The sequence below is a fragment of the Camellia sinensis genome, chromosome 4, assembly GCF_055761805.1.
Source record: "Camellia sinensis isolate YWXY chromosome 4, ASM5576180v1, whole genome shotgun sequence".
Lineage (NCBI taxonomy): Eukaryota > Viridiplantae > Streptophyta > Magnoliopsida > Ericales > Theaceae > Camellia > Camellia sinensis.
In genome coordinates this window covers 46,918,607-46,990,695 of record NC_138964.1, presented here as the reverse complement: position 1 = coordinate 46,990,695, position 72,089 = coordinate 46,918,607, and the positions used below count along the sequence as shown (strand labels likewise).

The window sequence follows — 72,089 nt, the reverse complement described above, 5'->3', positions numbered from 1 at the left end:
ACACCCCACTTGGTGATGATACTGATACGGAAATCCATCCATCTGAATTGAGCAACCAATGTCGTCACCAAAAAGAGGGTCCATCAAAGAAGCAAAAAGGGAACAAAAAACAATCGGTTGTCGGTGAGTTGAGTAAGACACTTAACCGCATTGTCGATGCTGCGGAGGCATCATCTTCAACTGGTACACAGAATGCTGCTATGCAAAATCGGCACACAATAACTGAGTGTTTGGCTAAGATTAGCACAATCTCTGGCATTAGTGAAGATGATGACCTTTTAGTTTGGGCTGCAAGGTTGTTCATGAAATTTCATGGCTTTGCCTAATGATGTGTTGCGTTTGAAGTTTATTAATCTTAAAATTGCATTGGAAAAAGCTCGCATTCCTGGTTTTCGTGATTAGTTCATTGTGCGATTTTTCATTTTTTTTTTTTTTAAAAAAAAGAAAAAAAAAAGACATTAGGACTATCTTCAATTAATTTGGCTTGATGTTGTATTTATGTTTGCCTCAGTGGCAAATTTGATTTGTGCTCTCACGGATGGAATAGGAAGTATATTGCAAGTTGTATTTGCCCACTTGTGTGCCATGTGATTTTGTCCTTGCAATTTCAGGTCACAGGCTTTAGCTATTATTTGTCCATTTGCCTGCAAGATTGGAAAGCAATTTTAAAAAAATATTATTTTAAATGATGGGCATTGCATTGACACTGTCTATATATACTCTCATAGTGAACTTGCTTGCCATTCCGAATTGTTAAACAACCAAGAGGCATTCCAATCTTTGCAGGTATTTTGTTGATGTTTGTCTAATTTTATTTATTTTTTTGTCTATATCCTCTAATTTTATGTGTTCAATTAATTTCTTATTGCTAAATTAATTTATTTTATCTATATCCTCTAATTTTATATTTATTTTATGTGTTAAATTAATTTCTTATTGAATGAATGTGGTACATGACCCCAATTTCTATACAGTATAAAAAGATGGACAATTTCAATGATGATAGTGATTATGACAATGATGACAATGTTGCTGGATCTTCACAGCAACCAAATCACCCTTATGGAACTCCCTACCTAATGGTAGCAACGGTGGCAAGAACAATTTATGCCGAAAATTACCTAAATAAACGACCATGTTGAACATCTGCCCTTATAGGACATCAATGGATGTTAGAATTGCAACATGGTAATGCTACAAGAATATATGAAAAATTTAGAATGGACAGGGATGGTTTTTATCAATTGTGCAATTTATTAGAGACTAACTATGAACTACAAAGTGGGAAAAAAGTTAGGGTTCAACAACAAGTTGCTATTTTTTTTTTTTATTGTTAGTGAACATGCAAACAATAGAAAGGCTCAAGAAAGATTTCAATTATCAGGTGAAACTATTTCAAAATACTTTCACTCTATTTTAAAAGCGTGTGTGAAAATGTCCGTGGATTGGATGAAGCCTTGGCAGAGAAATGGGGTCCATCCGTACATAAAGAATAGTCGAAAATATTACCCTCATTTTAAGGTAACTAGAAATACTCTCTCTCTCTCTCTCTCTCTCTCTCTCTCTCTCTCTCTCTTCAAAAAAATATTTTCTGATATTTTTTGTATGTAGAATTGCATTGGGGCAATTGATAGAACACATATTAAAGCTCATGTGGAAGCAGAATACTTATGCCATTTCATAGGTAGGAAGGGATACGCTACACAAAATATATTGGCAGTGTGTGACTTTGGTATGTGTTTCACCTTTTGCTTGCCTGGTTGGGAGGGAAGTGCACATGACATGCGAATTTTTTGGGATACAATTAGGAATCCAAACAATAATTTTCCATATCCAGAACGAGGTATGTATGTAACACAAATTAAGATTTATTCGTTTATTCTATATTAGTTATATTTGTAATGAGTTCATATTTTACTTTGTAGATGAGTATTATTTGGTTGATTCTGGCTATCCAAAGACAAAGGGTTATCTTGCGCCGTACAAAAGGGAGAGATATCATTTAGCTCAATTTGACCATCGGCCTCCTCAAACTGCACATGAAAGATTCAACAAAACACATTCATCACTTAAGAGCATAATAGAAAGATCATTTGGTGTTTGGAAAGCAAGATGGCCTTTTATAAAAGATATTCCATGCAAATACAATTTTGTTTGTCAACGGCTACTTGTTTGTGCTACTATGGCGATCCACAACTTCATTAGACGAACTAATTTAAGGGATATTGCATTTGACTCTTACGATAAACATATTGAGTATGTCCCTGTTGATGAGGAAACAGTGGTAAGGGAAGATCAACATGGGCATCCGGTTCGTGATGATGATTATGAGATGGATTCAAGAAGATATGAGATTTTAATGTCAATTTCTCAAGGAAATAATTATTAAAATATAATAAATTTATTTTTGTGTAATATTTATTTCATTGTTATTATTATCTAAAAATAATATCATTATGTTAATTTGGTGTTGGAATGATCTCTTAATATGTAATTAATAGCAAAAAGTCTAGATAAATTCAATTTGCAACTAACAAGGGTAAAAAAGACATTTACACAGCAAAAAACTACTCCACAACTTATTTAACAAACACTACTTAGCAACTTACATCTATAATCGAACACCTACACCAAACAAATTAACAGTTTCTGATTAAAGTCATAATCTATAATCTGTTAAGCTATAATCTATAATCTGTTTTAATAGTTACACCAAACGGTCACAATACAAAGTGTATTGTTGTCAGTCTCCCAAAGCACATATCACCAATTTCCACCCATTAGATTTTGAGAAACAACATTCTAGCTGCCAATAGCTATTGAGTAAAGTGACACTCTAGAAGTCAAATGTATATACAAATAGCAACCAACACTAAACTAAAGTGAATAAAATGGATCTCAAATTGTCAAATGAAAATGTCATATTTTTTTTTAACAAATTGCCAAATGAAAATGTCATTTTTGGGCCTTATTAACATGTGAGACGCAGAGAGAAAGTGCATGCATGGCCAAATATTGGCAATTGTAAATTTATAGAGAAAGTGCATGCATGGCCAAATATTGGCAACTGTAAATTTATGTTTCATTTGTTTGGATAGAAAATATTTTTCTATGTTTGGTGGTGGTGGTGGTGGTAGAATGAAGGTAGAGGTAAAGGTTGGGGCAACGGTGGTGGTGATAACGACGATGACGGTAGTGGTGGCTGTGGTGATGATAGTGTAGTTGTGGAGGTGAGAGTGGCAGTGGTGGTATAGTGATATTAATAAGACTATTCGGAAAATATTTTTCACCTTTTAAAACTGAAAAATATTTCATATCTAAATAAGCTTGTTTTTGTTGATAATAAAAAATATTTTTCATTGACTTTCGTTTTCCATTATTCCAAACACGAGAAAATAAAAACCAAGCAAAAGGTTCCAATCCAAGATCTTCAGTATGGGAAACAATATCTTTACTACTTAAATAGCACACAACATATTTATTTTTAAATCAAATTTAAAATTTATATTTTATAGATTTAACAGCACACTCATCAAGTAAACGCACACCAACTAGCATCTATGTGCATTCTAACCTTTGATATTGTATCTGCAACTTCCCAGCATTGTGTAATGCATCAGCTTGACCAAAATTCGCCATGTCTCCAAAAGCTACGCCGCTTAGATCAAATTGAAATGCACCACAACTAAATGACACAAATCAAAGATTGCTATAGTTACTGAATTCCCTGAGCATATTGCATTCGACATGCATGTCACCTAAATATATTTTGCAAACCTTATATATGCTTATCAGATTACTTCAATTAATGTATGAACAATGAAAACATTTTCGGTGTTTCTCAATTTTAATGGGGAAGGATTCTCTCCCGTTCACAATTTTATTAGAGGGGTGTTGTTGAGGTTTATAGAGCCACCGCATATTTTATTTTGATAATTTAAAAAAAATAGATTCAATATATTCATAATTATATGATTTCATTGTATTTGTTTAAAAAAATGAATGATAAGTGTAATTTTCAAATTGTCCATCCATTTTTTAAAGACCAATATGAAAAAAATTATATGGATATAAATATGGCATTAATCTAAATTTTATCCTAAATGGTCTACACAAAAAAACTTTACAAATTGTACGATTTAGATAATCAAAATAAGACCTATAATATATCTTACGAACTGATTATCACACTTGTAATTCAACAGTAAATTAGACAGAACTCCTTCCCATATTAATAATAGAAAGCAAAAACATAAAAGAGGGCTTATTTTCTTCAAATTTTAAGAGAGACCTATGCAATTTACTCTAAACTATGTAGCCAAAAACATATTGATGTTGGCCGAAAGGTAGCACATTGAGGCCACTTAAAATACATTTATAGTCTTTGGATTTTTTCAATTTTGCAAAGATAAGGTGTTTTGTGGGCTTGCATATATTTGGCAAGCAACACACAAATTCAGGCGAAAAGTGGCAGAAAAGCAGATTCTCCGCACAGGAAGTGAAAATGCTCGGCCCGCTATCTCACCACACTTGCGGCCAGACTTCACCGCACGTGCAATCCACCACCGCTCGAGCGAAAATTGTGGGCGCTCGAGCGGGCCACCTAGGGATGTGTGCATAGAATTTCATGTTTGTTCTATTGAGAATAAAGAGAGAAAAAAGAGGCTGTTCTAGGGTTCCTAAAATTCAAAAAGAAAAGAGGGGCTAGGGTTTGGAAATGAGGGTTCTCAAGCTTCAAGAACATCTTCCATGGGGGTTTCTTCTTCTTCTACCTCTTTCCACTCCTCTATGAGTGGCTACGCTTCTATTTTTAGGGATTTGATGAAACTCTAGCCAAGTAAAGAGGGTTTTCTTCTTGGTTTTTTATTATGTAATGGTTTGAACAAGTTGTATGGTATTCAAGAAGTTTTCAATTATATTTTCCATTATTTCTTCAAGTATTCTCATTTCTGTGATTGTTGAATACTTTCCATGCAATGATTTTATGTTCTTTCATATTCAAGGTATGAGACGAGCCATACTACGAGGGACGAATCATTTTGCTACCCTAGTTTAGAGCGAATGACTCATGCTACTTGAGATGGTTCGTGCCTATACATTAAGCATGATAATTCTCTTGATCAATGCTTCTAACTTGTAGCTGCGAAGTATTATTTGGTTCGAACCATACATAATTGACTTCCAAATTGAGACCTTAACTAGTGGTGAATTCATTACCCTAGGTTTTTCCCTAAAATCAGTAACCCCAAGTTCACTTTTAATTGTTAGGTTAAATTCTTAGTTTATTTTAGTTATTATTAGTTTATGAATCATCATCTTTTTAATCAAAATTAAATTAAGAATTTAACAATTAAATTAGTTTAATTTCATATTTGTCCCTGTGGATCGATACTTGGACTTACCATTATTCTAAGGAATTTGGTACAGTTTAGTGTTTATTTTGTGTGTACCGTTGTCGAGGACTTTTGGCGTAATCAATTATTTTAAAGTTATATTCTTATTTTAATATTTTTAGTTTAAGATTTGATGCTTTCGTGTTACTAAGTGTGTAGAGTTTTTGCAAGTGGAGCTATCACCAAAGTGCGAGCGAAGCGCAATCGAGCTTTAAAAACAAAATGTAGCACCAAAGTGCCTAATAAAAAAATAAATTAAAAAGCAAATACTTGTAAGCAAAGCACCAAAGTGCTAAAAATAGTGAGCTCAAATGGAGATTGGAGACAATGGTCTACACGTCAAGCATCTACAAGACAACTAAATCGTTTTCGTTAAATTGCTGTGAGTATTTTCTCCTTTGGCATTTTGTTTTCATAACTTAGTGCAAAAGAGTCGAAACTTAGTGTGTGTGAGTGGTGTATGCACGGGCACCATTCTTGCTGCTCTGAATTATGGAGTTTGGACCTTGAACTAGAAATGACTCTTAGGAACCTTAGAGTCTCTTCCTGTGTTCCTAGGCTTGAATATCCATATCAATACTTTGAACCATTAGAGATGGCAAACCCAAATTTCCCAAATGAACCGGACCCGTAAGGATTACTTCACACCCACTGCATATACATCACCATCATGCATTCAGTTACCCAACACCACCACTGCTCATTATGAGATTAAGTCCAACACCATCCAAATGCTCCCATCATTCCATGGACTAGCTCATGATGACCCTTACAAACATTTGCATGAATTTCTGGAAATTTTCTCTACAGTAAAGATCCAGAATTTCACCAATGAGACCTTAATGTTGTGACTATTCCCATTTTCACTGAAGGACAAAGGGAAACTATGGTTGAACTCCTTGCCTGCTAATTCTATCACAACATGGGACCCATTACAACAGAACTTTTTGGAGAAGTACTTTTCCATTGGTAAGACTAACCAACTCAAACAAGCCATCATCAATTTTGCTCAAATTGATGGTGAGCAATTTCATGAAACATGGGAAAGACTTCGTGACCTTCTCCAACAGTGTCCCCACTACCAAGTGCCTGATTGGCAACTTGTTCAGACCTTTTACTATGATTTAACTGAGCCTCACCACCAAATGGGGGATTCTTCTTGTGGTGGGACATTCATGTTGAAAAATGACCCTGAGGCATGAACTTATTTGAGAACCTAGGTGATAAATCCTTTCGCCATGCCTCCACAGCCCGACAAGTTCGGCAACCTATAGTTGGAGCCCTAAAAAGAGGGGGCATTTATGAGGTAGGGCACAACGTAGAGTTAGCCCAACAAGTAGAGGCATTGTCCCGTAAAATGGACAAATTATTAGCTTCAGGACATGCCCCTACACTGCAAATTCAGCCTTAATTTCACGAGGCATGTGTTTTCTGTGCGAGCCTTGCTTATGACTTAAGTGAGTGCCCTTCAGTATCATAATTTCCGAAGTTAGTTCAAGAGCATGTAAATGCGGCTCAAGGTTTCTCTAACCTGGGTAATGACCTATATTCCAACACATATAACCAAGAATGGGGGAACCATCCTAACTTTTCATAGAGACCTCCTTCACAAGGCAATTCTTACAACCCTCCACCACCAAGGTAGAATTTTAATAATTTTGCTAACCAATCTTCCTATCGCCCGTCACCACCTTACCGACAACCATAACCCCCTACCTGTTCCTCAAGGAAACTCAGCCTTTAAGACTCAGGTGTTGGAAGTTCTTTTAGAGCTTAAGGGGTTAGCACCAGTAGTTCACTCCCACACTCACTCTATTGCCAAGCTAGAGGCCCAATTGGGTCAAATGGCTAATATCATGAATAGGAGAAATGAGGGATAATTATCGAGTTAGACTGTGGCCAACCCTAAGGGTCAATATAGGCAAAAGGGTCGAGTGGGAATGGAAAGCACCATGAACAGGTGCAAGCGGTGATTACTTTGAGGAGTGGAAGGGAGTTAGAGCCTCAGCCAGTTGCGTCTGATGCAACTAGGGCTAAGAAGGGTGACCACAGTGGTAAACCCAATGAGAGCAAGGGTGAGGAAGAAACGCATGAGGGGGATGACTTAGTCCCTAGTTCTTCACATGAGTCTAAGGCACCATATGTGCCTAAGGCACCCTTTCCCCAATGTCTTAACACACCATCCCCTTATAATAAAAATACAGCATCCATGGAAGTGATAATGGAGGTTTTTAAATAGGTTAAAATCAACATCCGCCTATTGGAGGCGATTAATCAAGTACCCTCCTATGCAAAATTTTTGAGTCCATTCCTCCTCTGTCTAGAGAGCTTGCCACACCATCCTTAGTCACACCACCTACACTTGAGTTGAAGCCACTTCAGACCACACTCAAGTATGCCTTTTTAGGGCCTCATGATACTTTACTAGTCATTATTGCATCAGACTTAATTGCAGAGCAAGAGAGTCAATTAATGAGTGTTCTCGTGGCACATCGGAGTGCTATAGGGTGGTCGATGGCCAATTTGAGAGGGATAGATCCCTTCGTGTGCATGCATCATATACATCTAGAGGAGGACATCAAACCTTCTCATGAAATGCAATGGAGACTTAATCCCAACATGAAAGAAGTAGTAAAAAAAGGGGGTCTTGAAGTTGTTGCATACAGGTATTATATACCCCATCTTGGATAATAAGTGGATGAACCCTACACAAGTGGTGTCTAAGAAATCAGGTGTCACTATTGTTGAGAATGAGCATGGAGAGTTAGTCCCCACACGAACCACCATTGGGTCACGAGTGTGCATTGATTATAGGAGACTGAATTCCTTGACTAGAAAGGACCATTTTCCATTGCCATTTATTGACCAAATTCTTGAGAGGTTAGTGGGGCAGGGTTTTTATTGTTTTATTGATTGTTACTTAGTCTATAATCAAGTTCCAGTGTACTCTGCTAACCAAGAAAAGACCACATTCACTTGCCCGTTCGGCACTTTTGCTTGTAGGAGCATGCCCTTCGGGCTATGTAATGGACTGACGACTTTTCAACGGTGTACGATGGCCATTTTCTCTGACATGGTGGAGAAATTTTTAAAGGTTTTCATGAATGATTTCTCAGTGTTTAGACCATCTTTTGAGGAATGCCTTAAAAATTTGACTTGAGTCTTAGAGCGATGTACTGAGGCAAACTTGATCTTGAGTTAGGAGAAAAGTCATTTTATGGTTCGTGAAGGTATAGTGTTGGGACACATTGTGTCCCCTAGAGGTATAGAGGTAGACAAAACTAAAGTTAACCGCATTGCAGGCTTTCCTCCACCCACTTCTGTGCGTCAAGTCCGATCTTTCCTAGGGTATGTGGGTTTTTATCGTTGTTGTATCAAAGATTTTAGCAAAATATCCCGTCCTTTGAGTAGTTTATTTGCTAAGGATGTGGCTTTCATCTTTGATGATGCATGTTTGAAAGCGTTTGAAACACTTCGAGCAGCCTTTCTGCCCCAATCATGAAATCACCAAATTGGTCGCTCCCATTTGCCATCATATGTGATGCCTCGGACTATGCTGCCAAGGCTGTGTTAGGCCAAAGGTTGAATCGAGCACCCTACGCTATTTACTATGCTAGTCACACTCTCTCGAATACACAATTGAACTACACACCACTGAGAAAGAGTTGCTAGCCGTGGTGTTTGCCTTAGATAAATTTCGATCCTATCTCCTAGGTTCCAAGGTCATAGTCTTCACTGATCATGCCGCTTTGCGGTATTTACTATCAAAGAAAGGACCAAACCTAGGTTGATTAGATAGATTTTATTTGTGATAACCCTGCTCCGTATTATGCTAATTAATCTTACTTGTGATTGTGATTATGTGTTTGATAAGATTTTGAGTGTCATTTATATGAATATATGTGATTTTGAATTTCTATATGTTCACCGTAGGAATATCTGTTCAACTTACTATTATAAACTAAAAATTGAAGGCCTTATCCGCCACAGAAACCGCAATTGACTACGTCGTTGTAATTGGTGTAATTTTTAGAGCCTACGGTGAAATTTAATTGAAAATTGATTTGGATCAAAATAATTAGATTCAGAATGATTAATTAGGTGTTATTAATTAGCTATGATCTAATTTGATTAAAGAAGCCTATATAAAGGACCCAACTACACTTAAGCTCATTCTTTTGAGCTCAAAGAATCTGAATTTGCTCTCTAGAGAGAGAGAGAACAGAAATTAGAGAGAGAGAAGGGCCAATCTTGGTGATCTTGAAGCTACACTCAAGAATTAACCATAAATTTGGAAGATTAAGGCTCCTAGGTGAGTAATCAACCCTTAATTCATGAGTTTGAGTTGTGATTTTGTGAATTGAAGATTAAATGGTGAGTTAGATCATGAATTAAGTTGATTAAGTTGAGATTGAAGTCCATGTGTGCATGCATGTAGAGAATTGCTATGAAATTACATAATCTAGCATGGTTTTGTTGAGTTTCGTGGTTATAAGTATCATTGGCACTATTTGAAATAGAATTGGGGTCAAAGACTAACATGCATGTTGAAATTGATAGAGATATGAATTTGGTATGAAGTTTGGATGCATGAGTTTTGATTATACAAAAGAAGTGTTGAATAATTTGAGAATGTGACCATGATTTTGAGTAATTGGCCTCATATTACTTGTATACTCATGATATATAATGTATTTGCATGTTTTGAATCAAAGGCTTCGTTTGGGAAGTTGCTATTTTAGTAGGCTATTTTAGTTTTTGGCTATTTTAGTAGGCTAAAATTTTTGTGTTTGGGAAGATAATTGGATTTTTTTGTGGTTGGATGTGATGTTTGTGAGAGAAAAAGTGAAATGATTATGGGTTTGATGTGATATTTTGTCTTATTAGCTATTTTAGCCTATTTTGTCTTTTTGTGAATTTTAGCCTAAACTAGGCTATTTTTTTTCTTGCCAAACACCCCCAAAATTGTGAGGTTTGGACCTTTGGAGGTCGAGTTTGAACTTGAAAAACAGTTTTGGAAAATCCAGAATTCGGCATGTCCGCTCGAGCGGGGAAAGCGCCGCTCGAGCGTGAAATGTAAGCTCCAAGAACTTTTTGCAGACATGGATGTCCGCTCGAGCGGGGATATTCGCGCTCGGGCGGGTAGCCATGTAGTGTGACCTTCAGCTCGAGCGTACGAATTCACGCTCGAGCGTAAAAATGAGGCAACCAGTACTTGTGCAGACCATGAGGGTCCGCTCGAGCGGGGACCCCTGTTTCAGAAATTTTGTAAAGATGTTCTATGTTTCGTTTTCCGTTCTCTTTCACTTCTAAGCACTCTTAGGCATGCATTGAGCATTATGAACGAATTAAAAAGATAAGAAAGAAGCCTAAGAGGAATGTATGAGTTAAGAATGGACTAAATTGATTGTAACCCATATGTGTTATGTAATGTGTAAGGTCGAGCTCCAAGGTGAATCCACCGGTAGATCACTGTGAGTAATATCTTAATAAAGATATCTGAAGTATGTTATTTGTCCAATTGCTTACTTTCATATAAGTCTCGTAAGTTTGTTACATCGAATTGGGGACAAATATTTGTTGTGCCATATGATTGGGCCAAAGGCCGTTAGATACAATTGATTGGGCCGAAGGCCGTTTGACATGGATGGTTGGGCCAAAGGCCGTCTGATACAAATGATAGTCTGATACGAATGATAGTCTGACTTGAATGATAGTATGACATGAATAAATGGGCCAGAGGCCGTATGACATGAATGAATGGGCCAGAAGTCGTATGACATGAATAAATGGGCCAGAGGCCATATGACTCGAATGAATGGGCCAGAGGCCGTATGCCATGAATGAATGGACCAAAGGCCATTTGACACGAACGATTGGGCCAAAGGCCGTTAGACAGGAACGGTTGGGCCAAAGGCCGTCAGGTATGAGTTAATTGGGCCGAGGCTGTTTGACACGTTTGGAACTTTAGTCAAGTGATACATTAAATAGAAACATGAATTGGGCCTAAGGCCGTCTGTTATAACTGTTTCAAAGTTTGTTCATGTATCTTCCTTACTTGATATTATTCACTAGGCTTTCGTTCACGCTCATTCATGTCTATATAGGTGAGCCAAGAGACGTCCAAACCCAGCCTCGGTGAAATGTGTGAGAAACAAAGCAGTCAAGGTTTTTGGAGAGTCAGCCCAAACGTCTCACGCACGAGACTTGTCTTCGCCTCTTTTGTTCTTTTGATATAGTTTTGTCATGTTGGCGAAAACATTGGATTTCTTTTGTATATAATCTTTAGGTTTGACCGACTTAGACTTAATGATCCTGTATGTACAGAACTTTGTGTTATTACTTATTCCGACATGAGTTATTAACATATATGTATATGGATTGTTATGATGTGCCATGTAAGCATAGCTCTATGGACAAAAGTTTTAAATTTGCTTCCATTTGGCCCCTTTACTCTGATGAGTTATGTCTTATATGGTTTGAGGCTGTAGGTAATCTCTTGATTACTGGTCGTTTATGCCCTTAACCCATAGGGGCAAGTTCGGGTCATGACATTATTGCTTCAAGAATTTGACCTAGAGATCCGAGACAAGAAGGGTTCTGAGAATATGATGGCGGATCATGTATCCCAAGTCCTTGTTAAGCACACCAGTGACCCTTTAACTTTGCATGATTCGTTCGCGAATGAACAACTTCTTGTGGTGTCAAAAGCGAACCCTCTGTGGTTTGCTCACATAATGAATTACTTGGCGGTTGGGCAAATTCCTAAAACTTGGTCTAAGCAAGACAAAGACCAATTTTTCTCACAAGTCAAGCACTATTTATGGGAAGACCTAGAATTGTTCAAGTATTGTCTGAATCATGTGATTCGGCATTGTGTGCCTGAGAGTGAAACCCATAGCATTTTCACCTTTGTCACTCTCATATACGTGGCGGCCATTTCAGTGGGTAGAAAATAGCCGCCAAGGTTTTACAATGTAGATTCTATTAGCCCTCTATCTTCAAAGATGCCCATAACTTCTGTAAAGCTTGTGTGCGTTGTGAACGAATAGGCTCTATACCACGACGAGATATGATCCGATGACCTCTATTTTGATTGTTGAGATTTTTGATGTACGGGGCATCGACTTCATGGGTCCCTCTCCACTATCTTTTTGGATTTGAATACATTTTGGTGGCCGTGGACTATGTCTCCAAGTGGGTTGAGCCAGTGGCCACTAGAACGAATGACCACAAAGTTGTGGTTAAATTCCTTCATGAAACCATTTTCTATCATTTTGGGTTCCCACGTGCCATAATTAGTGACAGTGGCAAATATTTTTGCAACCGATTCTTCGAGGCATTGGTGCGCAAATACATGATCATTCACAGAGTAGGCACTCCTTATCACTCCCACACTAGTGGTCAAGTAGAGGTTTCTAATAGGGAAGTCAAACACACCCTTAAGAAAACTGTGAGGCCCGAAAGGAAAGATTGGTCCACTAGATTGGTTGATACACTTTGGGCCTATCGCACTACATATAAGACACCCATCGAGATGTCTGCATATAGGATTACATTTGGGAAAGCGTGCCATCTCCCTGTTAAGTTAGAACACCGGGTTTTGTGGGCCATTAACAAGTTCAATTTTGATATGGCCAAAGCTAGTGACCATCAAAAATTCCAACTCAATGAGTTAGAGGAGCTCTGCAATGATGCATATGAGAGATCCAAAATTTACAAGGCTAAGACTAAGGCATTTAATGATAAACACATTTCTTGTAAGTCCTTCGAGCCTCACCAAAAAGTGTGGTTGTTCAATGCCAAATTGCGGTTGTCTTCGGGTAAACTCCGGTCTCGATGGGATGGCCCATATAAGGTTATCGAAGTATTTTTGCATGGGGCTGTTGAGGTTAAAAATCCACAAGATAGTACAACCTTCAAGGTAAATGGCAAAGATTGAAACATTATGTGGATGATATTGAGAGATGGGAGATAACTGAGGTTGTCCACTTGACGGATCCAATATATCTTCCATCGTCATTGCTTTGAGTCTAGGAGACTTTAAATCCTCTAAAGGTGTAATTCCTTTGGTGTTAGCCGTTCCTGAACAGCATCTGAAGGTTGGTATAGCCACCTAACTGTGTTTATAGTGAGTTCCTAGGAGACTAACTGAGATAGTGGAAACTAGAGTTCGAATGGCAAAGCCAAGAATGCAAAGGTTTGGAATTTTCGAAACTAAACTCTGGTTTAAATACCCAAGGGTGTGGAGATTGCTTCAAAACCATCCCGGCTTGAACTCTGTATGGCAGCCCCATAAGTTGAGTTAGCTTTAGGTGCCTTGATTCTGAATACCGAATCAACCTAGTCTGTCACCCTATTGGAGAATAGGGAAATTTACCAACATGGTTAGGGAGAAAAGTAGTACCTGTGGTTTTCGCGTGAAGATTATACCTTTATTGAGCTTTTATATGTTTTCAAAGTGCTATTCTTATTTTGATTGTGAAATAAAGGTACAAGTTGGGCTGGGGGAGTAAATGGTTGTAGCAAGATTATTTTTTCAAAAAAAAAAAAAAAATAGACTTCACGTGTGGCTTACATGGGCGCACAAGGAGCCGTCTCAAATAGGCTACTATTTAAGCGCCACTGAAGCGGCCCAATTTTGCCACTGGAGCAGCCCAATATTCATCGCACGTGTGGCCTACATCGGCGCACAAGTTGTCCGTCCAAAAAAAACAAATAAAAAAAATTAAGCACTTGAGCGGAGGCCTAGAGCGCACGAGCAGCTCAAGCCCAAAAGCATTCTGTTTAAGCGCCGCTGGAGCGGCCAAATTCCACCGCATAGCGGCCCGAAATTCAGCACACGTACGGCCCATATGGGTGCACAAGTGGACAGATTAAAAAAATAAAAAAATAAATAATAATTATTTTCTTTATTTCAAGCCCTAGCCCACTTTGACCATCACTTTCCAGATACTTTCTCTCTCTACCTCTCATCATCTTCTTTGTTCTCTCTCTCTCTCTCTCTCTCTCTAAACTCCACAAAGCCACCAAACCCCACCATCACCAACCCTCCGTCCTTCAACCTTCACCCAATCTTTTCTCACCACCACCTTCCCACTGGAGCATCACCATCTTTCTCCGACAAGTGACCTTTCGGCGGCCATTTTTTTCGGCGAATCTTCAATCTTCTCTTCTTCATCCTTTTTCTTTATACTTTTTCAAGGTGACCACCTTCTTTTTGTTTAGATTTTTTAGTCCTCACTTGTAGTATAATACATTGATAGTTTAATGTAGTCTTGACCTTTGTTCATCATCATCATTAAAAAAAAAAATAACTAGGCAGCAAAGAAGACAACCCCCGCACATACGGCCCACTCCGGTGCATATGCGGCCCACCCAAAAAAACAAAATGAATTTTTTTTTTGTGGTTGCCTATTTTTGTTTAATGTAGTTGCTTAGTTTAGTTGTTTAGTTTAATGGTTTCTTATTTCTTTAACTTTAATTTAATTGTTTAGTTTAGTTTGGTTAGTGGTTTAGTTTTTATTTTTATTATTATTTTTTTTTATTACTTTATTTTATTTTATTTTCTTTCTTTCTTTATTTTTGTTTCCTTTAGTTCATTCTTGTACCTCATCTAATTTAACTCACTTGTCTCATGCTATATAACACCCCAACCCTTCACATGTCATCGATATTGTCCGCTTTGAGTCACGCCTCACGGATTTGTTCTTCCCAATGGATCACCCATCCCAAAACTACTCCAGCCTAAGCATGCTTAACTGTGGAGCTTTGCTAGGGCTTTCACTACCCAAGAAAAGGCCTCAATGCTATATAAGGGTCCAAGTTTTTACTTTTATAGCCCAGGAACTCCTCTTCCATTCCCGATGTGGGACACTGGGAACTTACAATCCACCCCACTTAAGGTTGCACGTCCCCGTGCAATAGCCTGCCAGCTCACAAGCCCGCCCACATGCACCAAGAGACGCTAGGGGCCCACACTCGGTACTCCGGAGAGTCGACTCTAATACCATTTGGAACGCCCCAACCCTTCACATGTCATCGATATTGTCCGCTTTGGGCCACGCCACACAGATTTGTTCTTCCCAATGGGTCCCCCATCCCAAAACTACTATAATCTAAGCATGCTTAACTGAGGAGTTCTGCTAGGGATTTCACCACTCGAGAAAAGGCCTCGATGCTATATAAGGGTCTAGATTTTTACTTTTATAGCCTAGGAACTCCCCTTCCATTCGCGATATGAGACACCGAGACCGTACATGCTAATTTAGTTTAAGCTAATTTAGGGTAGTATTCAAAAAAAACACAAAAAACAAAAAACAAAAATAAAAAAATAAAAGTGATCCGGTGGTATGGCGACAATAAGGATTTGAGTGATTTTGCGCATGCAAGCGATATTTGATGAGTTCCAATATAATATTTTCACGTTTTTTGTTGTGTTGTTTGTGTTATGTTGTGCAGGTATGGCTTTATCGTCCTGTCGAGCACCCAAATATCCTCGCAATGCCAACCTAACAGGTAGGGATGTGCCAACCGCCATATGGGCTGACAAACAAATTGCATCTAACACACCCTTTGACATCGCCTTCTTCCAGTGCCACCAACCCACTAAGTGGAATGTGCAACAACTTGAAGACTGGGCTCTACTGGGCGTCTGCAACGTCATTGAAACAGCCTATCCTCGCATTATGCAACTATTTTATCAAGACATGTATATCAGCAATGAGGCCCCGAGAGTCCTTTTTTTCTTTTTTGACAGGGTTGAGTTAGCGTTACACCAGCCTCCATTGTTGAGATTCTCAACTGCTCAATGGAAACTATCAATGTCGAGCAGTTCTCAGTGTTCACTCGAGAAATCACAGTGTCGGCCTTGGTGACTGAATTCTATGAGGGGCGGCAGGATGATGACAACTGCACCAGTATCCCGTCAGGCTAACTTACCACACCGCCTTCTCTTCCTTGATATGATTGTCAAAAAGAATGTAATACCTCTTTGCCACAAGGAGGAGTGGCGATAGGACTTCATCCGTGCCTTGCATGGATTTGATTTTGGGTTTTGGGTTGAATTCCTACATTGATCTTCAACCAAATGGCCTGTATTCTAAATGAAGTCAAACTGTGCAACACCCGAGGCGGTTCTACATGGGCCCTCTCCTTCGCCAACCTCATTACAGCACTCATCAAAAGTCAAGAGAATTACCCATTTGATCCAAATGAGGTTCAGCTTCAGCCACCACCGCTCTATGCTAAAACCCAATGGCGCCAAACCATTGCTCTCTTTCCGTCTCCACTAGTCATCCTTGATGCACCAACCAACCCCATTGATGTTCTGGCATAGCCCGCCGTCGCACTAGCGCCACCACCATTTCACGTGATGTGCGCGCAATATCAGGCTATTTTGGATAATCAGGCCGCCATTCGGTAATCCATAGTTAATCTCCACACAGACTATCAGGTGTATCAAGATTACTCTCAGACAACATTCGACCAAATTAATGCCCGTCAGCTTGAGTATCAGCAGTCAATTGCATCTATGCAAACTGACTTCTATGCATATCGAGAGTCAAGCCAGTAGCACTTTGATCAGCTTGGGGCTAGGGTTCATGATGAGGCGCTCGAGACTCAGACGTTGATGAACGCCTTATTTGAGCAATACTTTCCATCACCGTTGGATTCTATTTCATGAAATACTATTTATTTTCTTACTTTTATTTCTTTATTTATTTTTATTTTATTTTCTTTTATTTTATTTCTTCTTCAAAAAAAAAAAAATAGCGTGTGTGTGTGTGTGTGTGTTTGGTTTGTCCCTGCCTCGCTGGATGTGCACCTGCGCCTTGTGGTAATATCCTCTCTCTCTCATTTTACTATCTATTTCACAATTGCTTACATTGAGGACAATGTTGTATTCCAATTGGAGGGTGAGGGTATTTATACTTATAATTCATGTTTATACTTGCTACAGTTGATTGCACCACTTCACTTGATGTTAGCTTTTTGCCAATATGGTGGTGATATAAACACATGTTAATTGGGAAATGTGGGAGCCAGAAAAAAATATATATCCGCTTATTGGGACTAAACCAAACAAGGCCTACAATGGATCTAACCCAAACAAATATTAGACCCCCCCTCCCATCTATATAAAGAGGGGGGCATCCCAGAGAATGAGGCAGGTGATCTCTCTCCCCCACACAGCACACAAATTCATTTCTATATATTGATTCTTTCAATCAAGTGACTAACTTCACCATCGGAGTGTCTCCAGACAGCAACCCCAATTAGGTGGTGCCGATCATGCTCATCTATGCAGGTGAACAAGGACAAAGTTCATCTCTTCGTTGAATCTCCAAAATCCATGTGAGAGGATTTTCCTGGTCTTACAATTGGCGCCGTCTGTGGGAAACACTGAATGAGATCAACGAAGAACACAACAAACATACTATTGTAAGTAAACATGTACTGGTTGAATTGAGGTTAGTGCACTTTCTACAAAATCAAAATCAATTCCAAGTAATACAGCCCACGGTTAGGTCTCTTACTTTCATTCTGATTGACTTGGTTCTGTACATCTAGTATCTATGATACCAATTGTGGTGGGTTATTGTTGGAATATCATTTTTTGCCTGCTACAACCAACAAAAACAAACAAAGAATTCTTGATCAATAAAGTCGTTTAGGTGTATGAATGACACACCACAAAGTAGGGTTTATCAATAAACCATTTTATAGCCTTTTTTGTTTTGCTTTCAACAGCTGTTTTATGCCCCCACGATCCTTTACAAAGTTGTTTAAACAAAGTCGTTTTATGGCCGAGTATGTATGCATATTCTTGATCAATTGTTGCCCCAATTATAGCTTTTTTATACATTTAGACGCAGTGCTCCTGAATCTACTTGAGCATTTTCACTTTCTCTCTCTAAAATTGGGTTTCACATTTTTGTTTGTGGAAGCTTCTTTTCGGCATTATACAAATAGTTGCTCGGCCGAACCCACTTCTAGAATTGTTTATTTATTTCTTCACAGGAGTTTATTTAAAATTGATTCTTACGATATACATGTTATTGAATTAAGGAATTACATTTTGTGGCTCCCCAACTAAGAAGCAAATGGCTCACGTCTTTCCCTAATAATTTAAGATTTGTATCTATGTTGTTTCGCCAACCATACCCACTGTTGGAATTATTCGGCACATTATTGGCAACCAAAATTTGAGCCCAAGCAACCATTATTTGGCACATTATTGGCAACCAAAATCTGAGCCAAAGTAACCATTATTCAGCATAGTATTGGAACATATTGGGCAAATTATTGCAACTTATTTGGCATATTATTAAAAAGGAGTTTAAGCAACTTATTGGCTTATTTGGCTTCGACAATTTTCGGCAACTCTACATGTTATCAACTCAGCTTCGACAACTTATTCGTCTTGTTCGGCAACTTGCTCGGCATACTAGCAACTCTGCAAATCATTACCGTTGCAATTCGGCATATCATTCTACATATTCTCAACTCGGCTTCGGCAACATTATTCGGCTTTGGCAACTTATTCGGCAATAGTATTCGGCAAAACATTATACCGCAACATTGCTTATCAACTGTGATTCACTCTATGATTCAGCATATCATTCGGCATATTATCAAGAGCATATTAATATCAACTATGCATTTTATCTAGCATCAGCTTGTTTAGCACTAACTTCTTGGCAACAATATTTGGCACTAATATCTCGGCTTCGGCAAAAATATTCTTCGGCACTAATCTCGGCATCAGCATAGAACTAGCATCTCGACTTGTTGAAATACACATCTAACAATACCATAGGATTCGCGTCGACTCATGGAGTCCAAAGCCAATAACCAGAGGAGCAAAAATTGACCAACGCTTGCCGATAATTGTGCAACAGCCCATAGTTTCAACAAAATGCAATTTTCAACATTCTCAAAACCTAGTTTCGACCATACTAGTGTGAAGTACTCTTTGAGATGAGTCCAATGCAAAAAATAGCATCGAAATCGGACCTAAAACAAAGTTGTACGAGCCTATCAAAATTTGCCTTCGAATTTCACTATTTCGCCGAAGACGAACCATAGTAGGAAAGTAAATAGAAATTATCCAGTGCATCGCGGCTAGGATGCATCCCATTGTTTTGACATAAAGATAGTAGCTGAACAACAATTTAGTTCAAATATATAATTTGCGCAAAATAAATACGAGGCTTTGTTGTGGCACAGTAGTCGAGCATTATTTATTCCTTGTTGGGGCACACGTTCAAATCTCACAGGCAACAATTTCACTTATATTTTTTTTGCATAAACTCAGCATATGGCATCACATTACGAGAAATTATCCAGTACTTCGTAGCGCACAATTTTCAATCGATCTGAGCCCTCCAATTCTTTTGGCCACAACTACGCTATTAGAAGTCCGATTACAATGATCCAATAGTCGTTTCCAACTATTTGGCACCTTCTGAACACATCTGTATGGTCTGATTTTGAAAATTTCATACCCAAAATTTGTCAATTTTATATGCAGTGCCATATATCGTAGCTGAAACAACACTTTTGCCACCAAGCCTAGCATTTGATCAATGCCGAATTCAACAATCCAAAATCCTTCCGAATAACCACTGTCCTTCGAAAGCAATGGGGCAACTAAACTTTGTACTTTGTACTTGGCATTTTTTGTACTTGGCATTATTTCTCAATATGGTGATGGTACCATTTAATCGGCTTAACGATCATCGCCGAACTCACTGAACAAATCTTACACTCACTCGGCACTTTACATTTAGCAACTCGGAAGTTTATTGTAGATTTTTTTCCTCTTAACATTAGGCATTTTGATGTGATTTTTGGGATGTACTCATTGTCCAAATACCGTGCTACTATTGATTGTGCGACAAAACGGATTTTATTTAGACCACTGTGTAGACATCCCATTTTTTACGGCCCTTAAGACTTGGGCGCCACCAATTGCGCACCCAATGATGAATTTGTATATGCTTGTAAAATGCTCGAAGTCCTCAGCAGAATGCCTTAGCTTTGAGCCTCAAAACCCTATGAACCTCTTGCCTTGTTTTTGGACCAAAACAGTAGTTTTTCAAACCAGAACATCTTAGGAGCTGCAGACCCACTAGTGTGGACTGTTGGCCACTAGTTTTTGCGCGCCGTCATTTTACCAAAGCCGAATCTGCCTCGCAAGGTAGGGCAATGGGATAAGTCCAATCTGCACATTGGACTAAATGCAAACCAGCCAATGCTAATTGGCCCAAAATTTACTCGGCAATTAAATAGTTGGCCCAATATCTACTTGGCAATTCCTTACAAGCGGAGCAATATTATTTGTGATTAACACGTTTACCTCATTCAGTACAGGCCATCACTGACACATGATGCATTATTCAAAATCCTTGCAATATTGGCACTTGATCGGCACTTAAAATCAATAAAAGTCTTCGAGTACAGCATAATCTTTGCACTCGGCACGGAGTGCCATCAGCAAAGGCCTACACCCATGCCCAGGGGTTAGAATACCGTGGCCTACACCTACGCCCGGGGGTTAGAATACCGCGGCCTACACCCTTACCCAGGGGTTATAATACCGCAAGTCTACACCTATGCTCGGGGGTTAGAATACCGCGGCCTACACCCTTACCTAAGGGTTATAATACCGCAGGTCTACACCCTTGCCTGGGGTAATAATGTCGTGGTCCATTTTTTGGCTGATATATCTACCTTATTTAATCTACATTATTTGGTTCAGGCAATCATTTCCGTGCTCGGCACATAGAAATATCTCTAGCTCGGCACGAAAGTCCATATTTTGAAGCGCTCTTCGCACTCGGCAATATATTACACCCTCACTCGGGGGTTAGAATACCTTGGCCTACACCCTCGCCCGAGGGTTATAATATTGCAGCCTACGACCCTTGCTCGGGGTTAACAATACCTTGGCCCATCGTTATGATTTGTTTGGAACTCATGTGATATAATTTTGTAACTATGATCACCATCATTTATTTAACCTCTCTCCCTTATATACATATATTTGTACATGCATTCAAACATACATGCATTCATACAGTCATCCATTCATTTATCAAAAGACCTAACATGTATTTGAACAGGGTAACTCGGCAAGAAAAACTCTCATTCCTTTTACCGCAGACAATGAAAGTTTTGGGATAACTATGGAAGCCAGAAAAAAATATATATCAACCTATTAGGACTAAACCAAACAAGGCCTACAATGGGTCTAACCCAAACAAATATTAGACCCCCCCCCAATCTATATAAAGAGGGGGGCATCCCAGAGAAGGAGGCAGGTGATATCTCTCCCCCACACAGAACACAAACACTCTTCATTTCTATATATTGATTCTTTCAATCAAGTGACTAGCTTCACCATCGGAGTGTCTCCGGCTGGCAATCCCAGTTGGGTGGCGCCGATCATGCTCATCTATGCAGGTGAACAAGGACAAAGTTCATCTCTTCGTTGGATCTCCAAAATCCATGTGAGAGGATTTTCCTGGTCTCACAGGAAACATAGTAGACTTGTATGAAAAGGGTTTATTGGGTAAATACTCGCATGTGATGTTTGCACTAGGAAAGTTGTTTGTGTTTATGGTATTAGTATACTTGTCATGAGTATATCTTGATTCACATAAACACACTTTCATAGCGGTGACCTCTCTATTCTAATCCCTGGTATACATCATTGATAATTGCTAGTGTTGTAGAAAAGAATAAATGAGTAACCTTGATTCTCATAAAAAAAAAATTAAAAAAAAAATTAAAAAAAAAAGAAGAAGAAGAAGAAGAAGAAAACTTGACTTGTTTGGGTTCGTAGCCTCTTTAACTCGATTTATTAAGCCCATAGGGGTATCTCTACATCTAGTGCCCTAAAACCGTCTGGTTTAGGAGACATTGGCTCAATATTTGCTACATAGATTAATTAGAAAGCTTAAGGGACCTACACATTGCACAGTGAAGGAAAATAATGAAAATGACTTGTTCGGATCCGTAGCCTTTTCATCTCGAGTTATTATGCCTGTAGGGATGTCTTCACACCTAGTGCCCTAAAACTGTCTGGTTTGGTAATCATTGGCCCAATGCTTGCTACATGGGTTGATTAGAAAGCTCAATGGATTAGGACATTGCGCAGTTAAAAATAAAATAAAATCAAATCAAATCAAAGAGAGAAAAATTTGAGAATCCTAGTTGCAAAAGTTTAGGTAGCGTTTGGTAGAGTTTTAGAATTATGATTTGAGAATAGAGTTGTATTTTGAGTTTGTGAGTTTTGGATTTATGATTTGAAAAGATAAAATTTGTTTAGCTATGAGTTTTGAAAAGAATTTTGAATTGAGTTTTGAATTTTGAATTTTTGATGTGACATATGAAATAAAAAAAAAAATTGTTTGGTTATGAATTTTGAAATGAAATTTCAAAACTTAATTCAAAAACTTATAACTCATAACCAAACACACAAGTCAAAACTCGATTGAAAATTCTATTGAAAACTCATAACCAAACTCTTTTTAAAATTCAATTCAAAAAAATAATTAGTCATTTTGGTCTAAAAAAATAATTCGTATATTTAAAAAATATCAAAAACAATATATATATATATATATATATATATATATATATATATATATATATATTTCCAAATAACAGGTGGCGATTGGCAATTGCAAAAAAAAAAAAAAAAAAAAAAAGGTACTGTTCCGATCAACCAGCCGGGCAAATGACCAGGTAGACCAAAAATTCAAAAATTGTCTGATTTACCAAACATGTTTTCAAAATGTATTTTGAAATTGATTTGGAATCATAATTTGAAAACTCAAACCAAACATAACATTCAAATGTAAAGGTGAAAAATTGATTAGGTGTCGTTTGGTAACACTTACGTTTTTAGTTTTCTGTTTATATTTACAAAAATTTTAAAAACTCAAATAAAAAATTGTTTGGTAAATTTTTGATTTATAAATCAATAGTCTCAGTTTATAAATTTGGCCAAAAAATGAGTTTACGTTTTGAGTTTTTAGTTTTTTTTTTTTTTTTACCACCCAACACTAGCCACCACCCGCCACCATTTTCTACCACCGTCTTCTGCCACCACCACCCACCACCCACCCCCCACCACCACCTGCCACCACCACTCACCACCCACCTGTCACTACCACCCACCACCTGCCACCACCACCCAACTGTCACCCACCACCCGCCACCACCTACCACCCACCTGCCACCCACTCGCCACCACCACCCACCCCTCGCCACCACCACCACCACCTACCACCCACCTGCCATCCACCCGCCACTACCATCCACCGTCCGCCACCACCACTCACCACCCACCTGCCACCACCATCCACCACCCGCCACCATCACCCACCACCCACCCGCCACCCACCTGCCACCGCCACCCACCACCACCACCACCACCACCACCCACTCGCTACCACCCGCCACCGTCACCCACCCACCCGCCACCACACACCACCACCCGTCATCCGCCACCCACCTGCCACCACCATCCACCACCCGTCACCACCACCACCACCACCCACTTACTACCACCCACCATCACTACTCGCCACCTACCCGCCACCACCATCCACCCGCCACCATCTACCACCACCCGTCATCCGCCACCCACCTGCCACCACCACCACCACTACCACCACTCACTCGCTACCACCCATCATCCACCACCGTCACCCACCCACCCGCCACCACTTACCACCACCCGTCACCACTTACCATTTCTCACTCTTTTTTATATTTTTAAAATTTTTGAAACATTTTGTCTAAACCCAACGCGTTTGTAGTTTATGTTTTTCTAAAAATAAACAAAAACCAGTTTATAAATTTTTGTTAATATAAACTGAAAACGTAAACGTTACCACACAGGCCCTTAGAAATTCACACCAAACACAGCCTTAGTTTTTCTATATATGTTAGGTGTCATTATGAGTTACACTGGGCTATTATAGTAGACAGTTAACTAGTTATGGGGACTGCACTTTACACCAAGGGCACTAATGATGTGTTTAATAGCATTTGCAAGTATAGAGGACTTAACTTTTGTAATACTGAATTACGATTCTTGCTCAATAAATTCCTTCGTGCTTGTCCATTGTGCCTCCAATGACTCATCATGTCTTAATATCGCACTGTAGTTGGCACATAAGTTAATTGTTAGGTGGAGTGGTGTGGTTAATAGTTGTTGAGCAGATGTGAATATAATGATGTTTGTAGGTATCATTTCTGAAAACCCTCACGAGACTATACTCATCCACTTGGGGTAACTTTGTGGTTTAAAGGCTTGTTGCATATGCTAAATGCAATCATAATCCCTACTAAAGTGGCTTAGAGTTATTTTATTTTTCCTATGGCTGCAAATGAACCAAGCCGAACCGATCTTTGCTGAGCTCGAACTCGGCTCATTTATTTATCGAGCTCGTTTATTAAGCTCGAGCTCAGCTCAATGAGAAAATGGGCTCGAGCTCGGCTCGGCTTGTTAACATTAATGAAACTTGAGCTCGGCTCAATAATTTTTTTTAATATTATTTATATTATTTAAATAAATATATTTAAATAATATATTTATTATATAATTTAAATAAAGATAAACGAGCCGAGCTCATGTGAGCTCGAGCTCGGCTCGTTTACTAAATGAACCAAGCTGAGCCGAGCCCTTAACGAGCCGAGCCTAGCTTGTTCATGAACAGCTCAGTTCATTTGCAGCCCTCTTATTCATTTTGTTTTGCTTAAGGACTAGCAAAATGTATTGAGGTCGCTTAAAGTACACTTATAGTCTTTGAATTTTTTCTATTTGGCAAAGATGATTTGTTTTGTACACTTGTACAAATTTGGCAAGCAACACACAAATTCAAGCGAAAAGTGGCACAAAAGCAGATTCTCCTCGCAAGAAGTGAAAATGTTCGGCCTGCTACCTCACCGCACGTACGGCCCACCATCACTCGAGCAGAAATTATGGGTGCTCGAGGAGCCCACCTAGGGATACGTGCGCATAATTTCAAGTTTGTTCTACTGTGAATAAAAATAGGAAAAGTAGGTTGTTCTAGGATTCCGAAGATTTGAAAAGAGATGAGGGGCTAAGATTTGGAAATGAGGGTTCTCAAGCTTCAAGAACATCTTGCATGGGGGTTTCTTCTTCTTTTATCTCTTTCCACTCCTCCATGAGTGGCTAGACTTCTATTTCTAGGGTTTTGATAAAATACTAGACAAGTAAAGAGGGTTTTCTTTTTGGTTTTTGATTATGTAATGGTATGAACAAGTTGTATGGTATTCAAGAAATTTTCAATTATATTTTCTATTATTTCTTCAAGTATTCTCCTTTCTGTGATTGTTGAATGCTTTCCATGCAATGATTTTCTGTTCTTTCATATTCAAGGTATGAGATGAACCATACTGCGAGGGACGAGTCGTTTTGCTACCCTAGTTTAGAGCGAAGGACTCGTGCTCTACTTGAGATGGTTCATGCCTATATGTTGAACATGATAATTCTCTTGATTAATGCTTCGAACTTGTTGTTGCAAAGTATTATTTGATTCAAGTTGTATAATTAATTTTCAAATTGAGACCTTATTTATATAACTAGTGGTGAATTCATTACCCTAGCTTTATCCCAAAAATCAATAACCCCAATTTCACTTTTAATTGTTAGGTTAAATTCTTCGTTTATTTTAGTTATTATTCGTTTATGAATCATCATCTTTTTAATCAAAATTAAATTAAAAATTTAACAATTAAATTAGTTTAATTTCACATTTGTCTATGTGGATTGATATCTGGACTTATCATTATTCTAAGGAATTTAGTACAATTTAGTGTTTATTTTTGGTATGTAAAATGACCCATCACATATTTGTTTTATTCATTATTGGGCGAATTGCACTAATAGTCTCTATAGTTTAGAGCTCGTATCACTTTGGTTCCTGACTTTTCAATTATGACATATTTGATCTTAAATTTTGAATATTGCTTCAACTAAGGACAATTGAAAATACCATTGCTCAATTTCAAGGGCAAAGTCATCAATTCAATAAAACAAAAACTAATTTGACAAGAATAAATGTCAAAAGAATATTTTAAAATTTTTAGAAATATTTTCTACCAACCAAAGATAAAATTATGTAAAATTAAAAAATCTTTTAGACATTTATTTATTTGTTTGTTTTTACCAAATTAATTTTTATTATGTGATGATGATCATGTAATGAGTGGTTGTTAGACTTTTAATATGTAATCAATATATTTAATATATGAAATGTTTTTAGTTTTGAATTTTTTTGATTTAATGGATCGGTTAAATAATGATATCAAATTTTTTGCCATATTTGACTTTTGAAAAAATAAAAACTAATTTAATGAAAATAAAAACAACCACCCATTACATGATTATCATCCAAACACATAATAAAAATTAATTTGGTAAAAATAAATAAATAAATAAATGTCTAAAAGATTTATCAATTTTACATAATTTTATTTATTAGTGGGTAGAAATAATTTTTAAAAATTCAAAAATATTTTTTTGACATTTATTTTTGTCATGTTGGTTTATATTTTTATCAAATTGATGACTTTACCATTGAAATTGAATAATAGTATATTCAATTGTCCTTATTTGGAGTAAAATTCAAAATTCAGGGTCAAATGTAGAACTGTAAAAATGGCCCGTGGCTCGGGATGGACCGGGCCTGGTTAGGCCCGGGCTCGAGCCCGAGCCCAGCCCGGAACCCTGGGCCCAAGCTTGGGCCATCATTTTAAAGCCTAGGCCGACCCTCAAAGCCCGCCCGAGCCCTAATGTCATTTTTTGTGAAAAAATAAAATAAAATTTTGGTGAAAAAAATTTAAAAAAATGCCCAAGCCCGAACCCAGGCCCGCCGACCCGACCCGCCGACCCGTCCAAGGCTCGAATACTTCCTGGGCCTAGGCTTAATTTTTTGGCCCGTGGACCAGCCCGACCAGAATTTTAGCGAGAGCCCGTGAGGCCCGACATGGGCTGGCCCGAGCCAAATTTACACCTCTAGTCAAATGTGTCACAATTGAGAAGTTAAAGACCAAAATGATACGAGACTCAAACTATAGGACCGTTAGCATAATTTGCCCTTCATTTTATGAGATGAGAGGTAGAGAGGAATATTGGTGTTTAGTTGTAAATGGTTAACTGTTTACTAAGTATGAATAAGAAAGATAGGGATTTAGTTGTATGATTCAAATTTTCTAAATTCTTAAATTATTATTTTTACCCATTAGATTAACTTTTCACTGTTGTTGATTTGCGAATATTGTCTCCAATTAGATCATATGAACTGAAATAAGAAACAAGAAATGGATGCAACTAATAATTTAGGAATGAAGTAAAAAAAACGTGACTATAGCTTACTGTATAACAAAATATGAAAATTTTAAAAAAAATTCATTGATTATAATTTGTATTTTTTGTATTTGGTGAATTTATTTTTCACAAATATTATACTTTTTAAATATATCTATATTAGATGTATTTAAGAAATAAAAAGTTTGCGTAAAATATTAAAAAAATTCACTACAAAAAAAAAAAAAAAAAAAAAAAAAAAAAAAAAAACACACAATTTTTTGAAGAGTGAATTAAACCAAACAAGGTAAATACACTACAACAAAATTGAATTTTTACGGCTTACAATACATGCCGTAAAACTCTTTCACGGCATACACACAAATGTCGTTATATGATGTCGCAGAAAGTTGAACGTCATTTACGGCACGCAAGTAAAATTGTAAAATGTAATAAATTAAACATCAATGACATACTTTATATGTCGTATATAATTTTTTACGACATTTTTGTCATGCCATAAATCATCATACTTTCCATGGCATAATTTTGCATGCCGTAGAAAGTTATTTTTAATATATTTATTGCATACTTTGTATATTGTATATAGTATTTTACGACATTTTCTTGCATGTCATAAATCATCACTTTTCACGACATAATTTTATATGTCGTAGAAAGGTCATTTTTAATATATTTATGACATACTTTGTATGTCGTATATAATTTTTTACGACATTTCTTACATGCCATAAATCATTATACTTTTTAAGGCATAATTTTGCATGCCGTAAAAAGTTATTTTTAATATATATATACACACACGCATAAGAACATAACCTTGCCTAGCCGTATGCACATCCAAACAAAGGCAGTAGCTTATAAAGTGCGGCAACATGTGAACAAACCAAGCAATTTGCTTATAAACTTAAAGTCCTAAATCTCCAAGGCATTAGCATTTTTTGGTAACACTGTTGAAAATATTTCAATTAAATTTGGCTCTTGACCAAGTTAGCTAGACTCATGCAATGAAATATGTTAGCATTTTCACTTCCATCATCTAATCTAACCTACATACAGATACATCTCTAAAATACTGAGACAATGAATCTGCACTTCTTCCCTACAAGATAAATGTGTCAGTATACTTAACTAAGCAAGAACTTGCAGATTTTAACAAAAGAAAAATCAAACCAAATTTACTGCTGAATTTTCCACTAAGATTAAAATTTCAGTATTGGCAAATTCCCTTTATTTTGTATCTCAACATCACTGTCAACAAACATACACCAGTTTTGTCGTGAAACTAGAATTATGTACATCTATAATAAAAGATAAATAAATAAAAAAAAATTAAAAAAAAAAAAGAGTAACCTATGTCCCCTACTTTTTGGAAGCCTGCAGAGATGGCACCATCATTCTCTGAAGCAGTGAGTTCATGCTCAACCTTTTCAAGACCTTTACTCACAGCTTGCATTTCTTCAGCTAAAGACTTCAATTGGATCTGGCCATTTGATATGCAGATGGAACAAGCAATAAATTGTACAAATGAACTACAGACACCCCATTCACATATTACATTAAGAAAAATGCAAACCTTAGGGGCTGCTTCCAAATGAACGAGATCCTTATCAAAACCCAGCAACTCTGGCATCTTCTCGGCAATGAGCTAATGAAGACAGGAAAGCAATTGACATACTTGGGACAGTAATGCATCAATGTCATTTTATTGTTCCTTGCAAAGGAGGACATCAATTTGAATCCTATGGTAGATCCTGAAATACAAAGGAGGACATCAATGCCAAAAGCTTTCCACCAAACAAAATATTACAGATCATAACATACTTCAATCTCACAGAATAATACCTCAAGAAGTGCCTTGGTTCAATGCACTCTAAAACCCAACAAATTGAGAGAGAGAGAGAGAGAGAGAGAGAGGGGGGGGGGGGGCGCATGGGAGTGTACCTTCAGCATTGTCATTTCTTCTTTTGTAGGACAAAATTTAATGAGATTTTCTACTTGATCAATGTCCAGGGATGAAGAATCCAAAGCCAGAGCAGCATTCTGGAAATAAAGCAATTCAGTTCCTCTATGTGTATACAAATTCCCACACAAACAGAGTGCCAGACTCTAACAGTTGAAGTTGGAGAAGAGCAGTGGCTTCATGGCTTCTTCTCTGCCAAATTGCCCGCCATTTGAGTTCACCACCAAGTATTACTGAAGCACGGGGGACAGTTGTGTGAGACAGCAGTTTCTTTGGAGGGAAAGCAGTTTTAAATCAAGGTGTTGGGTACTCTGTTATTCTTGGATTTGGGGCCTTCTTTGCTGTCTTCACCTCCTTCCTGGTATTACCCCCTTCCTATCTCTGCACTGTATTATTATTCATAGGGTTTGCACTTGTAATTAGTGGCGATATTGAATAAACCTACTATTTGGAGAATTGTGTCTCATAAAAGTCTTAACATCAAGAGGATTTGGGGTTTAGCAGAAATCATGATTCCCGATGGGCTTTAACAAGAAGGCTCAAGCAACATTGAAAGGTTGTCCATCTCAAAATTCAGTTGAACTCTCTCAACAGATCAGAAATAGCCAAACTGGTACAGGTAACAAGGCTCAAGCAACATTGAAAGGTTGTCCATCTCAAAATCCCAATCTAATTTGGCAATTTTTACTGATGTTACTTTTATTTTGCCATTGCTATGTCTATGTAAATATATAGAAAAGATGTTGGCAATTTTTACTGATGTTACTTTTATTTTGCCATTGCTATGTCTATGTAAATATATAGAAAAGATGAGCTGCTAAGATTGCCAGTGGAGGTGAAGTCTGATAATGATCTAGCAGCAGCTGCTGCTGAAGCTGCTGATGGAAGGCCAGTCTACTGCAGAGATAGGTTTTATCGTGCATTAGTAGGAGGCCAATTCTCAGCTGAATATAAACCCTAGCCCCTAGTTCGTTCCATTTTTCTCAGATGATTCAACCATAAGGTGAACAAGTTGTTCTAAAAATTTTAGAGCGAATCCCCTATAGTTCTACTCTACATAAGAGAGAAGTAAAATAACTTAACATTCAGGTCAGCTTCATTTAGAAAACCAAAAACCCATTGACTCAGATTCTAGGAACCTTGTGGCAAATCAAGTTATGGAAGTATTAGCATCAGAAATAAAGAGGAACCTTAACCCACGCATGCAAGGCTACAGGTCCGAGCAAAAAGAGTGGTAGTGTGCATTCATAAGCTTATTTCACAAGAAAACAAGAGAGGCAACTGATATCCACAAATAGACAATATACAAAAGTGTTTTAAAGTATGCTGCTTAAGTTTTTATAAACAGCATTGAAATAAGTACCTGAAATTGCCTTAGTTTGCGCAGCAACAACATCCTTGGTAGATCCTGATTCTCGCTGCTCAAGAGTCTCTCCAATACAAGCAATTACCTTCAAACCTTGAGAAAGAGCATATGCAACCTTATCTCCAACAAACTGAAATGAAAATGTCCCAAATTATGAACACGTGAAATAATAATCAACAACACAGTTGGCATCATCATAAACGAATAATCGTTGCACCATGAATGAAACAAGGGTTACCTCATTTGATTCATTTAACAAGAGCCCTCCTCTCAGAATGACCCAAGGAATGCCCATATTGACAAGCATCTCTACACTGCACATTCAAAAGAATCAATTTAAATTTTTTGCATTGAAGAAATTTGAAGGACATGATAGATGCTCAGCGTTGAATATGAATAAATCCACAAGATAGAAAAGGCTAGCTAAAAGGCAAAGTCGAAGAACTGATACCAAGCACTATTAAATGAAATGAAACATATGACATAACAGCAATCACTAAGACAATAATAATAACTAAAATGTTAGTGTTCCCTATTTATCAATAATTGCCGTTTATAACTTTTTTCCACCATTTCTTTTAGCAATTAACAATAACCCAATATGCAAAGCAGTATAACAGAAAGAACAACCCAATTTTAATACTGTCAGCAAAAGCTACCACGCAACAACAAAGGCACCAACAAGTTTGTTTGTCCATGCCTTTTTTTTTTTTTTTTTTTTTTTTTTTTTTCCTTTTTTTTGAAAAATTACATTGTTTAATATGTTTTACACAAAGTAGATTATGATAATATTGTGAACCTCAGTTTCAAATGCAAATATCATTGAAATGTAACAGTCAATTTTGGGAAAATGAGGCAACAGCATACACCTAGCAGTAATGATCAATACGTTCCAAAAGCCAAAAGTCTGTTGGGAAAAAGATATCAGCATCACCCTGCAATGGAAATTAGGAAAATGTATCCATCAGTCCTTCTTTTGCATTGTTAATACAATTATCTACAATCCTATTTTTTTTAATTTTGATTCCATGTAGGTTTAATATTTTTTACATTTAAATTACGAAGTTGTCAGAGAACTTTCTCAATTTCCATCTTAGAATTTACCACACAGTTGAGAAAAATGGTTGAATGAATAATTTTAACGAAATATGATGGCTCAGTTTCAGTTTTCAAGGTGCAACAAAACTTGTAGTTATTGAAAGTTTCAAACGCAATTACATAAATTTTGAACATTGATATTATAGGAATTTTTCTCATGAAATGTACCACGTGGAATGTCTTGATGGATTTTTCTACTACTATGATTAGAGTATGAAAATGGCATACTCAAGTGATAGTTTGAACCATGATATACTCTTTTATTTAATTTTTGTAGTTGATTAAACCAAAAAAAAAAGCTGGAAACAAAGCCATAAGTGATATTGATATGCTAGGAAGAACGAGCATTTTAAGTATCTCAATGAGAATGGGCAAAGTTAGAACAAAACTAACTGCTAGTGGAGTTTTGAACTTGTCAGAAACTAATAGCTAGCTGCAAAATGAAAAGCTTAAGTATTCAGTACATCTCTCTCTCTCTCTCTCTCTCTCTCTCTCTCTCTCTCTCACACACACACACACACACACACACAGAGGAGATAGAGTTGTACCTTTGCATTTAAATAACTGCTGTAATATGAACTGTTGCCATTTTTCTGCAGAGAAAGAAGTTAAACAATGGCACAAGAACTTGTCAGACTGTTAGTCATATTTGACAAGCTTACCTACAATTTAAAAATGATAAACTAAGCAAATTGTCAATGGTCAAATGAGATGATTTGGATGACTTCATTACTGGTTCATCAAGTACCACCTAGCAATCAAAAGGTCACATGGGCACATAAAGGGCACAAACTTGAACATTGCACCCTTCTATTTGTTATGGAGCAGCATCTTACATGTTTTCATATTAATGTGACAGCATTAAGTCCTAATTGAATTACACTGTTGCATTCACCATGCAGGACACTTATGTTAGATTATTTGGGGCAAGCATTCAAAATTTAAAAACAAATAAAAATAAACATGAGGCAATACACCAAAATTACACAAAGACATGGAAAGAATGTACCTTGGTTGAAACCAATGCAGCTCTTTCACCTGGTACTTTCACATCAGGAAGGAAACTGAAATCTGATGCAATCAAAGACATCTTTGGCAGGAACTTCTAGAAGTTTCTGAATGTTTGAGGAAGTGAATTTTGCAATAAGTAAACTTGAATTAGAACAAAAGGAAATACAGAGCATGTAAAACTAACCATTATTAACTGAAATACAATATATTGAAGACCAGTATGCAACTAATAAATAAAGCAATACCTTCTGCTTCTGTTCTTCAGTCAGAGTACCAGTCATGGTCACATCAAGCATATTCATAGCCACTTGTGCAGTTTGGCCTCTTTCATGATCTATAGGATTGCCTTCGTCTTTGACTAATACTGCATCAACAGAGCAAGCCTGCTCTAATGTACCATTGCTCTTTTGTTGCAATCCGCTATCTTCAATTTCAGGATTCACAAGAATCACGTCTGAATCTTGAACTGATGCTAGCTGAGATATCACTTTCTCCAAGCCTCTCCTCTAAAGGATATGAAGAAAACCCATTTAAAACATTTGACTGGGAAAGATTCAGGAGTTTGTTTAGTCTACCACTTTTATCAGATGATGTGGCTTCCACCCATGCTAAACCTTTTGAAGGATTGAGGGTAACATTGACATCTTTCAAAAGAGGATGGCGGCCTTTTAAAAGTCCAAGTTCCACAACTGCAAGCCACTGCACATACCACATGCATACTCATATCATTGACAGTTGCACAAGTGACATTTACATTGGCCAAAATCCTAATATACCACTATCAAACATGTCCATTCCATATCAATAAAACCTGAAGATCACATGGTGATGGTGGCGAGATCAGTATCACACATGCAGACACACATCATTCAAACAATACCAAGATAACTGAAATAGGCATAAAATGAAATTCTTGTAACTAATAAATTACTGATAAAAATAAGCTAAGTGTTAACCCACTATAATTAGGAGAGGTCAATGTAAATTCACCTAACCAAACACTCATTTTCTTATTCATTATTTGAAGTAGAGAGAAATGTGGGTGTTTGGTTTTCTAAATTATAAAATTATTTTTTTAACCATTAGATTAGATTTTTAGCATTAATGATTTGATAAATTGTCTCCAATCAGACCATATGAACTGAAATCATGAACAATAAAGACTAAATAGATGCAATTAATAATTTAAAAGCAAAAATGTTAGAGACTCCAAAAATTCTACCAAAAGTTCTACCAAATGTCTCACATGGGTGTAGAATGTGAGACATTTGGTAGAATTTTTGGTAGAATTTTTGGGGTGTCTAACAGCAATCATTTAAAAAAAAAAAAAACAGAAAAAGTATCTATAGTTTAGGGTATTAATGTAAATTTCAAAAAAAAAAAAAAACTATTAAAAAGGTGTCCAGGTCTTATACCTTTTTCAATTGCAGCTATTAGAGTGAATAACAAACCTTTATTTTCACTACTCATTTATTACGTCCATGATTTTATTTTTTTAATTTTTCGCATGATGATTTCCAATCAAGTGCTTTGCATAAACATCAAAGGAAATAAACTAGCTTTATTATGTATGATACAAATAAATTGCTAACCATAACCAAGCCATAGTTTTTCATGATCAAGCAAAAGAATACAGAAAATCATTGTAGTACTTACCAAAGGACACCACTTGCATTGGCTAATTTCACCTTCCTCTGTTTCTGTGAGCATGCTTTTTAAATCTCTTTCTGCTTTCGTTTCGTTCACCTTCAATAATCCTCACAAGCCATTGAGGTTTTCCTTTAGAGAACATAACATATCCCATAACAAGTCCCCATACCAGCCCACATCCATAACCCGGCAATATGACATACCAATTGAATCCACTTGAAGAATACGTATCATCTTCTTGTTGTGGTGGCCTAGGGTCGCTGCATGTATTTGACAATGGAGGTCCACATAATGCCAAGTTACCAATATAGGAATCATCTAAAAATGTATCAAATTGGTTGCCTTGTGGTATCGGTCCTATTAGTTGATTTTGCGAAAGGTTGAAGACTGCAAGGGATTTCAAATTATTTAATTGTCGAGGGATCTCTCCAGTGAGTTTGTTGGAAGAGAGGTCTAACCATTCGAGCATTGCCAAATTAGCAAGAGATGTTGGTATATGACCTGTAAGGCTATTGTGAGATAAGTTGAGCCCTCGGATTGAATTTAACTTTCCAATGATCTGTGGAATCTGACCTTCGAAATTGTTTTTTGACAAATCAATTACAGTGAAAATGGTTAGGACTTTTGCCATTTCTATGGTTGATCCTTTGATTACCATAGTCAAACAATCATGATAATGATATGCATACAGATACATAGAACCAACAACGGACTTCTCTATGTATTGCAATTTAAAATTGGCTTCTATGACATTCATCATTGCATTGAAATTCTTGAAATATGTTTTTGGCAGTGGACCAGTAAAATAATTGTCTGACAAATCCATAACTCTCAAGTTAAGGAAGGGAAATTTGGCTTTGGAAGCTGGCATAGGTCCATGGAATTTGTTAGAACTCAAAATTAGAACTTGCAACCAACGTAGTTTTTCCAACCAAAATGGAAATTTGTCAAAGAACTTGTTACATCCAAGATCTACCACTCGTAGCATTTTGCAATTGACTAAAGATTTTGGTACTGTACCCTCAAATCCATTTCCATTAAGGTTGATAATTTCGAAGGAATTTCCCTTTACAAATGTATTAGGAATGGTGCCAGAAAAATTATTCTTCCGCAGATCGAGCACAGAGAAATATGTGCTGAAGTTTCCTAAACATTGTGGAATAGAACCATTAAAGCTATTACTAGACAGGACAAGTAATCGAAGGGAAACTGCATGACAGAGCATGTCTAGCTCACCACTGAAGTTATTTGATGAAAGAATGAGACTAGTAAGGTTCACGAGTTTGAAGGTTGAACTTGGAAACCTACCATATAGGCTGTTATTGCTCAAATCAATAGCAATTAAATCAGTGGATTTGAACTCTTTTACATGACCAGTCAATTTGTTGTTACTGAGGTTGAAGTAACACAATGCTGGTAAGCTAAAGACCCAAGATGGAAGAGGTCCTGTTAGCTGATTATTCGACAAATCTAACTCAACAAGTGATGTTAGGTTTGCAACCAATGATGGGAATGGACCGCTGAAGTTATTTGAACCAACATATAAATACATAAGACTTTTTGCATTAGGTAAAAAATCTGCGATTTTACCTTCAAAATTATTACACTGAACTCCCAATTTGACGAGATTTCCAAGGTTTGAAAGTGAAGATGGGAGCATGCCAGTGAAATTGTTAGATGAGATGGCTAAACGAGTCAGTTCCGTAAGGTTTCCGAGCGACGTCGGGATGGATCCATAAAATTTACAACCAGCGGCATACAACGTTTTCAAGGACTTCAAATTCCCAATTGAGTCGGGTAGTTCTCCAGAGAAATTAGTGCTTATAAGCCGCAAGTGCTGGAGAGGACTGCTCGAGTTTATAAACTCGGGAAAATAACCAGTGAGAGCAAGATTATACGATATATGCAGCTCAATCAGATGTGGTAAATGGAATACTCCGTCAGGAAATTTTCCAAGCAATCCACACGAACTAAGATCGAGAAGTGTTAAAGAAGTCAGATTGAGCAAGGAATTCGAAACCACTGAAGATATGTTTACATCTCCAAGATTAAGTTCTCTTACCTTGGTCAAGTTTTGAACTAGTAATTCAAATCCCGGTTCTTCCAACCTCAAATCATAATTTCCAGAGAGATCAAGCGAGATCAATTTGCTCAGGAAGGAGACTTCTATAGGAACTTTGCCAGAAAAAACAGAGGCAGAGAGGTTGAGGTGTGTCAATCTGGTTAATCGACGAAATTCAGATGAGATTCGAGACTTGCCAAAGTCATTGAAAGCAAGGCTGAGCCTTTGGAGATGAGGAAAGTAGTAGAAGATGGTGGTATTGGGGTGGATGGTGCCGTTGAGCCAGCTGCAAGTGAGGTCGAGGCCAATTACTTGACTTGTGTTGTTGTCACACTCGACCCCATCCCATGAGCAACAATCAGAACCCTCCTTCCACGACTCCATCTTCGGGTAAGAATGGATTCCGACAGAATAACAATGATCGGAAGCAGATTTATCGAAGGAAAATTGTTGCTTAAATTGGAGCAATGCAGAGCTCTGTTCTTGAGTGCAGAGTTGGGCATGCAAACAAGTAATCTGGGAAAAACAAAGAAACAAAGAGAGGTGAAAGAGTTGATTGTTAGAGACCATCTTTGCTTGTAATGCTTGCTGACTATTAACAGGGGAGAGGCCAAATGCTTTATAGGCAAATGTAGGTGACTTTGACTGGTCAGTCTTCATTGATGTCTGCAGAGCTGGACCCATAATGCGTGTTCACGCCATAAATGTTGATCATAATCAACAGCTTAAATTGATATATGAATTAAAAATTTGAGACATCTACGGTGTATATACTTAAAAAGAGAATATATCACAACATAATATATATAATATAATTATAATATTTTGTAATAAAGATTGGAGCATATTGTAATTTTTATCACTGAATTGATTCGTAACATTTCTTACCATAAATAATTTGTAACATTTACACTACACCGTTCATAATATAATCATAATAATATATAATTTTGACTTTTGAATGTATATCATAAATTTGTTTATTCATAAATTTTAGACAAAATGACATAAGACACTCACCACAAATTATGTGACTTTTGTTGTAGGAAATCGTAATTTTGTTATGACAAAAAGGTGAGTGCATACTAGCATTTTCTTAAAAATTGTGTGAATTACTAGCAACTTTTTTAAATAAGGATCACTACATATCACTTGTTCTTTTCTTTTTTTTTTCATATTTTTATATCACCAGCCAAGATACATGACAAGGTATCATTTGTTTATATTAATTTCTTAATAATTATCTTCAAATAAAGTGTCTATTAATAAGTATTTGGCAACACAAAATGATACTAATAGATAATCTGCAAGATATAACGTTTCTCTTTTTAAAAGGTATCATTTGTTTATATTAATTTTTTAATAATTATTTTCAAATAAAGTAACTATTAATAAGTAATTGGCAATACAAAATGATAATAGATAATATGTAATATATAACATTTCTCTTTTTAAATTCACTTATAGGGCAAGTAGTTAGTAAGTGAGAAACCATAGATAAAATGGACTTTAAAAAAAGTTGGAGCAAGGAAAAATTCTCTCCAGTCCAATTTTTGGATTAGAAGATATTGTTTGGACCTTTGGGGTCTATTACAAATCTAATTTTAGAGATGTAAGTTGTTCATCTTGTATGCTTTATTTAGTCAAAAATTTAAAAAATTGATATGATAATGGAAGCTACATCAATTTATGAACTTTTTTTTTTTTTCCTCCTCTCCTAAAGGAACATTTAAGAGTTGATTATGAGACAGCATAGTTGATTAGATCCCATATTTGGAAAAATTATTTGATACTTCATGGGTGCTGCCTATCTATGCTTCTCAATAATCATCATACATCATATCCCTTACTATTTCGTAATTACTCAACATAAAATCATGAATTCCACCTTCTATACAAAAAATTTAAAAAACACCACATCACCATGCCAGTACTACCAAATAACTTCTCTCATATTGTGACAACCCTCACCTCTGATTAGTGCTAATCTCTGATTGAGCATGATAAGTAATTGAACAGACTGAAATTCTGAACTGAATGCATAAGTATGTTGTTTAATTGCATTTCTATCTATTAGTCATTAAATGATTTGTTCACGTTTTATCTTTGAACTGCGAATTGAAAGCCTTATCGGCGACCGATTCAGAAATTGTTCGGTATTTTATGCTAATTAGAATTTATGTGATTTTATGGTAGGTTTAATTAAAATTCGATTTGGAATGATTAAATTAGATTAAATAACATTAAATTACATTAGATTGTGTTATTACCATATTGCCATTAGTGGGCCACTTTTTGTACCATTGTTTGGAACTCAATTCATATCATTTGATGCACCATTATTCAGCCATTTTCTTAGACCCAACCGAAAGAGAGAGAGGGAGAGTAGGAGAAATTGGTTTCATCAAAAGTTTTGCTTGGAAACTTAGAAGATTTGAAGGGAATTTGCAAAATTGAGCTTGTATACTTTGAATTTAAGACCTAAGGTAGAGATTTCATCCTCTCATTTGTACATTTGAGTTATTCTTGCATGGTTCATGGGATTATTGGAGGTTAGAGTCAAGAATTGGTTTAAAGTGTTGAATTAAGAGTCCATTCATGCATGCATGTACATATCCTTGGAATTTGAGGTTGTTTTCATGAGAATTTCAACATGCATGTCCATATTTTAGTTGTAGTCCATGAATTCACCATAGTTTTGAGCTTAATCTTACATTTGATCAAGTTTTAGAGCACTAGAGTTCATAAGAGTTCAAGCATGTTATGTTTTTACATAATTCATGAAAAACTTCTTTGAAATGGTGTTCAATTGACTCACCCTTGGGCTTTGATTTTACAAATTGATCTTCAAAACATGTTATGTTGTTGGTTTCCAAGAGTTTTCCAGAAAATTGGCCCAAAAAGTTGAGTTTTGAGGTGTTGAATGCTTGGTTTGAGCTTGGGTGGCAAACTGGAAATTTCAAATTTTGGCTTTCACGCTCGAGCGACCGTCTTTTGTTCAGAGCTCCGCTCGAGCGAAGGAATGCTCGCTCGAGCGTAGATTGCAAGCTCTCAGATTTTTGGTGCACGTAGACGCACGCTCGAGCGATGAGACCTACGCTCGAGTGAAGGATGTGTCTTACGCTCGAGCGAGCATCGAGCGGGGATTTTCAATGTCACGCCCCAAACTCGCCCCTAAAAGTTTGGGCATGATCTATTCAGAAACGGACATCTAACCTGATATACATAATGTACGTGGCCTTAACGGAAGCATTAAATATCAAAAAAAAATAACAGAACAAACTCCATTGAGCTACTACTACTACTACTACTACTATGCCAGGATCATGAACGTCATAACAGACAAATAAAATCCAAAACATACATTTGAGCATTGGTTCTATACATATACATATACAGGCCCAGCCCTATGATTGGGCGTATAACAAAAAAAAAAACATTGTGGAAGAAAGTGTTATACACATTTCAACCTTAGGCCAATAATTAAAGTGCAATGCCAAAAGTTCGCCAAAACTTCACAAAAATATGAGTGGCTTCATCTAGGGCCTGGACACATAAAGGTTGACAAAAGAGGACGAGTGTCATGGATTAGGACTGACCACTTGGTTGGTTACCTACAGAAACAGACATAACACAGGGTGAGCCAAGCTCAGTGAATAGTAATACTTTTATAAGCTGATGTTCAACTTAAATCATAATACAAATCAATGCGTATGTAAATGCAGAGAATACATGTTTAATCTGATTCTGTATTAATTTTAGAACGGCCTTGGGCCCAATCTTGAAACATAATGGCTTTAAGCCCTTGAACGGAGTGGCAATAAGTCCTTGAACATATTGGCATTAAGCCCTTAAACATGTTGGCATTGAGCCCTTGAACATGCATGTATGAACCCAAGAGGTGTTTCACACGGATTCTAGAGGTGACTCACATCGTAGCACTTAGTTCCGTGTAGCACTTTGTTTCATACCATAACAACTTAAACGGAATGGCCATAGGCCCAGATATCTTCAGAGCAAACTGATTTCAGCGTCTTACAAAATTCCGTAGTCGTATGCAAGTAGTTTCATCCTTCCCATTAATTATTCTCATTCTTTGAATCATTCACGTAGTTACATAATTAACAGAATTAACAGAATGCTAATGGAAAACATTAGCTGTAGTAAAGCGTACTACTACTCACAGTGTTGTGACGACGTGCTAGTTCCTCCCGGAGTGTGTCCTGCACACATTCATACCTTGCAAATTAGTTCATTCTCTTTGTTGAATATCAAATGAATTTTACACACATTAATAGGCATAAATTACAAATTCTAAAAATATCCGAGGGTCCAACACGCAAAACGGAGCAAACAATTTTTCTCAGCATGGGCCGCACGTGCGGCTGTGAGCCCCGCACGTGCGGCAAAGACTCCCACATGTGCGGCAGTAATGCCCCGCACGCGCTTTTTAGACAGAACCCAAAGTGCCAAAATCCTTCATTTCCCGCACGTGCGGCCATGACCCCCATACGTGCGGCGATTCTGCATAATTCCTGTCCAAAATTTTCAGCAAAATCCCATTTTTTGGTAAGTTTATAAGGCTTCAAGGGGGTTCTCAAAACATGTTAATAGGATGCATAACACATAACAATCCAACTAAATTAGATCTCTACTTCTTAAAATTCACAACATAACTCAATTCCATGTTATTTCCATTAATTCTTAGGATTCATAAACACAACTCAATTCCCTCTTTACACACCCATAGATATGTATACACTTAACCATTTATTCAACAATTGAGCTCAAGCATATCAAGGAGAATGAAATGTAATTTCCTTTACATGGTTCACATTAACACAACTACAACATAAAGAAAGACATTTATTCAAGTCTTTAGGTGCCATAAACACACACACACACACACAAGCCTTAAGTTGCATGAATACCCAAGGAATTCCTCATCCATAAGCAAGAAAGAAGTTAACCATACCTTGAGCTTTACAATCCCTAACACTCTCTCTTAATTCTTCAATCTCCTCCTTGTAGAACTTCCTCCTTTCCCTAATTCCCCTTTCCTAGCCTCTTTTTCAGGATATTTTTATGAGATGAAGTCCCAAGTCAATGGGTAAAGAGCATAGATATTTACATATATAAAAGAAAAGTGAATAAGACGAAAACCAATCAGTTTAATCATTCCTAATCAAAATTTCACAGAAAATCTTGTTAAGACCTAAAAATCATGCTGACTTCAAATGTAAAATCAATTTATGGTAATTAAGCCTCTAAGGCTTTCAATTTCTGGTTCAAACATTATAATTGTAACAGATGTTTTCCTTATTAGACAGATATACATCCATAATCATAGGATTCACTTAAATAATCTCAATTTCTTATAGAAGTTCACAGTAAGCATTTGAAAGCACAAAATAAGGACTGAACATATATCAGATTCGTATGGGAGGGTCGGGTTATTACATTCAACATCTAGCACTTTTTGTATTTTTACAGACTGCTCGAGCGAGGAAATCCACACTCGAGCGACCCCACTGTTTTGACAAGCTCGCTCGAGCGAAGAAAGCCACGCTCGAGCGAGACCCCTGTTTTCTGAAAAATTCTGAAGAGTGTTTTAAAGTATATTTTTGCATCCTCATCCCATCCTAGGCATTCCTAGGCCAAGTTTAAGGCATCTTAATGAGGATAGTGTTATAGAACCACACCAAGTATAATTAGGGGCTAAGTTGTTAATCCCGAGTGTGTGTTCGTTCTGCAATTGTAGGGTTGGCATCCGAGGACGCTCGTTAGCTTGTCTATAGCCTAGTGCTCTGTAAGTAACAATGTTGTAAAGATATGTTCAATTATGATTATTTTCTGAATGATCAACTGTTCTGCTTACTGAAACGTTATTGTTTAATGAATGAATGTTTGTCCTATTTGTAAACTATATTCGTGGCATCCATAACAATTTACTGCTACTGTACTGTTATTGCTACTGTCACAGAGATCTCTATCGGTTCCCATATTTGGAACCACTACTGTTACTGTTATGATGGCCATCAACTGACTGTTCGGTCTGTTAAGACCTACTGTACTGTTTTGCTATGGGATATACCACATATGACTGCTATGGTTTCTAAGTGACTGATATGACTGTTTAATTACTGAAAGGACATTCATTCTTAACCTCTTTACATAACTGTTATTCACTGGGCTTTAGCTCGTTGTTTATATATATATATATATATGTAGGTGTCCAGGCACCGGACCGGAGCTAGGAGTGTCAAGTTAGCTCTTGTTTTGTCAAGCCAACCTTTGTGCCTCGCCTCGAGGTTCCATGTCCGTTCAAGCCATGGCTGTTTTGGGGTATTCGGATTCACCCTTCTGTTTCTATTTTGTAATAGAAGTATAAGACTTGATTGTACAGTTATAGTTAGGGATTTGGTCCCTGACATGGATGTTTGTGTATATGTCGCATGTACATATGTTTTGGTTATTAATGTGGCATTTTTATAAAAAGTCTTTTTGCATTCAGACTGTCACAGCTCATTGGACATCTTTTTTTTACTATTTTGGCTTCCGCCAGCCCCTTTACTCTGTATTACTGTCATTACTGTTAAGCAGGCCTTCGGTAATCACGGATTACTAGCCGGTTGTGATGCTAAACCCATAGAGGCGGGTTTGGGTCATGACAGAGTGGTATCAGAGCGATATCAAAGCACGAGTTATACCGTACACACGTGTCCAAATGAGCTATAAGATGTCCTAGAAAAGTGAATAGGGCATTGCATGAGCATTGAAAAAGTGTGTGTGGCCATGACATGAACATATGTGCTAATGTGCTAATGTGTTTAAGTAAGTAAATCCTATGTTTATGAGTACTGTATTGCATATAGTGAAATGGATAATGCAAGGAATGCCGATGAATCTGAATCATCTGAGGCCAGAATGACAAGGTTAGAAAGAACAATTGAACTGTTGATCGAAGCTCTAAGGCAATAGCAGAACCAACAGCCCTCACCTCCTCCAGTACAACCCGAATAAAATGTTAATGATGATATAATTGCTTTGACACAGAAGTTCAGCAAAATAAAACCACCATCATTCTAAGGAGGCCTTAAACCACTAAAGGCCGAAACATGGGTTCTCGAAACTGAGAAATTATTTGAAGTGTTTCCGTGTTTAGAGGCACACAAGGTGTTACTGGCTACCTTCACTATACAAGAAGAAGCTAGGCGGTGGTGAATGCTTGTCCGTGATGCAAATACTGTCATGACTTGGGCTCAGTTTAAAGAGTCCTTCTTTGAAAAATACTTTCCCAGTGTGTCCGAGACCGCAAAGTGACTGAGTTTGAACAGTTGAAACAGGGCACCATGTCAGTAGCAGAATATGAATCTAAATTCACTGAACTCGCCAGATATCACCACACACGGTGGATACTGATTACAAAAAGGCCAGGAAGTTTGAAGGCAGCCTTAATGTCGAAATACTGGACCGAATCAACGTCTTGAAACTGTTTAAATATGTGGATGTTCTTAACCGAGCAATAATAGCTGAGTCGAATATCGAGGCATTGAAACAGACTGAAATACCAGCGTCTGAGTGGCGCGGTAAGAGACGGGGCTTTAAGTTTAAGAAAGGCCGGAACAGTTCATTGAATAAGAAGCAAAATACAGGGTCAACAAACAGTTCTAGTCAGGGAAGTGGTTCCATACCACCCTGCTCTGAATGTGGAAAAAGGCACAAAGGGGTTTGTTATAAAATTTCTAGTGCTTGTTACAGGTGTGGCAAGGTGGGCCACATGGTCAAAGATTGCCCTTCCACTTCTCAAGGCAATAGTAAAGCTGCAGCTAGCGCCGTAGCATCAACTGTTGCACCTAAACCCAACCCCAAAGCTACTGGAAAGGAGCCTGTGAGGTAAGGTCGGGTGTTTGCACTCGTGTCGGGAGATGTGCAGAATATCAAGACCGTTGTGTCAGGTACACTCTCAATCTGTGCCCAAAATGCTTATGTTCTGATTGATTCGGGGTCTACACATTCATTTGTCTCGCATGCTTTTTCTCGAAAATTAAATAGACCACTGGAACCCCTGAATTATTTGTTAGCTGTATCTTCACCCGCTAGGGGATCCATGACTTGTGCTTGTGTATATCTTGCATGTGAGATTGTTATTGGGGATGTGCATTTGTATATTGATTTACTGCCATTGAATATTGACCATTTTGATATAATTTTGGGAATGGATTGGTTAACAAAATACCATGCTACCACAGACTGTGTAACAAAATAAGTTATTTTCTGTCCACTTGGTTTACCTGAATTTGTGTTTAACGAAGTTGGTGTAGTACCTCCCCCATAACTGATTTCATCCATGAAAGTGTTCAAATTGATTAAAAAGGGGTGTAAAGGGTATATGTGTTGTATATTGACTGTACCTACTGATACTCAAACTAATGTGGACAGTATTCCTATAGTCAGAGAATTTCCAGATGATCTGCCAGGGGATTTGATTGATAGGGAGATAGAGTTCACCATTGAAGTATTACCGAGTACACAGCCAGTTTCTAAAGCTCCGTACAGAATGACACCTACTGAATTGAAAGAATTGAAAATTCAGCTGCAAGAATTGTTAGATAGGAAGTTCATCAGGCCAGTACTTCGTCGTGGGGCGCACCAGTTCTTTTTGTGAAAAAAAAAAGACGGCTCACTAAGACTCTGCATTGACTACCGTGAACTGAACAAGGTAATAGTGAAAAACAAATATCCATTGCCTCGTATTGATGATTTGTTTGACCAGTTACAGGGTGCCCAGGTTTTCTCCAAAATTGACCTTAGATCTGGATACCACCAGCTGAAAGTCAAACCTGAGGACATTGAAAAGATAGCCTTTCGAACGAGCTACGGACATTATGAATTTCTTGTTATGTCTTTCGGAGTTACTAATACACCTGCCTCATTTATAAACCTTATGAATAGAATTTTTAAACCGTTCCTCAATGAATTTGTAGTTGTTTTCATAAATGACATTTTGATTTATTCCAAAAGTGAAGAAGAACATGAACATCATTTGAGAATTGCCTTACAGACCTTAAGAGAACAGAAACTGTATGCAAAACTGACAAAGTGTGAATTTTGGCTTGATAATGTTATGTTTTTGGGACATGTGATTAGTAAGGATGGCATTACAGTTGACCCACAGAAAATTGAAGCAGTAGTGAATTGGCCTAGACCAACTAATGTTACTGAAGTTCGAAGTTTCTTACGCTTAGCTGGGTACTACAGAAGGTTTGTAAAAGATTTTTCCAAGATTGCCTTACCATTGACTCAGTTGACTCAAAAGGGAAAACCATTTGACTAGACCGACCAGAGGGAATCAGCTTTCCAAGAACTGTAGACTCGACTTGTGACTGCACCAATCCTCACCTTACCCTCAAGTACGGATGGATTTACTGTTTTTAGTGATGCTTCTTATAAGAGTTTGGGATGTGTCTTAATGCAGAATGGTAAAGTTATTGCATATGCTTCCTGACAACTGAGACCGCATGAGAAAAATTTTCCGACCCACGACTTAGAACTTGCTACAGTAGTGTTTGCATTGAAAAATTTGTGTCACTATCTTTATGGGGCAACATGTGAGGTGTACACAGACCACAAGAGTTTGAAATACTTCTTCACATAGAAAGAACTGAACATGAGACAGCAGAGATGGTTAGAACTGATAAAAGACTACGACTTGCAAATTTTGTACCATCCAGGGAAAGCTAACACCGTTGCTGATGCACTCAGCCGGAAATCAATTAGGAATTTAACATGTTTACTCACTGGACAGAAAGAACTGCTATGTGACCTTGAAAATTTTGAGGTTGAAATTGTTTTGCGTGAACAAAGTGGAACATTAGCTGCTATCTCTGCCCAACCAGTGCTTATTGAAGAGATCAAAGAGAAACAACAGCAAGATGATTTTCTGAAAAAGATCATTGATGAACGGGAATCCAAACCGAGGCCGGACTTTAAATTTGAGAAAAATGTGTTGAAATTCCAGGGAAGATTGTGTGTACCCAATGATTCTGAATTGAAAAGACGAGTTTTGTAGGGAGGCCACAATTCGAAACTTTCCATCCATCCGAGGAATACAAAAATGTACCAAGACTTGAAACTGAATTTCTGGTGGCCGGGAATGAAGAAAGAAATTGCCGAGTTTGTATCAAAATGCTTACATTGCCAACAAGTCAAAGCTGAACATCAGTGACCCGCAGGTTTACTTCAGCCCTTACCAATACCGGAATGGAAATGGGAACATATCACTATGGATTTCATTGTTGGTTTACCTCGCTCCAGTAAAGGTATGGACTCAATTTGGGTTATTGTTGATAGATTGACTAAATCTGCTCACTTCTTACTTGTCAAAACAATCTATAATGCAGACAAATTGGCTACAATTTATATTGATGAGATTGTTAGACTGCATGGAGTGCCTGTATCTATTGTTTCTAACAGGAATTCGAAGTTCACATCGAGATTTTGGCAAAGTCTGCAAACTGCATTGGGTACCGAATTGAGACTGAGTAGTGCGTACCATCCTCAAACAGATGGCCAGTCAGAAAGGACCATTCAAACTCTGGAAGATTTACTGCGGATGTGTGTTCTTGATTTCTAGAGAAATTGGAAAAGTCATCTACCTTTAACTGAATTTGCCTACAACAACAGCTTTCACTCAAGTATTAGCATGGCGCCTTTCGAGGCTTTATATGGCAGGAAATGTCGATCTCCTATCTGCTGGGCAGAAGTTGGAGATGGGCCTTTGCTTGGGCCCGAGATTGTACAGGAAACCACCGAAAAAGTGAAACTGATTCAACAGAGATTGAAAACCGCACAAAGCCGATAGAAAAGTTATGCGGATGTCCAGAGGCGAGATCAGGAGTATGAAGTGGGTGATTATGTTTTTGTTAAAGTGACACCAATGAAAGGGCAGACTCGTTTTAGAGTCAAGGGTAAGCTAGCACCGAGGTATGTTGGGCCGTATGAGATTATTGAAAAGATCAATCCAGTGGCGTATCAAGTAGCGCTTCCTCCTAAAATGGAGCATATGCATAATGTCTTCCATATTTCAATGTTGAGGGATTATCTTCGGGATCCTTCCATGTTATCGAGCCTACCCGTGTAGTGCTAAGTGATGACTACACTTATGAAGAACGGCCTATTCAGGTTGTAAACCAACGAATCAAGAAGTTGATAAACAAACAAATTCCGTTAGTGAAAGTGGATTGGCAAAACCACGGTGGCACTTATGCCACTTGGGAAAGAGAAGATGATATGCTGAAGAGATATCCTGAACTGTTCCCCCTGGATCCAGTGTTCTTCCAAAATGAAGGTAATCCGAGTTTGGAGGGCCAAACTCTTTTAAGGGGGGAAGACTGTGACAACCCTCACCTCTGATTAGTGCTAATCTCTGATTGAGCATGATAAGTAATTGAACAGACTGAAATTCTGAACTAAATGCATGAGTATGTTGTTTAATTGTATTTCTATCTGTTAGTCATTAAATGATCTGTTCACGTTTTATCTTTGAACTGCAAATTGAAAGCCTTATCGGCGACCGATTCAGAAATTGTTTGGAATTTTATGCTAATTAGAATTTATGTGATTTTATGGTAGGTTTAATTAAAATCTGATTTGGAATGATTAAATTAGATTAAATAACATTAAATTACATTAGATTATGTTATTACTATATTGCCATTAGTGGGCCACTTTTTGTACCATTGTTTGGAACTCAATTCATATCATTTGATGCACCATTATTCAGCCATTTTCTTAGACCCAACCGAGAGAGAGAGAGGAAGAGTAGGAGAAATTGGTTTTATCAAGAGTTTTGCTTGGAAACTTAGAAGATTTGAAGGAAATTTGCAAAATTGAGCTTGTATACTTTGAATTTAAGACCTAAGGTAGAGATTTCATCCTCTTATTTGTACATTTGAGTTGTTCTTGCATGGTTCATGGGATTATTGGAGGTTAGAGTCAAGAATTGGTTTAAAGTGTTGAATTAAGAGTCCATTCATGCATGCATACATATCCTTGGAATTTGAGGTTGTTTTCATGAGAATTTCAACATGCATGTCCATATTTTAGTTGTAGTCCATGAATTCACCATAGTTTTGAGCTTAATCTTGCATTTGATCAAGTTTTAGAGCACTAGAGTTCATAAGAGTTCATGCATGTTATGTTTTTACATAATTCATGAAAAACTTCTTTGAAATGGTGTTCAATTGACTCACCCTTGGGCTTTGATTTTATAAATTGATCTTCAAAACATGTTATATTGTTGGTTTCCAAGTGTTTTCTAGAAAATTGGCCCAAAAAGTTGAGTTTTGAGGTGTTGAATGCTTGGTTTGAGCTTGGGAGGCCAATCTGGATCCAGATTTTGGCTTCCACGCTCGAGCGACCGTCTTTTGTTCAGAGCTCCGCTCGAGTGAAGGAATGCTCGCTCGAGCGTAGATTGTAAGCTCTTAGATTTTTGGTGCACGCAGACGCACGCTTGAGCGACGAGACCTACGCTCGAGCGAAGGATGTGTCTCAACTTAAGCGAGCATCGAGCGGGAATTTTCAACATCCAGCACTTTTTGCATTTTTACAGACTGCTCGAGCGAGGAAGTCTACGCTCAAGCAACCCCACTGTTTTGACAAGCTCGCTCGAGCGAAGAAAGCCACGCTCGAGCGAGACCCCTGTTTTTTGAAAAATTCTGAAGAGTGTTTTAAAGTGCATTTTTACATCATCATCCCATCCTAGGCATTCCTAGGCCAAGTTTAAGGCATATTAATGAGGATAGTGTTATAGAACCACACCAAGTATAATTAGGGGCTAAGTTATTAATCCTGAGTGTGTGTTCGTTCTGCAACTGTAGGGTTGGCATCTGAGGACGCTTGTTAGCTTGTCTATAGCCCAGTGCTCTGTAAGTAACAATGTTGTAAAGATATAGTCAATTATGATTATTTTTTGAATGATCAACTGTTCTGCTTACTGAAATGTTATTGTTTAATGAATGAATGTTTGTCCTATTTGCAAACTGTATTCGTGGCATCCATAGCAATTTACTGCTGCTGTACTGTTACTGCTACTGTCACAGAGATCTTTGTCGGTTCCCATGTTTGGAACCACTACTGTTACTGTTATGATGGCCATCAACTGACTGTTCGGTCTGTTAAGACCTACTGTACTGTTTTGCTATGGGATGTACCACATATGACTGCTATGGTTTCTAAGTGACTGATATGACTGTTTAATTACTGAAAGGACATTCATTCTTAACCTCTTTACATAACTGTTATTCACTGGGCTTTAGCTCACTGTTTATATATATATATATATATGTAGGTGTCCAGGCACCGGACCGGAGCTAGGAGCGTTGGGTTAGCTCTTGTTTTTTCAAGTCAGCCTTTGTGCCTCCCCTCGAGGTTCTAAGTCCGTTCAAGTCACGGCTGTTTTGGGGTGTTCGGATTCACTCTTCTGTTTCTGTTTTGTAATAGACGTATAAGACTTGACTGTACAGTTATAGTTAGGGATTTGGTCCCTGACATGGATGTTTGTGTATATGTCGTATGTACATATGTTTTGGTTATTAATGTGGCATGTTTATAGAAAGTCGTTTTGCCTTCAGACTGTCACAACTCATTGGACATATTTTATTTACTGTTTTGGCTTCCACCAGCCCCTTTACTCTGTATTGCTGTCATTACTGTTAAGTAGGCCTTCGGTAATCACGGATTACTGGCCGGTTGCGATGCTAAACCCATAGGGACGGGTTTGAGTCGTGACACATATTTGCAATGCGAAGCCTACAAAACTAAGCTAGTCTTCACTCAAGTCTATAGAGCTTAACCCTATAGCGTGTTTCACCCGTCAAGGAGCACTTTGACTTCATAAATCATAATCAATTGCTTAAATGCAATAGTGGGTGTTTGAGATTTGTTTATTGGGTGGTTATGGTTTTGGCTTTTTTTAAATTTTATTGAATATTTTTAAAAGAAATTTAAGTTTTTAAATTTAACTTGACGAGACAAACCACAAAATTTAAAAGTAATTTTAAAAAGTCTAGAAAAGACAAAAATAAGCTACAAAAAAAGGGAAGAATTTTTGGCTTATTTTTGGCTTTTTCATTATTTTGGAATTTTTTAAAATTTTTTAATTTTTTTTTTTAGATTCCTCTATACAAGACAGCTTGAAAAATTAAAAAATTTTGACATAATTTTGAAAAAAATTAGGTCGAATTACACTACCGGTCTCTATAATTTGGGGCTTGTGTCATTTTGGTCCTTAACCTTTTAATTGTGATACATTTGATCTTGAATTTTGAATCTCGTTCCAAATAAGGATAATTGAAGACATTTTTACACCATTTCAAGGCAAAGTCGTCAATTTGATAAAATATAAATTAGTTTGACAAAAATAAATGTCAAAAATTATTTTTAAATTTGTAAAAATTATTTCTACTCACCAAAGATAAAATTATATAAAAATAATAAATTTTTACATTTTTATTTAATTTTTTATTTTTTACCAAATTAATTTTAAATATGTGTTTGGATGATGATCATGTAATGCGTGGTTGTTTTTGTTGATATTTTTGGATGGTTATCATATAATAGATAATTGTATTAGTTATTAATAGATATGTTGGATGGTTATCATGTAATGGATGATTATTAGATTTTTAATGTATAATCAATATATTTAATATATGAAATGTTTTAATTTTAGATTTTTTTTTTTATTTAACGGATTGGTTTAATAATGACATCAAAGTTATCGCTATATTTGATTTTTGAAAAAATAAAACTAATTTAATGAAAATAAATATCAAAAAAAATTATTTTAAAAAATTATTTCTACTCTCCCAAATGATAAAATTATATAAAAATGATGTGTTTTTAATTTTTTTTCAACAATTTAATTTTTAGTTTCTTAGAAAAAAAATTCTGAAAATAGATTTTGAAAACCAAACTAAACAGAACTTTATAACCAAAAAAGTTCCAACATTATTCACTAAAAAAACGCCATTATATTTCAAACAACATATAAGTTAACCAATGCAAACAAAGTTGTATGATGACTTTATCTTTCAAATTGAGTAACAATATCTTCAATTATCCTTATTTGGAACGTGATTTGAAATTCAGATTCAAATGTATCACAATTAAAAAGTTAGGGACCAAAAAAACACAAGTCCGAAACTATAAAGATTGTTAGTGTAAAAAAGTTATTAAAGACAAAAAAAAAGGGAAAAAATTTGAGGCTTTTTTTATAACAATCTCATCCTTAAAAAGACATACACCAATACCTAGAAAATTCTATAATACAAACTCATTTTTGGGTATGTAACTCATGCCTGGTTATAACTTTCGTATTTTTTTATTTTGATCTGTTGTGGTGTTGGTTATATCGTAGTTATAACTCATTGTGGTGTTAGTCTCTTGTTTTTTTTTTAAATTTAATTTTATTTAATTTTATTTTGGTTATTACTAAAGAGTTTTTTTTGTTATGCCTAGTGATGACTGGGCGTATTTTTCTTTGCTCCGTTCTCCTTTTGTTCTCATTGGGTTTGAAATGTCTGGAAGTTGTTCTCAAAATAAAGTCTTGTTCTTGTTCTTGTTTTTGTTCGGTGTTGCATTTCACTTGTTCTGGAGGGTGCACGGTCAAGTCCGGAGTGCCTGGGGGTCGAACCAGAAACAATAAGTTGTTATCTTATTGTTTAAATTTATTCTATACATGAATCTCATATTACACAAATTCAATCTAAACAACACAATACTCATTCGGGATACTTTAAGTACTTTGGATAATGTACACACCCTCAAAAGGGTATGTATCATATGCAAGTTATGTTATTTGTGAGTTTAATTATCACAAATGACATAACTCAATATTATGAGAGTGAACTCTTGGATCATAATAAAAAAATATCATAACTAAAATCACATTGAATTATAATTAAAAACACAATAAGTTATAACCAAAAATACAAAAATCGTAATTAGAAGTTCATATGGTAGACACTCTCAAAGAATTTTTGCTATATTTTTAGTGGAGATGGGGAGCAAGAACTGCTATGCAATCAAATAGTTGTAAAAAATTAAGTTAGATACATTTTTGCTTTCAAAGAAAGCTTATAATAAATATCTCTCAAAGATAGATATATAAAATGAAGCTTTGATTTTTCTATAAATCTCACACAGGAAAGATAGGCTTAAAGCTATAAGGCTCAGTGTATAATTTCTGAGAATAGATGTGAGTAATTATAGATCAAAGAATATTTTCAGGTTTTTTTTGTAACTTGTTTACATTAGAGGCTTTGGTATATATAATGAAACTTATAGCCGTTTATAGCCATTTATAGGCGTTGTATTCATTTGAATTTATAGCCGTTTATAGCCGTTGTACTCCATCATTACTAATTTGAATATCTTCCACTCCATCATTTAAATTTATAGCCGTTATAGTCATTTGAATTTATAGCTGTTGTACTTCCATCATTACCAATTTGAATATCTTCCACTCCATCATCACAAATTTGAATATCTTTCACTTGAACCTTTTGAACAGCTGTTGTGCTGAGCTGTTTGAACCTCTGTTTTAATCAAATATTAAATACATTCTAACAACATTTAGCATAAAGGTTTAGGTGAGAAATAATGGGACAAAATAAATTTTGATTCTATTTTTCTTTTTCAAATAAATTAAAATATAATCATCAAAATAAATTTTGGATTTTATTTTTCTCTTTCAAATAAATTAAAATATAATTAAATAAATCATCAAAATAAATAAATCTAACTATTTTGAAGCCTGGGCCGGCCCTCAAAGCCTGGCCCACCCAAGCCCCAATGTCATTTTTTATGGAAAAAAATAAAATTTTGGTGAAAAAAATTTAGAAAAATGTTCAAGCCCTACCCAAGCCTGAGCCCAGGCCCACCTACCCGTCCAAGGCCCGAATATCCCTGGGCTTGGGCCTAATTTTCTGGCTCATGGGCCTACTCGGTCCGGCTTGAATTTTAGCGGGAGCCTGCGAGGCCCGACATGGGCCAGGCCGAGCCAAATTTACACCCCTGGTCAAATGTGTTACCATTGAGAAGTTCAGAATCAAAATGATACAATGCCCAAACTATAGGGACCGTTAGTTTAATTTGCCATTCATTATCTGAGATGAGAGGTAGAGAGGAACATAGGTGTTTAGTTGTAAAGGGTGAGCTGTCTAGTAAGTGTGAATAAGAAAAAATAGGGATTTGGTTGTACGATTTAAATTTTCTAAATTCTTAAATTATTATTTTTACCCATTAGATTAAATTTTCACTATTGTTGATTTGCGGATGTTGTCTCCAATTAGATCATATGAATTGAAATAAGAAACAATAAATGGATGCAACTAATAATTTAGGAATGAAGTAAAAAAATGTGACTATAGTTTGTTGTATAATAAAATATGAAAATGTTTTAAAAAAAAAATCATTGGCTATAATTTGTATTTTTTGTATTTGGTGAAATTTTTTTCACAAATATTATACTTTTTAAGTGTATCTATATTAGATGTATTTAAGAAATAAAAAATTTGTATAAAATATTTAAAAAATTCACTAAAAAGGAAAACCAAAAAAAAAAAAAACTCAATTTTTTGAAGAGAGAATTAAACCAAACTAGGTAAACACAAATTATTTTTTCATCCATATAACTAATGAATTACTAATAAAAATAAGCTAAGTGTTAACACACTATAATTAGGAGAGGTCAGTGTAAATTTACCCAACCAAATACTCATTTTCTTATTCACTATTTGAAGTAGAGAGGAATATGGGTGTTTGGTTGTCTAAATTACAAAATTATTTTTTTAACCATTAGATTAGATTTTTAGCATTAATGATTTGGATAAATTGTCTCCAATCAGACCATATAAACTGAAATCATGAACAATAAAGACTAAATGGATGCAATTAATCATTTAAAAACAAAAATACTAGAGACTCAAAAAATTATACCTTCTATCAAATGGCTCACATGGGTGTAGAACACCATGTGAGACATTTGGTAGAATTTTTGGATATTTAACATTACTCATTTAAAAAAGAAGTAGAAAAAGTAACTATAGTTTAGGGTATAACAGTAAATTCCCAAATATATATATATATTAAAAAAGTGTCCAAGTCTTGTACCTTTTTCAATTGCAGCTATATATTAGAGTGAATAACAAACCTTTATTTTCACTACTCATTTATTACGTCCATGATTTTATTTTTTTAATTTTTCGCATGATGATTTCCAATCAAGTGCTTTGCATAAACATCAAAGGAAATAAATTAGCTTTATTATGTATGATACAAATAAATTGCTAACCATAACCAAGCCATAGTTTTTCACGATCAAGCAAAAGAATGCAGAAATTCATTGTAATACTTACCAAAGGATACCATTTGCATTGGCTAATTTCACCTTCCTCTGTTTCTGTGAGCATGTTTTTTCAATCTCTTTCTGCTTTCGTTTCATTCACCTTCAATGATCCTCACAAGCCATCGAGGCTTTCCTTTAGAGAACATAAGATATCCCATAACAAGTCCCCATACCAACGCACATCCATAACCCGACAATATGATACATACCAATTGAATCCACTTGAAGAATACGTATCGTCTTCTTGTTGTGGTGTCCTAGGGTCGCTGCATGTATCTGACAATGGAGGTCCACATAATGCCAAGTTACCAATGTAGAAATAATTTAAAAATGTATCAAATTGGTTTCCTTGTGGTATCAGTCCCATTAGTTGATTCTGTGAAAGGTTTAAGACTTCAAGGGATTTCAGATTCTTTGGTTGTTGAGGGATCTCCCTAATGAGTTTGTTAGAAGAGAGGTCTAACCACCCGAGCATTGTCAAATTGACAAGAGATGTTGGTATATGACCTGTAAGGCTATTGTGAGACAAGTTGAGCCCTCGGATTGAATTTAACTTTTCAATGATCTGTGAAATCTGACCTTCGAAATTGTTTTTCGATAAATCAATTACAGTGAAAATGGTTAGGACTTTTACCATTTCTATGGTTGATCCTTTGATTACCATAGTCAAACAATCATGATAATGATATAGATACTGATATGAAGAACCAACACGAGAGTTCTCTATGTATTGCAATTTAAAATTGGCTTCTATGACATTCATCATTGCATTGAAATTCTTGAAATATGTTTTTGGCAGTGGACCAGTAAAATAATTGTCTGACAAATCCATAACTCTCAAGTTAAGGAAGGGAAATTTGGCTTTGGAAGCTAGCATAGGTCCATAGAATTTGTTAGATCTCAAACTTAGAACTTGCAACCAACGTAGTTTTTCCAACCAAAATGGAAATTTGTCAGAGAACTTGTTACATCCAAGATCTACCACTCGTAGCATTTTGCAATTGACTAAAGATTTTGGTACTGTACCCTCAAATCCATTTCCATTAAGGTTGATAATTTTGAAGGAATTTCCCTTTACAAATGTATTAAGAATGGTGCCAGAAAAACTATTCTTCCGTAGATAGAGCACAGAGAAATATGTGCTGAAGTTTCCTAAACATTGTGGAATAGAACCATTAAAGCTATTACTAGACAGGACAAGTAATTGAAGGGAAACTGTATGATAGAGCATGTCTAGCTCACCACTGAAGTTATTTGATGAAAGGATGAGGCTAGTAAGGTTCACAAGTTTGAAGATTGAACTTGGAAACCTACCATATAGGCTGTTATTGCTTAAATCAATAACAATTAAATCAGTGGATTTGAACTCTTTTGCATGGCCAGTCAATTAGTTATTACTGAGGTTGAAGTAATACAATGCTGGTAAGCTAAAGACCTAAGATGGAAGAGGTCCTGTCAGCTGATTATTCGACAACAAGTGATGTTAGGTTTGCAACCAATGATGGGAATGGACCGCTGAAGTTATTTGAGCCAACATATAAATAAAGAAGACTTTTTGCATTAGGTAAAAAATCTACGATTTTACCTTCAAAATTATTACTTTCAACTCTCAAGAGGATGAGATTTCCAAGGTTTGAAAGTGAAGATGGGAGCAGGCCAGTGAAATTGTTATATGAGATGGCTAAACGAGTCAATTCCGTAAGGTTTCCGATCAACGTCGGGATGGATCCATAAAATTTACAACGAGCGGCATACAACGTTTTCAAGGACTTCAAATTCCCAATTGAGTCGGGTAGTTCTCCAGAGAAATTAGTGGCTGTAAGCACCAAGTACTGGAGAGGTCTGCTCGAGTTTATAAACTCGGGAAAATAACCAGTGAAAGCAAGATTATACAATATACGCAGCTCATTTAGATGTGGTAAATGGAATATTCCATCAGGAAACTTTCCACGCAATCCACAAAAAGAAAGATCGAGAAGTGTTAAAGAAGTTAGATTGAGCAAGGAATTGGAAACCACTGAAGATATTTTTACATCAAAAAGATTAAGTTCTCTTAACTTGGTTAAGTTTTGAACAAGTAATTCAAATCCCGGTTCTTCCAACTTCAAACCATAATTATAAGAGAGATCAAGCGAGATCAATTTGCTCAGAAAGGAGACTTCTATAGGGACTTTGCCAGAAAAACTAGAGTCAGAGAGGTTGAGGTGAATCGACCAAATTCAGATGAGATTCGAGACTTACCAAAGTCATTGAAAGCAAGGTTGAGGCTTTGGAGGTGAGGAAAGTAGTAGAAGATGGTGCTATTGGGGTGGATGGTGCCGTTGAGTCAGCTGCAATTGAGGTCGAGGCCAATTACTTGACTTGTGTTGTTGTCACACTCGACCCCATCCCATGAGCAACAATCAGAACCCTCCTTCCACGACTCCATCTTCAGGTAAGAACGATCACAGTCGGAAGCAGATTTATTGAAGGAAAATTGTTGCTTAAATTGGAGCAATGTAGAGGTCTGTTCTTGAGTGCAGAGTTGGGCATGCAAACAAGTAATCTGGAAAAAACAAAGAAACAAAAAGAGGTGAAAGAGTTGATTGTTAGAGACCATCTTTGCTCCTAGATTCAAAAACAAAGGTTGTAATGCTTGCTGACTATTAACAGGGAGAGAGGCCAAATGCTTTATAGACAAATGTAGGTGCAATGCAAAGCCTACAAACAAGTAAATTGACTCTGACTAGTCAGTCTTCATTGATGTCTACAGAGTTGGACGAGCAATGATCCTCTACTTGCATTCCCTACTTCACTTCCTCCATGCAATGGCCAAGATTCATCTTAAAAGAATCTAATGGTTCAGATTACTTTATTAAAAATTAAAAATTAATTTTTTTGGAAGGATCTATACCATTAAATTCTCTTAAAATGAATCTTGACCATTGCAAAGAGGAAGTGAAGTAGGAAATGCAAGGAGAGAATCCTTGCTCGAGCTGGACCTCATAATGTGTTTTTCACTCATCAAGGTTGACGTGACTTCATCAATGTTGATCATAATCAACCGCTTCAAATGCTATACGAAATATAGTGATCCTTATTTAAAAACAGTTGCTAGTAATTCACACAATTTTTAAGAAAATGCCAGTATGCACTTACCTTTTTGTCATAACAAAATTACGATTTTCTACGTTAAAAGTCATATAATTTGTGGTGAGTGTCTTATGTCATTTTGTTTAAAAATTATGAATGAACAAATTTATGGTGTACATCTAAAAGTCATAATTACATATTATTATAGTTATATTATGAACAGTGTAGTATTAATGTTACAAATTATTTGTGGTAAGAAATGTTACGAACCAATTCAGTGATAAAAGTTACAACATATTGCGGTATTTATTACAAAACATTATAATTATGTTATGTATATTATGTTGTGATGTATTTTTTTTTAAGTACATACACCATATATGTGTCAAACTTTGCACTCGTTTGGCATAAGGTTACGGGGCTAAAGTAGCCACAAAAAGACAAAATAGGTTAAAAAATTAATAAGATAAAATATCACATCCAAATCATAATCATTTCATTTTTTCTCTTATGAAAGTCAAATAAATCAAAAAGCCTATCCCAAATGAAACTTTTTAACCCCAAACTAAAAAAGCTAAAAACTAAAAAATTAATTCACAACCCAAACGAATCCTTTAGCCCTGTTTGGCAAGTTGGATTTTAGCTCTTTTCTTTTTTTTGTGGCTAAAATCCAACCAAAAAAATAAAATAGACTAAAATAGTTAATAAGACAAAATGTCATATCAAACACATAATTATTTTACTTTTTCTCTCACAAATATCACATCCAACTATAAAAAAAATCTAACTATCTTCTCAAATACAAAAATTTTACCCTATTAAAATAGTCAAAAACTAAAATAGTCAACTTCCCAAACGAGGCCTATATATCACTTGTTCTTTTTTTCACATTTTTATATCACCAGCCTAGATACATTACAAGATATCATTTGTTTATATTAATTTCTTAATAATTATCTTCAAATAAAGTAACTATTAATAAGTATTTGGCAATACAAAATGATAATAGATAATGTGCAATATATAACATTTCTCTTTTTAAAAGGTATCATTTGTTTATATTAATATCTTAATAATTATCTTCAAATAAAGTAACTATTAATAAGTATTTAACAATACAAAATGATAATAGATAATCTGTAATATATAACATTTCTCTTTTTAAATTCACTTATAGGGAAAATAGCTAGTAAGTGAGAGATCATAGATAAAATGAACTTTAAAAAAAGTTGGAGGAAGAAAAAATCCTCTCCAATCCAATTTTTGGATTAGAAGATATTGTTTGGACCTTTGGAGTCTATTACAGATCTAATTTTAATGATGTAAGTTCATCTTGTATGCTTTATTTAGACAAAAATTTTAAAAATTGATATGATAATTGAAGCTACATCAATTTAAGATTTTTTTTTTTTTTTAAAGGAACATTTAAGAGTTGAATATGAGACAGCATAGTTGATTAGATCCCATATTTGGAAAAAATTATTTGGTACTTCATGGGTGCTACATGTCCATACTTCCCACAAATTATCATACATCATATCCCTTATTATTTCCCAATTACTCAACACAAAATCATAAATTTCATCTCCTTCTCTACACAAAATTTCAAAGACCCTACATTGCCATGCCAGTACCACCAAATAACTTCTCTCATATTTGCAATGTGAAGCCTGCAAAACTAAGCTAGTCTTCACTCATGTCTATAGAGCTTAACCCTATAAAAATGATATTTTTTAAAAAAAGAAAATTCAACAATTTAATTTTTAGTTTCTTAGAAAAATTTTCTGAAAATAGATTTTGAAAACCAAACCAAACTGAATTTTATAGCTAAAAAAGTTCCAACATTATTCATTAAAAAAATGTCATTATATTTCAAACAACATATAAGTTAACCAATAAAAAATAAGTTGTTTGACGATTTTATCCTTCAAATTGAGCAACAATGTCTTCAATTGTCCTTATTTAGAATGAGATTTAAAATTTAAGGTTAAATGTATTACAATTGAAAAGTCAGGGACTAAAATAACACAAGCCCCAAACTATAAGGAGTATTAGTGTAATTCGTCCAAAAAGTTATTAAAGACAAAAAAAAAATGGAAAAAATATGAGACTTTGTGACAACCTCATCCTTAGAAAGACATACGCCAAGACCTGGAAAAATCTATAATACATACTCATTTTTGGGTATGTAACTTATGCCTAGTATAATTTTCATGATTTTTTATTTTGATCTGTTGTGGTGTTGGTTATAACGTAGTTATAACTCATTGTGGTGTTAATCTATTATTATTATTATTATTATTTGGTTATTACTAAAGGGTTTTTTTGTTATGCCTCAAGTGATTTTGATTATAATCTTTGGTTATAATTCATTGTGTTTTTAGTTATGACTTATTATGGTTATTATTTCGGTTACAATCGAAGATGTGTTTTCCTATACCTCAAGTAGTGTTTGATTATGACTTATTATTATTTTTAGTTATGACTTAAAATGATTTTGTTATGACACTTGTGATGTAGAATAACCTTGAGGGAAATTCTATAGTACACACCCATATGCATCTTGTTACGCATTTTTGTGGTGTATGTTACGTATTTTTGTGGTAAATGTAATGTAATTTTTTAGTAGAGTTATGATAATTTGTAATTCAAAAATGAAGTTATGTATTTTATGGTAATGTTATTGGTAATGCTATACATTTTTTTATCTAAACATTTTCTAACAAACAAATATGTAACATTATCACAAAAATATGTAACATTATCACAAAATTCGTAATATCATTTCTGAACTACAAATTGTGGTAACTCTACTAAAAAATTACATAACATGACCATAAAAATATATAACATACATCAAAAAAATACGTGACAATAATATGTATACTATATATAGCATGCATTAAGTGAGCGATGACTGGTAATGTAACGCCCTGGAATTTCTCACAAAAATCGACTAAAACAAACACAAGAATATACTCAAAAGTCATCTTTTTCATTGAACTAAAAGTTAAAGGATTACAATTCGTCATGTACAATCTCACAAGATTCAGTACTCATGTTCCAGTTCAATGAACTAGATGGTCTTACAAAATATAAGCCTCTAGGGCATACAATAACGACAAAACAACTTGATAGTCTTGCTACAAAAATTCCAATTCAAAATAATCAAAACATGTTTGAGTTAACTTCTTCCCAAAAAGAACTACAACTGGATCCCATCCATCAAGGGGGTGGTATTTCATCAATTCCTGGAAAAAAAAAAAAAAAACCATAAGGTTGAGCTATTTGCCCAGTAGGAATACATTTATCCAACTATTTAATCTTTTCAAACTGGATGATGATGTCCTTGTGACAAAACAGAACAAAGAAATATAATTTCACGAATGGTCTCAAACAATCATAATGATACATCATGACTCAGGAGTAACAATTTGTAATTTATAACATTAGGTACCAAGCAACTCATGTCATCAAGCGCTACACACAAACAATCACAACCATGGAAGGCAAACCATGAGTCCACCTGTAAGTCTCCAACATAAAATGCCCTTTGCTTTTGTAACAACCCTCGTCACTATTTACCGATAAACTACTGATTACCATTAAACTGAACTGATTATGACTGATAAGTGAACTGAATAAACTACTGAACCGACTGACTAAAATTGAAACTGAATTGATTGAGTACATCTATTTGAATTGCGTTCTATCTGTTTGATTATCTAATTACCTGTCTATGTTTTTATGTTTAAACTGCTAAACTAAGATTGATTATGATGATTGACTGAATTAACTGAAATCACTAAACTAATTGACTGAATGTGCTAGTTGAATGCATATCTATCTGTTGACTATTAAATTATCTATTCATGTTTTATGCTTTAAATTGCAAATTGAAGGCCTTATCGGTGGCCGAATCCGAAATTGATTGATGATTTGTGATCTTTAGAATTAATGTGATTTTATGGTATATTTATCTGAAAACTGATTCAGTATGATTAAATTAGGTTAATTATTGAGAAGTTACATAGTTTGACTTAACTATAACTTTGCCATTTGAGTGGGCCACTACACCAAACCTTGTCTAAGGCTTAGTCTTGCATTACAAACATTTGCTCAGCCATTATTCTTGAGTGTATAGCCGACTAGAGAGGGAGAATAGGGAGTTGGAGTGAATTCATCTTGAATTGCTTGGAATCTTGAAGAAATTGTGAGAGATTTGCCTTCTTGAGCCTCCATACCTCTAATTCAAGACTTGGGTAAGGAATTTCAACCTCTCCTTGTTATATTTAAGCTTGTTCATGCGTGGTTCTTGAGCCTCTAGTGATTTAAGTCAAGTTTTGGTCTCATGATGTTGAATTGGAGCCTAGTTCATGCATGTATGCCTTTACTTTGAAGTTTTGAAGTTGTCCTTCATGAAATTGTACATGCATGCTCATATTTTTACAATAGACCATGTTTTCACCTTGTCTTTGAAAGAATTGGTTCATTAGAACATGAAATTGAAGCTTGAAATGGTTTAAATTCATGCATGTTTGCATGTTCGTCATATTTATGGAAATTGGTTTGAATGGGGTTTGTTTAAACTACCCTTGGGCTTTGATTTTACAAATTGAGCTTTGAATCATGTTAAAGTATGAGTTTTGATGTGTTTTTTGGAAAATTGGCCCAAGAGGATCGAAATTTATGGTTTAAAACTTGGTTTTGAGCTTGAGGTTCAAATCTGGAATATCCAGAATTTGGACTCACGCTCGAGCGGGGTGACTGGCGCTCGAGCGTGGAAATCGTGCTCCCAGCATTTTTGTTCTGTTTCGAAGTCCGCTCGAGCGGAAGAATTGACGCTCAAGCGGGACATTGTGTCTCTCTCTTGAGCGGGTGTCGAGCGCCCAATCGAGCGCGATTTCCGCCTATCCAGCACTTTGGACTGTTTTGCAGAACGCTCGAGCGGGTAAGTCTACGCTCGAGCGGAAGCCTTTGTCTGCATGTCCGCTCGAGCGGTTTAACATACGCTCGAGCGTGACCCCTGTTTTCTGAAAAGTCTGGAAATGCTTTTTCAAGTGCATCTTTACATCCTCATCTCATTCTAGGCATTCTTAGGCCTAGTTTAAGACATCTTAAGGAGGATATAGATGTAGAAACACACCGAGGCAATTAGGGATTAAGTTATTATTTTTCCCAACTGTGTAGCTTAGTGTGTGTTCAATCTGTAACTGTGTAGGGTTGGCGACTGGGGACGCGCTCTAGCTTACTGTAGCCCAGAACTCTGTGAGTAACAACTGTGTAAAGATATGTTCAAAATGATTATCTTCTGAACAATTGAACCGTACTGCTTTCTGAACTGATACTGTTAATTGAATGAATGTATGTCCTATATTCTGAACTGTATTGTGGCATCCTTAGCAACTACTGTTTACTGTTACTGCTACAGAGATCTCTGTCGGTTCTCTCGTTGGAACCACTACTGTTACTGACTGATGGCCATCATTTACTGCTCGGTCTTTTTAAGACCTACTGTTTACTGTATTGTTATGCTAGTGGATGTACCACATATGACTGCACTGACTGAACGACTGAAATACTGATTTAATGAACTGTTTTCATTACTGTAAGGACATTCATTCTTAACCCCTTTACGCATTGTGTTATTCACTGGGTTTTAGCTCACTGTTCATATATATATGTAGGTGTGCAGGCACCAGACCGCAGCTAGAAGCGTCGGGGTAAACTCCAGTTTTTTCAAGCCAACCGTTGTGCCTCACTGCGAGGTTCCGAGCCTGTCGAGCTACGGCTTAGGAGTGTTTTTAAATTCCCCGTCTGTCTCTGTATCTGTCCTGTTCGACTGTATAGACTGTTACTGTACTGTTTGATAGGGATTAGGTCCCTAAACTGAATGATTGTATATATGTACATACTGTTTTGTCTGACTGTATATATTTGAATGAAAAGTCTTTTTGGCATACAGACTGTCACAGCTCATTAGACATTGTTTATTTACTGTATTGGCTTCTGCCAGCCCCTGTACTCTGTATTACTGTATTACTATTAAGCAGGCCTTCGGTAATCTCGGATTACTAGCCGGTTACGGTGCTAAATCCATAGGGGCGGGTTTGGGTCGTGACAGTTTTTGTTTAAAACCACCCCCACATTTGTCGGCTATTATACGGCAGGGAGTGGACACCAAAGGAAAATCATCCGTTTTTTCACTTTTACCGGCTATTATACGGCGGGACTGTGTGGACACCCAAAAATCATTTTGCCCATATTTGTCCAATGATAAGCCTAGACAGGGCAATTGGGCACCTTTTAAACTCCCCGTGTGGGTACCAACACAACACCACACTTTCAAAAGTGACTCTTACCCGAACTCATGCACCATCAATAATTCAATCACATTTTATTCCAATCAACAAGCATTTAACATAGCCAAGGAATGGAATACAACACCACATTTGAAGAAATTAACATCCAAACCTCAATTCATCTACCATAACAACTTCCTCATTTATCACCTTTTTATTGTTCACAACATTCCAAGAGTTATTAGAAATTTCATTCAATTAAGGGTTTTCAACTCAATTGGGAATTTAGGATTTCACCAAATTTGAGGGTTTGTCTTGTTTATCATAAAAATGGGTTTCAATACTATTTATATACAAGTTTTGAGAGGAGAGTATAAGAAATTACAAACAAGAATCAAATAAAATGGTTTTCTTATATAGAAATTGGGAATAATCCAACACTATTCTCAAATTGGTTCATGAATCACAACCACACCACGAAATCCATTCAAAGCAAAGAAATACAAGAATAAAAGTATCCCTACCTCTTTAAATAGGAAGAGAATGGAGCCCCCTAGAAGAATCCTTCGCCAAATCAAGATCCAATCGGTGGAAGAGTATGATCTCCAAGTGTTCTTCACTTTTTGCTAGGTGATCCAAGCCAAATCTTAGTGGAATGGAAGGTATTTTAGAGAGAGAAACTAGGGTTTTTCGGGTAAGAGAGGAGGAGAGGGAAGATAGAAGGAAAAGTGGAAGGAAAGATCTAGAATCGTGTTTTTCAAGCTGTTGAATTCGCGCAGTCCGCTCGAGCGCCGCTTTTCCCGCTTGAGCATAAGACACAATCTAAGAGGTCCGCTCCAACAACAAGTCCCTCGCTCGAGCGTAGAATGACATGCCTCAGAAGTTTTGCAGATCTACAAGAGAACCACTGGGAGCCAACATTTCCTGCTCTAGCGCCACTTCCTATGCTCGAGTGTCCCACCTGCAAACTCAAAAGATACTGAGAGTTAAGATTTTACGCTCGAGCGTGTCTTTTGATGCTCGAGCGGACCCAGAAACAAAAGTGTCACAGGTAAAAGACAGGCTCGAGTAGAAAAATCCTCTCTAGTCCACTTTTTACGTTGGAAGATGTTTGGATATGTGATATTTTACGAGTCAAATTTTGGTGATTTTCATTATTTATTTTGTACGTATTAATTTAAAAAATTAAATTAATTTGATAATTGACCACATGGCTTTATGATATTTATTTTCAAAAATAATTGTCATTAACATTTATTTTCTTAAAACAAATATGATAAAATTATTTGGATATAATTATCAAATTTTTTTTCGTAGAGCATCAGAACTCATATGATATGATTTTGTATTTCGATAGACATCATTCGTTTAATCTCTTTATACTGATATTACTCACCGAGCTTTAGCTCACCCCCTTCCCCTATATATGTAGGTGAGCAAATGGAGTGCCGAGTTTAGAGTAAAGCCTCGGAAGTCCACCCTCTGTAAAGCTGCTTTGAAGTGTCTTCGTGATGAGGCAAGCTTGGACTCAAGAGAAGTCGAGCTTTGTTAACCCTTTCGATAAATTTTCTTTTGTTATTTGGGTACTTGTTACATATGGATGTATGTATAAGTGTTTAACGATGTTGTGACGTATCTATGTACTTATATCTTTCTAAAGAGGTTGAAGTTTTAAATTCTTGTGAAATTTACATATATGCACCACTCGATGGACATAGTTATGTTTTAATATTGCTTCCGTTGTGCCTCGTTTACTATTATTAATTATCTGTTTTGTCTTTGAGGCCGAGTAATCTGAGATTACTGGCCGGTCACGTGATGATCCGAACCATTGATATTTTAGAGTAATTGAGTAAAACGTACTTGTAAAAAATTAAGTTGATTAAATATCGTTAACCACTTCATCAAATAGTATTTGTATTTACAAAAATAAATAACAATTATGATTTGAAGTATAAAAATGAATAAAAATTTGAATAGATGAAAGGTTTAACGATATATGCTTAATTTGACTTTTTTTGCAAGTATATTCTACTCGATGTATTCTAAAATGTGAATTATTCGGATCATCAAAACGGGCCCTGAAATGAGGCCATTTAATTGTATAGCAGTGCCTGCTGTGCTGGGGGCACAGCTGGACCGGGTCCATTTAAGTGTTAACCTTATGTCATTTTGCTGTTCAATATTTATATTGTCATTTTCCCAATGTTTAGATTGTATCAATGTGATCCCTTGACATAATCTAAATATTGTAGATTGAAAGATTTTTATATATTGGGACCAAAGAGAGTTAGATTGGAAATCAATTAAAACACTTTTTATACATTAAAGATTAAATTTACACAATTTAAATATTATTGCACTGCATTGAAATATGATTTATACATTAAGGATTAAATTAACACAATTTAAATATTGAGATTAAAATAACACCATACTCTTACCGGGAACCAAAAATTAATTTATCAATCAAAAATAAATTTACAAAAAAAAATTATTTGGAAAATTCTTTTTTTTTTCTTCTTAATTTTATAATAATTTTCTTTCAAAAGTTTACATTTTATATTTTTTTGATAAATTACAAATATACCCCTGAAATTTATTCAAAATACAATTACTGTATTTGGTAATTGACTGAATGATTTATTAATAAAAGAGACAATTTATTATGAAATTCAAAATTTCATGAGACGAGATGTAATTTCTAGAACTACGGAGGCAAATCGTATTTTAAGCAAATCTATTTGTAATTTACCCCTTTTTTCAGTTCGACTTAAATTTTTTTTGCTTTTATGAATTAGTTGTCTTTTCAAAATTTATTTTAATTTTATGTCAAATTCTTTTTACTTTTTAAATTCGTCTCCAGATGGTTTTTAAAAATTAAAAAAATTAATTTTTTTGAAAAAAGTTTAGAAAAAACAAATAAATCAGCTTTCATAATTTTTTTTTTTTTTTTGGGTGATAAAATTTACTCTATTTTTGTTTAGTTTTAAGAATCGTGCACGGATCTAAAAAAGGAATTAATTCAAAAACAAAAGTATGTTGAGTTTTTAGTTGTAACCAAATCAAGAAGACAAGCTAAAGTGATTTTTTTCAAAAGCGATTTATAAAATGAGTTAAATTTTTTAATTTATTTTTTTAACAAACTAAACTTTTTTGGACAATAAATTCATTTTAAGGGCTTGTTTGAGAATGGGAGACACACACAAAAAACAAAAACAAAAAAAAAAAAAAAAGGAAAAAAAGTCAATTCAAATGATCTTATCATTCTCTCTACTAATGCACGTCTTTTAACAAAAAAAAATTAATTAATTAAAACTATATTGTATTTGATTAGAAAATTTAAAAAAAAAAATAAAAAAATATGTGTAAAATTAAGTAAAATATAAACATATTTTATTCGCATTTCACATATCTTTTCTTTTTCTATCTTTAAATTTCTTCTAAAGTAAAATAATTAATCCTCAAACGAACCTGCCAAACGAGTTTAAGCCACCTTTGAGAATATATTATTTTAGTAATTTTTTTAATTTTTTACAAAAAAAAAAATATAAAAAAATAAAAATTATTACTTTTTAACTAAAATATATAATTAACAAACGAACCTAAATAGACATTAAACAAGAAAACCGTAATCCCATGTGGAAACAATTCAATGTAATTTGAAAAGTGAAAAGTAGGAAAGTACTGAGAGAATCGACTATGAGGAACCTCATTTTCCCGGCCCATTTGTTGAAATCATCGGGAGATTGAGGGACTTTCCACGAATTTTCTTGACCGCCAACCAGGAATTCCCTCCCTTCTGGGAAAGTGAATAATACAAGTAGTACTAGGGCCAAACATGGAAATAGAGTTCTCAAGGAATCCATAGAAGACGTGCCGAGAAGTTTCTCAATTAATCACAACGAAAAAAAACCATAAAATTGAAGAGAGTTCTATCTATGTAGCCGTTTGGTTCGGTTTGGAATTGAGGCTCGGAGGTTGGTTTGGAGCATCCGAACCTGTGCATGGGGGTCAAGTGTTGCTTGAAATCTGACTAACAAAACTTTGATTAGGAAGCATTCAATAATATTAGCCAAAATTAGCCGTTTCACTTGTTCGTAATGAGGACAAAAAATGAATCTTAAAAGTGAAATGACTTAAATCCTTGTTTGGCAACAAAAGTTAAGGCTAAAATAAATAATAATTTTAAAAAAAAATAATTAATAAGATAAAATATCTTATTATAAATATCAATCAATTATTTTTTTCTCTTACAATCATATATTTAACTACAAAAATTTTTATAAATCATTCCAAATACAATTTTTTTCATCTCTAAAAAATTATTGACTTATTAACTTATTTGGATCATATTACCTCTTTACTTTTCTATACGTCTTTTTACAATAAGAAAAAGTCATTTTATAAATAATACCCAAAGCAACGGTGGGATAGTAAAAAAAAAAAAAATTAAAATAGTCAAGTTATCATACGAGGCCTTAAATAACTTTTAGGAGGCCTTTAAGAATATGTTTAAAAGGTGAAATTTTACTAGAAAAATTAAGTGTGATATCAATTTTATTTACTCACTGTAAAAATAATTTTGGTTTTCAATTTTCAAAAATAATTTTATGAGTTTTCAATTTATATTTTTTACATTTTTAATGATAATTTAATTAATTTTTTAAAAATTTTTAGATTCACTTAATCTTAATATACTTAAAAAGCAAAAAATTTGGTGAATTTTTTAAAGTTTTTTTTTTCACAATTATTATACTTTTTAAGCATATTTAGTTTAGATATATCTAAAAAATAAAAAATAAAAATTGCGTAAAATATTTATATAATTCACTAAAAATAAGAAATATATGAAAAACAAAAAAAATCAATTTTCTAAAACCAAATGGTGAATAAATTTTTTAACAACTTTTAAAAATGTAGTAATTAAAAAAGTCACTAAAAAACGCCAACCCCAAACGCCCACTAAATTTGTAGAAAGACGGTGTTATTTGTGCCTCGCATGAATCTCCCTTGCGATGATTTGAAATTTTTATTTTTTAAGCCCTTATATGTAGACCATTCATTTTTAACTGTATATATCGGCCCTATTTGGCAAGTGGATTTTGGGTTTTTTTTGGCTAAAATTTAAAAAAAAATTAAAATAGCTAATAAGACAAAATATTATATCAAATTCATAATAAGTTTACTTTTTCACTCACAAACATTAGAGAGAAAATTTGCTTCGACTCTTCTTTCCGGAAAATTGCACAAGTCACATCTTCGCAATACACATTCTTATTCATCCTTGTGAGGATAAATTGGCTTGGAGTCCTATCAAGAGTGGGAAATACACGGTTAAGTGTGGATATAAACAAGCTTTGCTTTGATATTACCCATCAGTTTGTCGGCCAAACCATGAACATCTGGTGCGGAAAAAGTACGGAAATTCAGAATACTCTCCTAAATGGGCTTTATTTCTCTAGAAATGTCTTCATAGAATTCTTCTGCTTCATTGGGAATTAAAAAAGCGAGGTGTGTCGTGGCAGTTGACACACTGTGCGCTTGTTGTAATAATAAAGATGAAATACTAGAACATATGTTTTTTGAATGCCACTTTTCACAAAGGGTATGGAGGGGATCCACTTTGGGACTTGACTTTAGCATTGGCTTCCCGGTGTCTTTTTTTGTGTGGTTTAAGGATTGGATTGAACAAGTGAATGATGAAGAAGTTTGTATGACAAATTTCACTGTATTTAAAAAGATTTAATTTTGTTGTGTACAAAACAACAACAAGAGTAAAAGAAATTGAGAAAATGAGAGAATTTGTTTGATTACAAAAATCAAACTCGAAATAAAAATAAATAAATAAAAAACAGATTTTATTTTGTTACAAAAACAAAATTAAAATCTGAATAAATAAACAAATAAAAACAACACTGAAAGTAAATTAAATAACTTACTTGATTTAATTTTTTCGAATTATTTTTCTGATCAAGTCCAGTGTTAAACACTGTGTCCTTAAGACAGATTCGTCCTCTCCACGATGCTTTCAGAATTCGGACGTCTATCTCCCAGGATGAAATGATCTACCACAAACAATAGCAGCACTACTAATTGTTTGCCTTACGAACACACTAAGTGTTTACACTCTTTCTTTCGGAAATAAATGCAGCAAGATGAAGAATATAAATAGCAGAAGTGAAATACGAAATTTCTGAATGGCAAACATCAAATGAGGGTGGTCCTATTTATAGATGTGAATGTGGCTCTTGGTTTTGAATTGAACAGGTATGTGGCTCTTGGTTTTGAATTGAACAGGTATGATACCTGTTGGGTTTTGAATTTCAAACAGATTCAACAATTCAAACAGATAGCAATTACGGGAAGGGCCCTGTTTGGGTGTGCACTAATTCCAAAACAGTTTATTTCTGTTTGAAACCGGGAAGGGCCCTGTTTGGATGAACAAAAAATCCAAACCAATTTAATTTGAATTATGGATTTTATTTTAATAAAAAAAATTAAATTAAATTCAAATGTTTTTGGCCCAAAAAGATTAGAAGCCCAACCCAACCACACACCACGCACCCGCGCCCAGGCCCAGCCCAGCCCGACCGACCGGACGGACGGCGGCGCGCGTGTGTGGTGATTTTTGGGTCCAATGGGTCTAGCCCATTTTGCCCATAACCTCTCCCTCTAAAACACTTGGGTACCCCTTGGGGCACACCCCAAGTATCTCACCCTAAGCCTTATAAACCCTTTCAAAACCTCCCACCAAATCAATGTGGGACAAGCCAATTTACAACCTTAAGGAATTTCCACCAAAACTCCATTTCCATGGAGCACACTTTGGCTTCAATTTCCCATTCACTCGGTAATGGTTTTGAGCAACCAAATATACCACGTGAATCACAACGCGGCATAGAACGCGTTACCACTTTGACCCGAGTAAATCGACACTCGGGGCCCACCTAAAAAATAGACCAAACTTGAGGAAAAATTAACCATTTCCAACAATCCCCCACATGAATGGAATTTGATGACAACGGAAATGCAACAATATGCAGACATAACGAAAGAGTATAAGTCGAAAATATCTTGCATCAGGATAGGTAGTTTTCGGTCTTGAACCTTTCCTAGTGATAACCTATCGGACTTACTGGCTAACCAATGGACGCGATGCCTTGAATTGTTCAGCCGTTTGTGTAAGCCAAGACAATAGATTTCACACAAAATATCTTCTAACACATCGTGGTTCTCACTGTTGTGTTCATTTTGGCCTTGAACGCACCTGGTTTTCATAAGTGTTTCTAGAGAATTTAGCCTCTTCATTCTCATAGAACCGGCCCCAGTTCAACACTCATATAGCTGATTCTTATTGTGAGTATCTTCTTATACTCATCTTG

At 35.8% G+C, this 72,089-nt stretch overlaps 4 protein-coding genes and 1 long non-coding RNA gene across 29 annotated transcripts in view; 2 read left to right on the top strand and 3 right to left on the bottom strand.

The window, feature by feature from the left end:
* The window catches only part of LOC114258086 (uncharacterized), a 1,265-nt gene extending 939 nt beyond the window's left edge, over positions 1-326 (top strand). The window contains exon 4 of the mRNA XM_082923249.1: positions 1-326. This exon is cut by the window's left edge and continues 142 nt beyond it. Coding sequence (XP_082779375.1) covers positions 1-326 — 326 coding nt within the window.
* Positions 327-12,504: 12,178 nt separating this feature from the next.
* On the top strand, positions 12,505-16,270 carry LOC145823725 (uncharacterized). The gene is made up of 2 exons (XM_082923248.1): positions 12,505-13,153; positions 15,855-16,270. The coding sequence occupies exons 1-2, from the start codon at positions 12,505-12,507 to the stop codon at positions 16,268-16,270; spliced, it is 1,065 nt and encodes a 354-aa protein (XP_082779374.1).
* Positions 16,271-28,945: 12,675 nt separating this feature from the next.
* Positions 28,946-37,535, bottom strand: LOC114258211 (triosephosphate isomerase, cytosolic). 25 transcript variants are annotated; one of them, XM_082924778.1, is made up of 10 exons: positions 34,863-37,535; positions 33,452-33,905; positions 33,205-33,310; positions 32,744-32,788; positions 31,965-32,032; positions 31,336-31,411; positions 31,095-31,227; positions 29,614-30,117; positions 29,345-29,522; positions 28,946-29,251 (listed from the first exon to the last, which is right to left on the bottom strand). In XM_082924778.1, exon 1 carries the CDS (start codon positions 37,486-37,488, stop codon positions 34,891-34,893), a length of 2,598 nt encoding a protein of 865 aa, XP_082780904.1. In that variant the 5' UTR covers positions 37,489-37,535; the 3' UTR covers positions 28,946-29,251; positions 29,345-29,522; positions 29,614-30,117; positions 31,095-31,227; positions 31,336-31,411; positions 31,965-32,032; positions 32,744-32,788; positions 33,205-33,310; positions 33,452-33,905; positions 34,863-34,890. The 25 variants fall into 25 exon arrangements, with proteins under 25 accessions (XP_082780904.1, XP_082780898.1, XP_082780908.1 ...); XM_082924772.1 differs by having other exon boundaries at positions 29,713-30,117; XM_082924782.1 differs by having other exon boundaries at positions 29,713-29,811.
* Positions 37,536-55,442: 17,907 nt separating this feature from the next.
* On the bottom strand, positions 55,443-56,561 carry LOC145823724 (receptor-like protein 9DC3). The gene has a single exon (XM_082923247.1). The coding sequence runs from the start codon at positions 56,559-56,561 to the stop codon at positions 55,443-55,445; it is 1,119 nt and encodes a 372-aa protein (XP_082779373.1).
* A 764-nt stretch (positions 56,562-57,325) lies between these two features.
* LOC145824612 (uncharacterized) lies at positions 57,326-57,971 on the bottom strand. The gene is made up of 2 exons (XR_014366441.1): positions 57,572-57,971; positions 57,326-57,514 (listed from the first exon to the last, which is right to left on the bottom strand). It is a non-coding gene; the product is annotated as an uncharacterized LOC145824612 (long non-coding RNA).
* Positions 57,972-72,089: the final 14,118 nt, after the last annotated feature.

Excerpts from the sequence above, each read along its gene's own strand:
- LOC114258211 (XM_082924770.1), bottom strand. The coding sequence starts at position 37,488 with ATGGTCTCTAACAATCAACTCTTTCACCTCTCTTTGTTTCTTTGTTTT.
- LOC145823725 (XM_082923248.1), top strand. The coding sequence starts at position 12,505 with ATGTACGGGGCATCGACTTCATGGGTCCCTCTCCACTATCTTTTTGGA. Across the intron at positions 13,154-15,854 it reads TAATGATAAACACATTTCTT|GTATGGCTTTATCGTCCTGT; the intron begins GTAAGTCCTTCG and ends TATGTTGTGCAG.
- LOC145823724 (XM_082923247.1), bottom strand. The coding sequence starts at position 56,561 with ATGCTCTATCATACAGTTTCCCTTCAATTACTTGTCCTGTCTAGTAAT.